Below are 72,089 nucleotides of genomic sequence, written 5' to 3' on the forward strand. Positions count from 1 at the left end.
CCCTCTTCTTCCAAATGAGGTACCCAAAAACTAACCAAAAGCATGAGCCCTCTTGGGTCCCCAAACTTCTCTCTCTTCATCAACTCTGCCTTCTTGGCATCACCCATAATAGACTAGAAGGAAGCGCCCTCATGGGCAGGTCAAAAAATAGTTGTATGAATAGTATAGTTCAAACCTTGCATAAATCTGCAAATCCGCTCTGTCTCATCAGGAAGGACAGCCATGGCATGTCTGGACAACTGGTAGAAACGAGTCTCATACTCAGCAACTGTAAGTCCCTCTTGCCTTAAATTCTCAAACCATAATCATCTCTCTTCCTTCACACTCCAGAGGATGAAACGGTCATAAAAGGCACTAGCAAACTCATCCCAAGTCATCTGGGTGACCCAACTGGCCTAAAACTCGTATACACTCTCCACCACTCTCTGGATGGTCCACGTAACTATAGTGTAGTATATCGAACTCCGTGAGTCTCAGCTAACCCTACTACCTCCATCAACTCTCAATAGATGGTTAAGAACTCGTATGCGTCCTCAGTCTTCCCACCTTGAAACTGTGGAGGGTCCAATTTTCAGAACCTCTCATATCGGCGTTGCTTGTCGTCAGTCAACATGAGTACAGGTGCACCCTGGGCTCTCCCTACCTGTACTCCATCCTCATTCGCTCGAGGGCCTGTAGGTGGCTGGCCCACCAAACCCTGAACAATTTGAATTTGATGTTGCCGTGGGGTCTGAGCTTCTGTTCTAGTCTGAGAACCCTTAGGTGTACCATTCGCCCTCACACTCTGATTAAATCCTTTGAGCGCATCCAATACTCGCATCAAAGTGGCTTGAAACAATACTGCAGTAGCAGACTCTGGAGGGACTTGTTTCTCTCTAGCATCAATCTATGGATCAAGAGAAGCCTCTCTAGCACGACCTCTAGATGGCACCGCTCCTTGGGCATGACCTCTGCCTGTCGTCATACCCCGACCACAAACTCTAGCTTGGCCTCTATCTCTACCCCTAGTTGGGATCCCAACATCAACTTTAGGGAGTGCCTCCCTTCCTCTACCTCTAGTCGTAGTCCTGGTCCTAGCCATCTGTTAGAAAGGACATGCGAAAATTCAGTACCAACACAACAGGCACAATACAAAGTGAAAGAACAAAGGAAAAATTTCCTAAAAGTCCTCATAGCCTCTGAAAGATAAGTACATACGTCTCTGTATCAATCCTTAAGACTCTACTTAGACTCGACTTGTATACACATGAGACCTATGAACTTGGCTCTGATACCATTTTGTCGCGACTCAAATACGGGTGTGATGACACTCATCTCTACTTACCGAGATAAGTCAGCCTAATATCCAATGGAAAGTAGATGCGGAAGAAAAAAATATAAACCAAATTTAACTTAACTGAAAACACCTAAAACAACCTCAAAATCCCCAAAAATTGGTTATCACGTGTACAAGCCACTAATACATTACCGAAGTACAAAAGAAAATATAGTCACAATGTCCTTGTCTCTAGAATAGGACTAAAACATAATAAAAGAGTAAGAGGTGTCCGCTAGATAGATGTAACAGCTATCTCAACACTCAGAATGATAGCCTCGGATGTAGTAGAAAACAGTAGGAGATCAAGCAGGTCCGGGATCACAACCTACACAAGTGTAGAAGCAAGGGGTGAGTACCAAACAACACGGTACTCATCAAGTAGACAACTAAAACTAAGCAAAGTTCAATAGATACAAGTATTCCTGTCCTCCCAACCGAACCTTCTTAACTACAACTTGCATAAAATCAGCCCAACTCTATATTTGTACAATAATAACAGAAATACAGTCCACGAATACTCATCAATAGTCTCATCAATGAAACATATCAAGTCAAGTTCAGCATATACAGAGCAATAAAGGGGTAAACACGAATTCACAAATATCAACAAAATGTGATACAATGCAATGAGATGATGCATGTTTGTCCTATCGGTACACATCCGTTGAATTACAGTCCGAAACCTATGGGGGACATTTCTATCCATGAAACTTGCCACGGAGCATGTGGCCCGTCCCCTCAATATATATATTCTGTCATGGAGCGTGTGGCCCGACCCCTTTGTTTCATAATACCTTCCACGAAGCGTGTGGCCCGAACCCTTTATTTCATAATATCTGTCGCGGAGCGTGTGGCCCGACCCCTTTTATTTCATATCATTTTCAGTCTCAACACAATATGTCAGAACCAATGTAATCAATTCATGTTCATATAATTCACGATAATAACATGAAAACAACAATATTTTTTTCTATCCCACATCAACATAGTCATTTCACATGTCCAAAATAAACCCATAATCACAACATATCAATTTCACCAATACATATCATTAGATCACCATTTTATACCCATCATCTCCATTTTTAAGGTCAATCATATAGTCAATAATCCCGTCCAATTCTCATTACTCCCCAGTATACATAACACGGAAATACAAGCATCTACAAGCTTAAACTGAGGTTTAGAAATTCACTTGCCTTAATTAATCAGCCCAGGGTTAGTATAAATAAATAGTTTGACGGAATTAAGAACTAACTCCGGGACTTGAGCCTTCCCTTTTCGTTGGGCCTCCAAATCAACGTAAGCTAGTGAAATAAATAATCACAATAAGAATTCGAAACTAACATTGCCCATATACTAAATGTCTGGCATAGGCACAAAAATTCACCCACATCTATAATCAAGTCCTAAATACCAAATCTAGGGTTAGGTCTCAATTCCTCCAATTAACATAACTCAAATGGTATTCATGTAATATAATACTCCTAATATTTAATTACATGACTTAACATATCAAAACTTAATTTGTAACATGATGATCAAAAGCAAAAAAAATCTAAATCAGAGACAAATTGCACTAACCAAAATGTTGTTCGAGAAACTGCACACTACATCACTATAATAATACAATTTTTTTTGCTTTTACATTAATCCTAATAATAGAAGAAATCATTGGCCATCACTAACATAACTCAATGATGCCACTATCATCCAATATTTTCCACAGTCCAAGACATATTTGAATCCATACAAATTTTCCATTATTTTTTGTTCTTTTGCAACTACTTTCTATTCTCTTTCTTCCAAAATCAACTATTATTATAATAATAGTATGACATTCTGAAGCCATGTACAAAACACAGAAATTTAAGCATGATTGATGAAGTACCTGATGAAATTTGGTTCTTTTCTTTTTGCTTGGTGTTCTACGTCGCGCCGCACAGGTAAGTTACTCGTTGTTCTCCCTTTTTATTTCTTTATTCTGTATTTTCCTTTCTCAACCTAATTATGTACTAAAAATGACAACCCTTCTTATCTATTTTATTAAATATAAGAAAAGTGGTATAAGGTATTAGATAAATTAACACTTTAGCCTATCAATTAAATTAATTCTCTAAAATTATCCCTCAACTAACTAACCGAAGTAATCGAAAGGTCCAAATTTCTAATTTAAATTTATGGAGAGAGTATTTTATGGAAGAGAGATAACTCATTCTCAAAATGACCAAATGGGTCATTACAGGAAATGCCTCAAAGATTTAGATAGAAAGGAGTACACAAAGTATGTAGACTGCATAAGTCTTTGTATGGCTTAAACAAGCATCCAGACAATTGAATATTAAACTCACCACAGGCTTATTGAATGCAGGATTTATTCAGAGTACTTATGATTATTCCTTGTTCACTTTGAAAAGGAAGGAAGGGATGGTCATAGTCTTGGCATATGTTGATACTTGCTTATTACCGGGGACAATACAACCATGATATGTGAGGCTAAAACTGCTCTCCACTAACAATTTAAGCTCAAAGATTTAGGAGAACTTAAATATTTCTTGGACATTGAAGTTTTGAGGTCTGACCAAGGAGTCCTTTTGAATCAAAGAAAATATTTTTGAACTTATTTCTGAAACTGGCCTAACAGGTGCAAAACCTGTAGTTACACATTTAGAGTCCAATGCTAAGTTAACTTCAATAGAGTTTGACAAAGCTACTGGTTTCACTAGTGATGTTGTATTGAAGGACATTGCTTCTTATCAGATATTGGTTGGGAAATTGATGTATTCAACCATTACTAGACCTGATATCTGCTATGCTGTGCAAACACTAAGTTAATTCATGCAACTACAACGATGTTACAGGGTATATTTCAAATTTGGTGAATATTTGGTGTCTTGGAAATAAAAAAAAACAGCATACTGTATCTAGAAGTTCAACTGAGGCTGCATATAGGAACATGACCTCAGCTATAAAAGAACTTACTTGGCTGGAAGGACTTTTCACAGAGCTTAATGTTCTTATTCACAAACCTATTACTGTGTTTAGTGACAGCAAATATGCTATGAATTAGCAGCCAATCCTATTTTTTATGAACGGACTAAGCACATCGAAATTGACTGTCACTTTATTACGGACAAGATCAAAGTTGGCCTAGTGGAAACTGTGTATGTTCTTACTCAGCAACAAGTTGTTGATGTATTGACTAAGAGCTTGGGGAAGGATCAACATATGCATCTATTAAGCAAGCTTGGTGTGCTTAATATCATGCACCCTTCATCTTGAGGGGGAATGTTAGAAGTATTAGTTGTTAGTTTGAGTAGTTACTGAGCTTACTGTTAGCTTGTTACTGTGTTAACTAATTACTGCCAAGTTAGTTATAGCATGTGTCTAGCATGTGAACTTGTTATGTTAGTTAGATAGAAATTTCTAGATGATTAGAGTTCCTCTATAAATAGTCATTGTATTGGAGTGTTGATCAAGTTTTGCAGATTAATTCATTCTTCCTTCTTCAATAAAATTTTCCTTTCTCTGTTCTCGTCAATTCATGTAGTTGTTAGAGTAGTTTTTCTCAAGCTACTTTAATAAATATTACATCAGTTCTTTCATGCATTTTTTGGAGGGGGGGGGAGGGAGGAGTGGAGGAGGACTCCATCTTCGCTTAGGCTGAAATTGAAACATGAGGAAATAGGTCCTTTTTAGTTTATGACTCCTCTAGAAATTCATATAAAATATTAATTAATATCCTTTTTAATTTATGACTCCTCTACTTCTATCAAAAGGACATAATTTCAAAATTTTATTCATCTTCTTTGTTATACTTTGATTCGATTTCCAAGTTTTCTTTATTTAAAAACCTTTCTCCCCTCTTTTTGTTTCATATTCTTCTTCCTTTCTGTTTCATATTCTTGATTTGAAGAAAATAATATTAATTATTATGCCATACTAGACAATAGATGAGGGAAGAGAGATTGAGATGGTTTGGGCATGTGAATTAAGAGAAGAGAAGTGTAGATGCATGCCCCGATGAGAAGGTGTGAGCAGTTGACAGTGGCGGGTGTCATGAGAGGTAGGGGCCGGCCGAAGAAGTATTGGAGGATGTAATTAGACAGGACATGACACACATTGATCATACCGAGCACATGACCTTAGATAGGAGGTTAGAAGTTGCGAATCAGGGCAAAAAGGTTAGGTGGTAGTTCTCTTATTTATTGTGTATACTCTCCATTTCACGTTATTTTGCATTATTTTATTGTTGTTATTGCTACCACATGTATATTCCCATTTGCAAATTGTTTGACAGACTTTATTCAAGTTGTTATCTATCGGAAACAACTTCTCTATCCCTACGAAATAGAAGTAAAGTTGGCATACACTCTACCATTTTTCTATCCCACTTATAAAATTACATTGAATAGATGTTGTTGTTTTCTTATTTAATTTAGTTTCAACCAGTTTTATTTCTACATTGTATCAGTACATTAGATTAAGGATCTAATGGCATCCTTGAGGTTGTAATCCATATCATCACTTCCTATATTCATCTTCAAACGAATGGTACCACTCAAAGTACAAGTTTCTCACATTTTATTTTCGTAGATATTTAATAATTTATTTAAATAATAAAGTTTACACATTTATTATAGGATTAAAATTGAATAGCTAAATGGGAAAGCGTCACGAGGGCATTAAGTGATAGAAGGATATCTATCAAATTAAAAGATAAATTTTACAAATAATTATAAGACTAATATTGTTATACGAGTGTGAATATTGGGTTACTAAAGTTTAACATATTCATAAAATGATTGCTGCAGAAAAATAAATATTAAGATAGATGTGAGGTCATACAAAATTAAATAAGATTAAGAATGATCATATTTGCCAAAGGTTCAGGTAACATGCATTGAGGATAAAATGAAATAAGACGGTTTGAGTTCTGGAAGAAGCGGGTTCCGACCCCTCCGCATCAAGATAGTCAATCAAGATAGTTTGGTCATTACGCGTATTGGCTTATATATGTATCGAATTATAGGTGTGAAATTATGGTAAGTGAGTGTACTAAAATGGAACAAGATAAACCTATGAGTGATCTCGAATGACCTATAATTTCTTGGAATTATTGTAGAATTAACTAAAAATGGAGCATAATGGAAGAAAAATGATCCATATAGATGATATGACAATTGTACATGTTGTAAAAAGATTTTAGTTTTGTTAGTATGTTATTTTGAATCTATTACTTTTGTAGAAGTTTGAAGGTAAATGTACCACAACATTTCCCACGTAGCAGGTTAGCAACAAATATTTCATAAGCACTTGAAAATGTACGTTTTACAAAATTATATAATTTTTTTAAGATTAACAACATAAGGAGAGTGATAGATTTTAACATAAACTATGTTTTTACGTAGTTTTCAATAATATTTGTTTAAGAAAGTTAATTAAGATGCGTGTAAATTGTCTATACATTACGATTTTAAAAGAATAAAAATCAATTGTAATAATTAAAAGTCTATGACAACAATTGATCAATTTAAACTTCAGACAGTAATAGGAATAATTTATCATTTGTTGCAAATAAAATATAACTAATTAAACTAAATCCATTATATTTATGCGTTAAAAAGATATTAAATTCGATCATTGTATCAATATAGTAACATTCATTTTTATTATTTAATATAACGTTAAATAGTTTTTTATAAATAGATTAATCTTCTTATCTATTTATGTTAATTGGAGTAATGCACACGTGCAACGCACATACACTAAATTAGTGTTAATAAAACGAGAGTGAAGTAATATGAGTATAATATAGATAATTAAAAACAAAATACTTGATTAAGTAATAGAGAGAGATTCTTATCGATGCTCCCGACTCAAATGGTGAGAATTTTTGAAGAGCAATGATGAACAACAACATTTACAAATAATAATAATAAAATTCTTTATCGGGCCTTTTCTTATTCTTCTGTAACATCTATACTAGAAATTGAAGGTATTTAGCTCCAAAATCTATAATTAAGTAACAAATAGATAGATACAATCGTGGAGAACCATCGTACTCTACCTCTTACATATGGTGTTTACTTACTTTAAAAAGACATACGATAAAATTCTTAAGGAAGTCTTGTGCCGATGTATGGAGGCAAGAGGTGTATTAGTGATATATATTATAGAGATAAATGACATGTGTGAAGGAGCCAAAACGCAGGTAAGAACGGTGGGAGGAGACTCAAAACACTTTTCGATAAAGATGGGGTTACATCAGGGATCAACTCTTAGTCCGTTTCTATTTGCCCTGTTGATGGATGAATTGAAGGGAGGCATTCAAGATGAGGTGTGTTGGTGTATGTTATTTGCGGACGATATAGTACTGATTGATGAGACACACAATGATGTTAACGATAAGATAGAGGTATGGAGACAAACTTTGGAGACTAAAGGGTAAAAGTTGAGTAGGACCAAGACAGAGTATGTGGAGTGTAAATTCAGTGAGGCGATGCATGAGAAAGGCGTGAAAGTGAGGCTTGGCACACAAAATATCCCCAAGAGAGACAGATTCAAGTACCCGAGGTCTATAATTCAGGGGAGTGGGGAGATTGACGAGGATATCACACATCATATCGGTGCGGCGTTGATGAAGTAGAGGCTTGCATCTGGAGTCTTGTGTGATAAGAAGATACCACCGAGACTCAAAGGTAAGTTCTATAGAGTGGTGGTTAGATCGGCACTGTTATATGGGGTGGAGTGTTGGCTAGTCAAAAACTTTCATGCTTAGTAGATGCATGTTGCGGAGACAAGGATGTTGAGGTGGATATGTGGTCATACTAGAAGTGATAAGATTAAAAATGAGTGGATGCACCAGTGAGGAGGTGCGGGAGGTTAGTATTGGGAGAGGTGAGAAGACAAGATATGACTCAACTTCGAATTACCAAGGACATGACCTTAGATAGCAGGGTATGGAGAACGCGTATTAGGGTAGAAGGTTAGTAGATAGTGTGGTGTTGTCTTAATTAAGATGGTTGGTGTTGTCATTGTAATAATTGTGTTACTGTAGTTCTTGTTTTTGATATCCTATCGTTATTTACTATTGTATTCAATACTTTATTTTTGTATTGTGTTTGATCATTGAACTATTTTTTTGTTTTCTTGTGATTCACTATATTTTTGTTTGAGCCAAGGGTCTTTCGAAAACATTCTCTCTACCTCCATGAGCTAGCGGTAAGGTCGGCGTACATTTCACCCTCTCATATCCCATTTATGGGATTCACTAGGTATGATGTTGTTGTTAATAGTAATTACTTTCGTGATCCTCACTTGTTTCAACTGTTACATCACGGGTGTTAAATGATATTAAATGAAATCACCGAGATTCAAAACCTAATCATTATCTAGGTTATCCTCCATCTGAATCCTCTGAATCTTTATTATCCTGCATTCAAATACTTTAAATCTTATATTTAACTGATATTTATTAATTCAATACTATATGTATTAAGCGAACGTTAGTTTCTGAAATTTGTTATGTATTAGCCAACTTCTGAAGTTTGCTCTGTATCTGTTGTTATATCATTGATACTGAATGAATTTTAAAGACTCGATATGTTTAATAATTATTCAAACAATAACTATATTTGATAATTAGATCTCAAACTACGATATTTTTAAAAAAAAATCAACAAAAAAATAATAATTTTAAAAACCTTTGTGCATTAAATTTCTTTTTTTTTCCATCTTTCTCTCTCTTCTTTTATTTTCTCTCACTAGTTTTAAATTCATCTTCAACGACTCGAATCCAAATGTCTTATCTCCAAACGCCATAACTCTGATTTCCCCCAAAACCAAACAAGCTTTTAGGGTTTTTCCATAGAGAAAAAAAGAGAGAGAAAGAGTATGAAGGACCATAATTTGGACCTATTCGACCCGAGAACGGCGGTGATGGACCCGGAATACTCCCCTACCCATACCCGGGAACCTGATTTCGCCTTCGCCTTCAACGACAGTAACTTCTCCGATCGTGTTCTACGGATCGAGATCCTTGGAGATTCAATCGACGGTGGTTGTTCTGATTCCAACGGTTGTAACAGCTTAGCCGATTGGGCTCGTAATCGCAAGCGCCGACGAGAAGATTTCAGGAAGGAAAATGGTTAGTTTTTTTTTTTGAATCCGTGGTATCTGTTATTGGATCTTTTTCAAGCGTCTATTTCCTCGATTTATCTGTTAGCGAATTTGGGTTGAGATTGGGAACTTGGGAGATATTGACTTTGTTGAATAAGTCAAAATTGCGAGAGTTAGGATTTCGGGGTTTGGAACAGAGTTGTATTCAAGATTTTAAACTTGTGTTCCGCTCAAGGTTCTTCTCTAGACCCTAGAATCTTGAATTCTCCTTCTTTACCTGTCCAATTTCTAAAAAATTGTTTAATCAGTTCAGAGATATCAAAAGAAAAAAGACAGAGGGGGTTCTTCTGTCGAGAAAAAGGGGAATGGAATGTACATTTGCATGAAATAGTTTCGAAATAAATGTTTTGCGCCGTTGAGCACGGATACAGCCTGTTCCCAATAAAATAAATTTATATACAATAATAATCGGACAAAAAATGAGTACTGGAACTCTCTCTCTATATGTATTTAAAAAGTAACGAACCACTTAAACACAAGATATACACAACAGCTCAAGAGGAAAAAGAAATGGGAAAGACTCAAAAATATAGCAAACTCACCACTTTTTTTTGTTTTGCATTGGCCTCCAGCGGGCAATATTAGAACTTAGCACCCTAAAAGTTTTAGGTTTCAAAGTTGATTTGAAATATTGAAATTTGGGTAAAGTTAATATTTTATTAGTAGTCTTTTTTTTAGTTAACTTAAATTGTGTTTTTAAAAAAAGGAAAAAAAAGAAAAAGAAGTGCAGAACTAGTAGTTTTGTTAAAAGGAAAAACGAATCGGTAAAAAAGTAAGGTAAAAAGAAAAGAAAATGAGTTAGCCGCTACCCTTTGGTTGGGCACAGGTAAAAACCCCGCTCCTATATAATAGCTCGTAAACCACACAGGAAAAGTAATCCCCACTAGGTAAGTCCGGTGCGATGAGCTCGACCCATGAGGCAAACCCCTTGCTTTCACTGGCAAGGGGTTTCGAACTTGAAACCTCCAACATTGAAGTCCCAAGCGCAAACAATTGGGAACCTGTGGGGATTCAATCCTGCATAGCGCAGTCGAGAGAGATTTGGTGGGGTACCTTCATGCCACTTGACCACCCATCAGCTTTTGTTATGGGTTCTCATTTATATATTTTATACCTTAAACAGATTTTTTAATATAACTATAGGGTTTCGGAAAATGTTAAGGGATTCCCGGGAACCTGTAACCTCTACGCTAGATCCGCCCCTGATTTGGAACTGTGATGTAAGTTATTTTCTTTGATTGAGGTTTCGACGGGGAAAGGAGAAGAAGTGTAGAAAAAAAGGAGAAAAAGATGTTGGGAGTTGGCAGGTACGGTGGAATAGTCGAGGTGTGGGTAAGCTGGTTTGGACATTATTGGTTTTTTTTTTCCTAAAAAGAGAATTTTAATGTTTTTTTATATGGAAAGTCCCCGAGGGGTGCCTGAGTGTGATATCAGGTTTAAATCCCCGTCAAAACAGAACACTCAAATGTGCTCATCTGCTCCCACTTTGGCTGGTTATATCATGGCAATAGTATTCTTGAATCATGGGCCGTTGTAGGTTGTCTGTATTGGTCAAGTTGTGGGCAAACTGGCATGGAACACAACTATTTGGAAAATGTTTAATCCATTGGAAATAGTTGCTCAGCTTTTCCTTCTGATATTATTAGCAGAACTTTCTACTTATGATCGTCACGAATTGATTAAATGACATGAACATCATATTACACTGACTTCTACATGTTTCAAGTGCCTTATATTACCTTTTTACAGAGTGTTTTTTTTTATGGTAAGTCAAAGGGTCATATTGCTGAAATGAAGTTTTCACAACCGTGGCAGAGTTAAACATATCACTTGCTGCATATTCTTGCAATGAGACTTCAGCTGCTAATATTTTCCTTCCGTAATCATTTCATTTTAGGGGAGGTTGGGTGTCTGGAGACAATGGATGAACAATATACACTTTCTTCCCTTGGTATAAATGTTATGCATAATGATTAGAATTTTGCTCTTTCTTATGCTGGTATGGGTTTTTCTGATGATAACCAGACATGTACCACTCGTTTGCAGCTTTGGATATCACAGTATGCCCTAAAGAACAGATAATTAGCTGCAATCAAATTGATAGTGAAGATGCTGATAACGAAAATCAAGACGAATCAGTTGTTGCAATGATTGAAGAGCCAAACTCGGGTATTATTATAAATAAATTACTTTCTAGATTTCCTTTCCTTAGTCCCTATTTCCTTGAGAATTTTCATGATCCTTAGAATTCTTTTTGTATTTTCTTAAATTCTGTGCAACTCCCAAATGCTAATCTGATAATTTTTCTATAATAGAAAGGGTACAAAATATGAAACATGATTGCAATTTTTATGAGATATAGAAGACCTAGCGATGGCTAACCTCAACAAATATCACCTCAAAAAAGGTTGTCTTATCCCATTTGTCATGGATCAGTTTGGCTCTTAAGGTGGTAGGTTTAAAAGGGATTTCTGTTCCCACCATGTATTATAGTCTTTATTATGCCATGGCTACTTCCATTTAGAGGGAATTTATGCTAGAGATTTAAAACCGTTTTTTCTAGCTTGCATTAGGAAATCAGATTGCTCATTAGTCAAAATTTCAGTTATTTGAGTTGCATACTAGAACTATTCTGGGCATGTATATGTGTTGCATGTAGCTTCTGTTGGTTATACTCACAGTGGAACAAAAATATCTGATGAAAGTAGTTTCAGAGATTAAAGCAGGGGTGATTCTGTAACCCAGATAAGAAATGGTGCTTCTAGTTACCAATGAAGTTGGAGGGGACCATGGGAGACTGAGGTTTAAATCCCAGTGGAGCCAAAAAAGTTTGGTGATCACTCTCATCTATCTAAGCCTTGGTTCCTAATGGAAGGTAGTAGATACCCGGTGGACTAGTAAGGTACAATGCTACAAGCAAGCTGGTCTGGATACTATCACAATAAATAAAACAACTTTTGTTTGTAGCTTTCTGTTTGTTGCTGACTGGATATATTCTTATAGAGGATTTAGGATAGACCGAGTCTGTTTGATGATCAAGTTGCTCTAGTGGACACTTTATTTTCTATTTAGTAAGTAGCTTGTTCGATAGGTTGGAGAGGTTGATTTTTGTTAGCATTTGTATTAAAAAATTGAAGCGTGAATGTCTTGCTTCCTTTTAAGAGAAAACCAAGGAGCAGAATGCAATAAAATTTGTGCTCAGATTCTTTGCATATGAGCTTAATTACCTGAGGGAATTACCTGCTGTGCCAGCATGGAAGTGAAAGACAGAATAGTGAACCTGAAGAAGATTTAGTTAATGGTCTTTGTTATCAGTGCCTCGTGGTTATGAAGTGCAGTTTTATCATCCTCTGCCTTCAATGATTCATGAAAAAGGGTGGAGTGACATGGCCGGAAAAGATAGATAAACCATGTCATGTTTTCTGTGCAGGAGATGAAGCTGCTAATAGTGATGATTCAACTTGGAATTGTGATTCTCCAAGGGTTATGAAAGTTAAAACACTACACATTAGCTCCCCAATATTAGCAGCAAAGAGTCCATTCTTCTACAAGGTAAACATTCATTTTCAAGTGTAAGCTTCTTATGCACTGTCTAGAATTGGTATTGAAGTTTGAACCTTCTTTATCATGTAATTAATGCAGCTCTTCTCAAATGGGATGAGAGAGTCTGAGCAAAGACAAGTAACTCTACGGATCAATGCTTCAGGTATGTCATGCATGTGCTGTTGTTTGACCTTGGAATAATGGTCAATGAACTTGAGTAGAAAATAACTTGGACAAAGTCTACCAAGTCTGAAATGTTTGTTCTGTCATAGTTTAAGTGTTTTATAATACTGATCTACTGGACTTTTGGTTTTTGAAAATTGTGCATCAAATATTGTTTTTTCAATCTGAAGTGGCTTTAAAGTCAGTATCGTGTCTCACATAAAAGTGATTTTTTTATATTTGTTCCCATGGAGCAGAGGAAGCTGCATTGATGGAGCTCCTGAATTTTATGTATAGCAATACATTGACTACAAATACAGCTCCTGCATTGCTGGACGTGCTCATGGCTGCTGACAAGTTTGAGGTTGCGTCTTGCATGAGGTATTGCAGCAGGTTACTGCGTAATTTGCCTATGACTCCGGAGTCGGCTTTGCTGTATTTGGAGCTTCCTTCTAGTGTCCTGATGGCTGATGCAGTTCAGCCATTGACTGATGCAGCAAAACAATTCCTAGCTGCAAGATACAAAGATATAACCAAGTTAGTTCCATTTGTGCCTACCCTTTTTCCCTTTTCCTTGTGTTATTTAGTTTGTTATCCAAAACAGCTGTCTGCACACCAATGATAATTAAGTCCATAAAACCATTGTCTAGTATGCCTATTTTTTGGTCTTTTGATGAATATTTCTGTTACCACATCTTATTTCGGACAATTTGATGGTTCGAAGTTTGTTTCAATAATAAGTTTCTGATAAGCAAAACTGGAACCTTTTCTATAACATTTGGGTTATTGGGAACTTTGTGAAATTTTTAAACCTAATTGTTGTAACATAAGAACCTGACTTTGCAATTATAAAGAAGAACCTATGCATAAAATGTTCATCAAAGTTTAAACATCAGAAGGTTGTCAATAGATTAAGTTACATGGTTTTAATGTATAAGCACTAATGAAAGTAATTTATTTCATTTCAATTTGATACGAGTAAATGTCATGAACTTTATAACATGTTACTTTTTCATCTTGTATGAAGGATTGATATAGATTACATTGCTAAACTTTTTTATTGAAGCATCTGGTACTTGCCTGTACTTGTTAATCAGCTCGTTCTTCTTCGACAGGTTCCAAGAAGAGGTCATGAAGCTGCCTCTTGCTGGTATTGAGGCAATTTTGTCCAGTGATGACCTCCAGGTAGCATCAGAAGATGCAGTATATGACTTTCTCTTGAAGTGGACAAGGGCTCATTATCCCCTGATAGAGGAACGCCGAGAAATTCTTAGTTCAAGATTTGGTCGTTGCATCCGCTTTCCTTTCATGAGCTGCCGAAAGCTTCGGAAGGTTCTCACGTGTAATGACTTTGAACATGAGTTTGCATCCAAACTTGTGCTTGAGGCCCTCTTTTTTAAAGCTGAGGCCCCACACCGCCAACGAACTCAAGCTGCAGAAGAATCAGCTTCAACAAATCGTCGTTTTGTGGAGCGTGCATACAAGTATCGGCCTGTTAAGGTGGTTGAGTTTGAACTTCCACGCCAACAATGTATAGTCTACTTGGATCTTAAGCGGGATGAATGTGCTAATCTTTTTCCATCCGGGAGAGTATATTCTCAAGCTTTTCATTTGGGGGGACAAGGGTTTTTCCTGTCGGCACATTGCAACATGGATCAGCAAAGCTCTTTCCATTGTTTTGGTCTCTTTCTGGGAATGCAGGAAAAGGGTTCAGTTTCATTTGCTGTCGATTATGAATTTGCTGTGAGGACAAAACCAGCAGAGGAGTATGTCAGCAAATACAAGGGAAACTACACTTTTACTGGGGGTAAGGCAGTTGGCTATCGCAATTTATTCGCCATACCCTGGACTTCTTTCATGGCTGAGGACAGTCTCTATTTTATTAACGACGTACTCCATCTCAGGGCTGAACTTACTATCAGGCACTGATTTTTCTCATCTCCCGCAATGTCAATTACTACCTTTGTTTTGCTTATTAGCTGAGCCGCGGAAGTCCTCCGATCTTTCTTATTGGCTTTGATGAAGCAAAAGAAGTGTAAGGCTTAGGTGTCAATACTAACTGCCATAGGTATTGAAACATTTTGTAATGTTATCCTTTTGACCATAATAGTTGTATTCCATGTGCCCTCCAAAACATGAGAAAGGATGTAAATGGAATTCAGTGAGTGAAAAATGTTTGATTGTTCTGACCTGTTTTAATGCACAAAAGTGAACACTGTGAATAGGTTATTTAATTTTAACTTTCTTATGGCCTGGTAGACAAGTATATAATTTACATGTAGCTGTGTGTATCAAAATCTTTATACTGATTAACAGTGTTCTTTCTTAGTAATGCTCATGAGGTGAAGCCAGTGATTGAATGGTAAAATTGTGGTTGCTATGCAAATTGGTGACTTATACAGCATGCGCTTATGTGTGAATTGGAATTCCTTTCTATGGCCATTTCACTTGAGACAAGTTTGGTGTGATGGATAAAGTGAGATAATCGTGGGATAAATATGTACCCATTTATTTCTCGTTTAGTTATAAAATTTGGGATAATTTATCTCAAGATTAATATTAATATTGGGATAAGTTATCCTTGCTTCTAGGTGGAATCAGGGGTGGATTTAGGTTCATTTGAGGGGTGTCACGCCACCTTGTGGTCTCAGTTGAAAATTTGTATATACATGTATATTTGTATATATATTTATAAGGAAAGTATAAATATTAAACGTGGCACTCTTATAAATAATGAGTTTTGTGGTGTCAGTGGTTAAAACTCAGAATTATCAACACAAGGAAGCAAATTCAAGCCCTGTTGTGGGGTGTATTTTCTTTAAAAATATTACCATGCAAGACATCGTTAGCGAATTTATTGTAAAAAGAATTGTGAATAAGTAGATTAAAACCCTAGATTTCTGATAAGTAAAATCTTAACTAAACCACCGGAACAAATCTAAATTTCATATACATATTTGCTAATAAATATTAAGTATTATTTTATTCTACGCTAGGAGTTTTGGTATAACTTACTGTTCAAAATAGTGTCACCCAGAAATTTAAAATCCTAAATTTGTCTCTGGGTGAAATAATAATTTTGAGATAACTTATCTCGAGATAAAATAATTAAAATAACAAAAAGACCCTTTCAAACCCTTGTAAGCTCAGTTTTATTTTTATAAGAAAATAACTTATTCTTAGAAGTTATATTATCCATATTATCTTTCTCATTTTTAAGAGAAACTTATTTTTCGCATTTCTACCATCTCTTTTCCTGTTTGCTTGTTGCACAAGCATCAACAAATTTATAAGGCTTTTTTTGACTAAATGTGTAATAAAAAATAATTTTGCTTGTGGTACAAGTAATAAAGATTTAACTGTGTAAATATAAGTAAAGATTACAAATTTAAAATTACTAATACAACGTCACATTTTTGAGAGTTTTTGGCTAAAAATATTTCTTAACTATAGGACAAACTTAAGATACATCCTTGTGTTATAAAAGTGCACAAAAAACTTTTCTTACTTATGTCAAAAAGTGCAATATTCATCCTTCTGTTAGTTTCTTGGCAAAAACTAACGCCTATGGTCTAAAAGTCAGCAGTTTGGCCTAACAACTTGGATTTAAGAAAAGACAAAATTCAAAGTTGAATAAACAACATAAAATACTACATACAACTTGCTTAGTTTTGTCATCTACCAATCAATTGATTCAAATCCAATTTGTCAAATGCATACTTAAGCCAAAAAAGAAAAAAATATATCAAGGAATAAGTCTTAATAGATATGAACAAAATAATCAAAGCTACAATTGATGCATTGAAATAAAAGAACTGACAGTAATAAATACAATGAAAAATTTATTTAAAAAGAAATAAACTGTATATTGACTAAGTAAATCATCCATTTTATGCAATTGTTGAAGCATTCATATCATAAAGAGTTTGGTTGAAAGATTATACAGAAATAGAGTTTCTTGTACTAAGAATTTCCACTGAAGCTTTTACTTCCGTTGAATCCTCTGCTGTCTTTCTTCATCCGACCCGTTTTCATTTCCATTGTCTATTGACCTTCGCTACTTGATCCAGACGGGTTTAGCTCATATTCACTCGTCTGATTACTATACTGATCACTGCTGCATAAAAGCCGTCACACGCCGATTACAAAGTTGAGGAGGAAATGTACAGAAAATAGAGAGGGAGGAGGAAGGAAGAAAAATGACTATAGCCGTTAGTTTTTTGCCACGAAACTAACAGAAGGATGAATATTGTAATTTTTGACATAAATAAGAAGTGTTTTTTGTTCACTTTTATAACATAGAGATGTACCTTAAGTTTTTCTCACATATAAGGAATGTTTTTAGCAAAAAAACTCTATTTCCAATATAAGATTTTCTAATTTAATATTCAAAAGTCTTTTTTCCCGGGCGTAAATAATCATTTTTTTAAAGAATTTAATTTCTAGTCAAAGCAGGAGAAAAGAAAACAAAATCCTCCCTATAAATAGGAGAGAACAAATCAATACTGGAAAAAACAACAGCTATTTTCAAAGAAGAATTAGGGTTTTCAACAGAAGGGGAGAAATCGTCGATCAATCATGCCGAAGAACAAAGGAAAGGGAGGTAAGAACAGGAAGAGAGGGAAGAATGAAGCTGATGATGAAAAGAGAGAACTAATTTTCAAAGAAGATGGACAAGAATATGCTCAAGTACAACGTATGTTAGGTAATGGAAGATGTGAAGCTGCGTGTATTGATGGAACTAAACGTCTTTGTCATATACGTGGAAAGATGCATAAAAAAGTTTGGATTGCAGCTGGTGATATTGTTCTCGTTGGCCTTCGTGATTATCAGGTTCTGATCACTCTGTTTTTTTTAGAAATTTTTACGCCATTTTTTCTGATTATTTTCTTAAAATTGCGTGTAAACTCGTATGACTTGATGAATTGAGGATGAGGTAGTCAGTCAATCAATTGATTGCTTGTCAATTGGATTCATATGAATTTGGAGTAGCGTTTTGTTGAGAAATTTGTTTGTTTTTTTTGGTACATGATTTGTGTTTTTTTCCCCTTTGATGGTATGTCTTTCTTAAAATTACATGTAAAGTTTTATGAACTAATGAATCACAGATTAGGAAGAGAAAATAGTTACCTAGGTTGATCAATTAATCGATCGATTACTTCTCAATTCAAAACTAGTTGGATTAGCTATATGAATTGTTGCTAGTGGTGGAGTCAGAATTTTGACTAAGGGTGTTTAAAATCTAAAAAAAAGTAAGATACACGAGTTAGTCGAAGAGGGTTCGACATCTACGATATACGCATAAAAAATTATTTTAACCAGAAGGCGAACTCTCATTATATATCAATCTTTTGCTATGCCTGCTATTGACTTGACTACAGTATAAATAGTATATTTTCTGTCAAAGGGATGAGCCCTCAACCACAAGGTGACTCGACTACTGTGATTTGTCTTATACTCAACAATTTACTTACTTGAAGGGTGTATAGGAATAGGCACCATTACACTGGGTTTTTTTGTTGTTGTTGAAAACGGGTGGTAAATACTCTTCCTCTGTCCGGCATTTTTTATCGATATATGAACAAATTGTTTACCGCCTCAGTCCTTGAATTCAGTATTGAAAAAAACTTCTTTTATTCAGTTGTTGTTCCAATGGATAACTAATAGACACTGAAAAAGTTGGATCTTTTTGCTGTTGAGCTATGTGAATCTTCCCTGTGTTGTCTCTTTTTAGCGAGAAATAAATTGCTTTTACTTGTGCAATCATTGGCTTGAGTATTAACTTTACTATATATGAACAAATTGTTTACCTCCTCAGTCCTTGAATTCAGTATTGAAAAAAACTTCTTTTATTCAGTTGTTGTTCCAATGGATAACTAATAGACACTGAAAAAGTTGGATCTTTTTGCTGTTGAGCTATGTGAATCTTCCCTGTGTTGTCTCTTTTTAGCGAGAAATAAATTGCTTTTACTTGTGCAATCATTGGCTTGAGTATTAACTTTACTATATATGAACAAATTGTTTACCTCCTCAGTCCTTGAATTCAGTATTGAAAAAAACTTCTTTTATTCAGTTGTTGTTCCAATGGATAACTAATAGACACTGAAAAAGTTGGATCTTTTTGCTGTTGAGCTATGTGAATCTTCCCTGTGTTGTCTCTTTTTAGCGAGAAATAAATTGCTTTTACTTGTGCAATCATTGGCTTGAGTATTAACTTTACTATATATTCGTATTTGGCAGGATGATAAAGCTGATGTTATTCTGAAGTACATGCCAGATGAGGCAAGGCTGTTGAAGGCATATGGAGAGTTGCCGGAGAACATTAGGCTCAATGAGGGTGTTGTTAATACATTGGATGAGGAGGACGAAGGATCTAATGATGATTATATTGAGTTTGAAGACGAGGACATCGACAGAATCTAGAGTTTTTGTTACTTAAATCGCTTTTTTGCCTTACTAATTCTTATAGGAATGTTTGAAGTAAATTATATGATCAGAGCTTTATGCCATTTAGGTTTCTGTATGAATATTTATGCTTCCATAACGAGCTACTATGTTTTATTTCGGATTTGCACAGTTTTCTGGGTGGTTTGCCTGCATTGATACTTCTGAAATCTGTCTTTTGGTGTAAAAAACACAAATTTTCAATTAAAAAAAGTATAATATAAAGTTAGAATAACAAAATGTGGTTTGATATAATGATATCAAAATAGTATTGAGCTGAGTTTGATAAGTTGATATAATGATATTGAAATAGTATAGAGTGGTTGCAGTGCTTCAAAATTTGAAGAAGACCCCAAAAAGCAAATTTGATCTTTTTGTAAATAAACAACAATAGATTTTGCATAATGAAAGAATGTTTGACCATTTGATAGTGAAGTAGGAAAGGAAAAGGTAAATATTGAAATAATAATGTGAGTTCATGTTAAAGGATACTAATATTACCTAACAATTATTTTATTTCTCAATTATTATAATAATTTTCACATTAAATAACGTAAAAGATTATTTTATTTTCTACCCACAATTTTCTTTTCAAGTTTAACAACACAAGATATTTTTTTCTTTTTTAACAATAAATATATCGAATACATCTTTAGTGGCCTTATAGTCAAGTCCGCCCTATAGAGGCACCAACTACCTTCAACCTGACAGCACAACTACTTGTCTTGGGATGAACTGACATGACATATTCAAAGAGAGGTGTCATGATGTATGTTATTTACAAATAACATATTATTATTTGAGGAGACAAGCGATAGAGTTAATAAAATAATGGAGTTTTGGAGGCGAACCCTGGAGTATGAAGGGATCAGATTGAGCAAAACTAAGACAGAATACTTGGAGTGCAAGTCATGTGACATGACTCATGAGGCAGATGTGAAAGTGAAGATCGATGCACAAGTCATTTCCAAGCGAGGAAGTTTCAAGTATCTTAGGTCAATAATCTAAGAAAATAGGGAGATCAACAATGATGTTACATATCGTATTAAAAAGCGGTGGATGAAATAGAGGCTCGCATCTGGTGTTTCGTGTGATAAGAATGTGCCACCAAGATTTTAAAGGTAAATTTTATAAAGTAATTGTTGGACTAATCATGTTGTACAGGGCGGAGTATTGACCGGTCAAGAACTCGCATGTCCAAAAGATGACAGTAGCAGAAATTAGGATATTGAGATGGATGTATGGACACACTAAGAAAGATAAGAGAAAGAACGGAGATATTTGGGACAACGTGGAGTGACCTCTATGGTGGACAAGATAACGAAAACAAAATTGAGATAGTCCAGACATGTGAAGTCTGATACACAAAAGCCTCAGTGAGAAGGTGTGAGGTTCATCGTGGTGGGTCCGAAGCGAGGTAGAGGTAGGCCAATGATGAATTGGGAAGAGGTAATTAGTTAAGATATGTTACACCTAAAGATTACCAAGAATATAACCCTAGATGAGAAGATATGAAAGTCAATGATTAAGGCAGAAGACTAGTCACGCAATAGAGCATTGTCTAATTTTTCTTGTCAATATTATTATTATTATTACCACTCCTATTATCTTCTTTGATTTTGATTATTAACTATTATTTTCTTTGCTTCAGTTATCATATTAATTGTTATTGCTACTATTATTTTTTACATTATTTTCATCTTGACTTCTTCACTACTACATTCCTTTTTTATACCTACTTTGAAATGTGTTACCTTAGCCAAGAGTCTATAGAAAACATCTCTACCTTCACAAAATATCAGGTCCATTCGTGAGATTGTACAAGTATGTTGTTGTTGGCAATTGGCAGGTCATTATACTTCATTAGGACTGGCAGGGAGTACTGGTAGGATATGTATGGAAAAAGCTGAAAAGCCCTGTTGCAAATTTCAACATTGGATCTTTGGCAATAAACTATGTGCTCCGTTTCAAAAATTCATTTGCCTTGTGCACTTAACTGACTGCCTTATTTACAGAACAATATGATGCAACAAGATGCAGAAACAGATTATGAATTATAACACTATCAAATGAAAGTGAAACATAGAATCCTCTTTGAAGATGTGCTAAGATAAATAAAATTACATCAAAACCTACTCTTACTTCACATGAACATATGCCTCTTGTACATGAAACTGAAAGCCGATTTGCATTGGTACTGGAATTTGTTCATTGTGAATTTGACATCAAATTACATGCAGTTATTCAGTTCCTGCAACCTTCTTCTTCAATTCCTCAATGTCTTCCGCCAATTCTTTTCTACTTGACTGTCAGCAAGAACAATAAGTTCAAATCTCTTGTAAGTTGTTGCATCTCCATGCAAACACCACCACAATTCTACAGTAGTCATGTATCTTTTTGTGTAGTTATTTCAAAATCTCGGAACATTTTATTCACGATGCACAGGGTCGCTTCATCTCACAATATGAGATACACCACAGACCAATAGGGAATACTGCAGAATATTAGTTGCCATATTCGATGCTAAATTCAGATTTGTCATGGTTAAGTGATGTTTCATAAGACTGAAACACGGTGAGAACATTGAAGTATCTCGGTTTTGGCTGGTTTGACAGGATGAGTTACCATGGAGGAATGTGATGTAGAGGGAGTTATCAAAACCAAGCCGCAGCCACTCTTTTTATTAATTTAGCTTAAGGTAGGTTCATCCACAAACTCTACCCTTTGAAACTGGATGGACTTATTAAACTACAATGTTTATGAAGATTTCCCACATAGGAGATAGCAGGCCACCTTGCCAACTCAGGCCATGAATGCATTGTGGCAACCTGAGGCCAACCTTCCAAGGTGCCCGGATGGATATTCAAATTGTGCTTTCAAGATTATTTGGTCCACTATAAGAACATCTACCCTCTTGAAAAAAAATTAAGATACTGACAGGTTGACAGTATTTTTTTAATAATAGCAGTGTATGGGCCAGTTAGCGCACACCTCAACTAGCCTAGGCTGACAGAGAGTAGGAAGCTCTGTATGGCATAATTTATTGGTTTCATTCAGTCATAAAAGATGATATGGAAAGTTACTAGTTTATAGAAGTGCAAGCTTTCAGATATTTACCCAATAAACTTATATTAACGTATGAGAGAGAAAACTAGCCCTTAGCTTGTTTTAAGCCTCAATCAATTCCATATCTCAAGTGAAAACCTACAGCAAATGTGATTTAGCAGGAAAACATTTATTTAAAATAATTGTTTTTTTTGTGGTAGAATTTTGAAATGTTAAGAGAACGTGTAACCTAATCCTGTGATCTTACCTTGAAGAGAAGGTAGCGGTAGACAAACCATCCAGTATATCCAAGTCCAACCAACTCCAAGACTTTTGGTAGCTGCAGAAAGGGGAGAAACATTTGTGACTTGGTTGGGCCAAACAATAGAAGAAATCTATTAAAGACAGGATTTCTGTCTGTCATACAACTAAATTTCAGAAACCTATAGCAGGGAAAAGAGTCGGAACATTCTTAAGAAGTTCCTTAAGTAAAACAATTATCTTATTCCATTGATCTACTTACCAGAGGAACTGAGTTGATGGCACCAACAAGAATTGAAGATAGCCAAACTGCAACAATTGCCCCACCACCGTAAAGTAGCACTGTTGTCTTGTCTTCAATAGCATCCCACTTTAATTAATACACAGATATTAAATGTGAGTATGACATAAGCAATTTTTTTTATAAACATAAAAAGGAAAAAGCTATCTATTCCAATCAGTAAAGTAAAATGCATCTCTAATAATTCTTTAATTGTATTTTTAGGGACTCCCACATTATCTCCATAAGAAAAATTCCAACTTAACAAAAATGTGTACTGTGTACCCGAAATTAGAGAGTGTCCAGCAGATAAAAACTATGAAGAAACTCTAATGAAGGTAAAAATCTCAAGACATTATAAATGTAACAAACTGACAAGTACTGCTCTGTAAGTATTTTGCAGGAATAAGTAACTCACACTCTATGGTGATGTACAGTATACAAAACAAGGTTTAGAACTTTGATAAACCTAAAAGAAATGCAACAAATGAAAGATTGATTACCAAACAACTATTATTTTCAGCAGAGAAGATGCAAATTTTTTCTCAGGTGACAAGCCATCCAGTTTACCTTTTCTTTTAGCTCCGTTAGGAATTCACTAGTATCAATAGAAGATTCTTCAGATGAAGAGGCTTTAACCTGGAGGAGTGAAGACCTTTTGGATTCTGTTACAGGACATCAACATAAATCATAAGCACAGCAACAGGAATAAGTATTATCTTCGAAAAGAGAAAACATCATACTAATACAATGCTCATCACTTGTATTGGTTTAATGCAGCTGTGTAAGTAACAGTGTTAAGTCCTTATGTGCATAAAACCATTATAATCTAGGTATAAAAGCATTCCAGCTTTGGCCAAGGATTTACTGCAAGCTTTTGGTTTTATATACACAGTATTATCACAATGTTCATGAAACAATGATCGTTGGTATCGATCCTCTAAGCTATAAATAATAAAATATCAAGATTTCCACACAAAATGTGCATTAGAGTAAAGATTGGGATGTACTCTCAAAATTAAGCCACTCAATAGAAAGTCATTCATCACAGTGTATGAGGTTCTCCAATGCATTGCAAAGATACCCTTATCCCTATGAATTTTTTTTGTAACTCAAATAATAATTGAAAGTGCAAATGAAAAGTACTTGGTGAATCTACCAAAACTAGGTTAAATTGTCAATTCCCCGTTCATCAAAAAGGATACTCTAAAGTAGAAAAAGCTAGTAACTAACTCATTGCAGAAAAGGTATCCAAATATAGTATACAACAACAACAACAACCCAGTGAAATCCCACAACGTGGGTCTGGGGAGGGTAAAGTGTACGCAAACCTTACTCCTACCAAGGTAGGACGGCTGTTTCCGAAAGACCCTCAGCTCAAAAAAGCATAAAAAGCATAAAAAAAGGTCATATAAGGCTAAGAAATTCAAAGCAATTTGGAAAGCAAATAACGAAAGCTTTACAGATAAAATAGTGTAGTCAAAGTACATAAAGTAATAAATAATAATAGAAATCAGAGCACAAGAAATCATAATGTGCTAATGTGCGTACTAATAAGAAAGAATAACGAGACTATGTACTAGCCTTCTACCCTAATGTGGGTCCTCCACACTCTCCTATCTAAGGTCATGTCCTCGGTAAGCTGTAACTGCGTCATGTCCTGTCTAATCACATCTCCCCAATATTTCTTCGGCCTACCCCTACCTCTTCTGAAACCATTCATGGCCAACCTCTCACACCTCCGCACTGGGGCATCTGTGTCTCTACTCTTCACATGCCCAAATCATCTCAGTCGCATTTTCCGCATCTTGTCTTCCACCGAGGCCACTCCCACCTTGTCCCGAATAGCCTCATTTCTAATCCTATTGCTCCTGGTGTGCCCACACATCCATCTCAACATTCTCATCTCGGCAACTTTCATCTTTTGAACGTGAGAGATCTTAACTGGCCAACACTCCGCCCATATAACGTAGCCGATCTAACCTTACATAATTAAATTCCTATCTATTTCTAGAGAAAAAGAAATAGCAAATTACGAGTTGCAATCCTTTTTCAGATGCCATTTTCCTTGATGTAAGGAACCTTAAGGTGGCTTCAGATGCCAATTCTAAGATAGCACTGGATGCAAAGCAGCTAAGGACAATACTGACAGAATATCTAAATCAAAGACCAGAAGTAGCACATGATATATGAAGCTCTTATATCACAATTAAGCAGTACATGAGCTAACTGCAAAATGACAAGAGTTACTTGCACCGATCAGTACTAATATTCAGCCAAAGGATAAGACATCGTACCCAAAGAATTGAACAAGCTAATCTCACGGCAAATTAGATTGCCAAAGGTAAGCTAAACAAAATTTTAGTGTACAAGTTATCCCCTTTTCAGACAGGGATTTCAGTCTGCAAACTTATCAGTGTAGCAGTTTGAAAGGAATATACCATGACTCTAGCTACTAAAGTAGTGAAGGAAAGAAAACAAAAGAGGATATTTTCTTGGGAAAAAATCATAAAATAAAACACACTAACTACAATCTACTACAGAAACAAATCTAAAGAATTGACACATTCAAGTTCAATGATCAACTTCAAATGCCAGTTAATCAACTCAACATGATGGTCCACAAAATGTTTTAAAGAAGAACAAAGAGAGAGTATAACATACCAAAAAATCTATCAATCAATCAACTAAACCTCAATCTTAACCAGTTGTCATCTGTTTATGAATCTTTTTGCATCCATTCTCTATTCAAACATTCCTAATTCAGAGCACACGAAGAAATGCTAGAAGAGGAAAAGTTATGCTTTACTCTAAAAGGAGAAGGCAATGAGGATGTTTGGCTAAACTTATAAGTTGGCTAAACTGGTTTATAAGAACTTTTTAGCTTATCTACATGTTTGGTAAACACCAAAGTGCTTATAAGCTAAAATCAGCCAAAAAGCCATAAGTTTTATGATTTTGAGCCCGTTTGGATGGGCTTTAAGTTGGTCAAAACCAACTTAAAACCCCTTTTTAGCTTTTGGGCGTGTTTGCCTAATGCTAATTTTAAGCCATAAAGTTCTTAAAGTCAGTCAAAAATAAAAAGTTAGGATTTCTAACTTTTTTTTTCTAAGTGCTTAAAGCCATTTTGTTTGACCATGAAAATTACTTTTATATCCCTTATATTTTAACTAAATTACCAAACTACCCTTTTTATTCTTTTAACCCTAAAATTCAAACACTTATTTTCAACATAAGCACTTTTATCCAAACACTCAACTGCTTATTTATAAAAATAACTTTCAGCACTTCAAAGTTCTAAAAACACTTCATACATAAAAGTTACTTTTTTTAAGTCCATCCAAACGGGCTCTTTATCCTTAATACTTTTTTAATTCTCAACATATCTTTTCCAAAACAGGACTTCTTACATCCTCTTCACTTCATATCCGTCATTTCTCTTTCTTTTACACAGATACTTTTAAATTTATAATTTTCTGCAAATATTTTAGGGCTATTTTAGTCTTTCTAAGAAAGGAACAATTTATCAACATTTTTTAACCTAACACATCAACTGCTTATTAACAGTTTCAACATTCTATCCTAACGTGCATCTGCCTATTTATAAAATCAGTTTTTGTCCTTAAAAAATATTTTTCAACACTTATAGCTATTTACAATCAGGTAATCCGCACAGGCTCAATATGTCTTTTCTTTTATAAAAGAGTGTTTCACCAAGTAAAGAGTTCAAAATACAAACACATAATACATAGATAGACGCCTAAACTTGGCCTCAGCTAGTAACTAAATATCCCAACTTTAAAAATGCACATCTAGACATCTTAACTTGGTTTAAGATGGACTCATAAACACCCTAACTTTGAGAATGCACATGTAGAATGCACCCCCTTAAAGGTGTCTAGATGTGCATTTTCAAAGTTAAGATGTTCGCGAGACAAACCTGTGTCAAGTTGAAGTATGTAACATAGTACCAAAAACTAATTTGACCTGTAAATTACTAGTGGTAGTGAAAGAAAATAATATAATGATTGAAAAATTGATTGACTAAGAAAGCATCACATCAAAGTTCAAATTAGAACAACTATATATCCAGCGTAATCCCACAATTGGGGTATGGTAAGGATGGTGAGTACGGAGCATGTAGAGAGATTATTTTCAATTGACCCCCGGCTCAAGTAAAACATATAAAAAAACAAGTATCCAAAGCAAATAAAGTAGCAAAGAAATCATGTTGAAAAGAATGAAGAAGAGAACAGTAGCAATGCCAAAAAAATAAGATAACAGAAGAAAATAAAACATCACCTAATACTAAAATCAAAGCATAAGTTACTAAGGAGTCATTTGATAGGGTGTATATGAATAGTGTTGAATATAGTGTATTAGTTATGCTAAGATTATTTCTCATGCAGTGTTTGGATTAAAGTTAAAAACAACATGCACGGCATAATTTCTAAAAAAAACAACAACATTTATTTACAAAATTACCCTCCGCAAATATGGTTGAAATGATGTGAAAAGGATTTTGAGGGTAATTGCATCTTATTAAACTCTTTGCACCATATTATATCATGAATTTGCATGTACTAGCTATAGATACCTTAATACCAAATAGAGTGTTTAAACTATACATACATTCAAAAAGTGTACCAAAATGATAAAGTTAATGCATACCAAACAATAACAATACTAAAAATGGAACTAGACAATGCGAGTCTATTAACCGTATGCCCTACTACTCGAAATTAGAACAGTTTAATGAAAAGTTACAAAAATCAAATGGCAGCAAACGTTTTGAAACAATCTAGAAAAATAGCAGCATCACATAAAATTGAAATTTCATATAATACTCACAAAACCAAACTAGTTCTAGTAAAGAAAAAATTCCAGAAAGACTACCTGGAAATTTGAAGGAAGTAGAAAAAGCTGAAGCAGAAACACGAGGTGGAAGATAAGGTAAGGCAAAGCGGCAAAATGAGGCGGTTTTAGCGGTGGAGCATAGAGGTAAATGAGTAGTAAAAATGGCAGTGTAGGTAGAAGCTGCAGCAATCGTCGCCATTTTTGGATGGACTGTTGCTGTGGCTGTGGATGGTCTTTTTAGAACAGAGAAAAAGAATTCCTTAAGCTTTTCTCATTCGTCCATTCTCTTATCTTCAAAAACCAAAATTTCACAAAGTTGCTCCCCAATATTTGAGACTAGGTTCAAAATAGTCCCTAAAGTATGTTTTGATTAGTTCGTAATCTTCACTGTAAGTTATTTTTATTATAATTCTTCATATTTTTCTATTAAAAAGTTATACTGTACAAATATAATTTTTATTTATGAATTTATTTGATTTATATTTTGATTTTCTTACTATTAAATTATATATTTTTTTAGTCACTTGTAAGCTTATATTTTATATATCAATTAAAATAAAAATTTTAATATTTTACAATCTAAGAGTAATATGTGCTTAAATAAAGTAATTAATAAATTCTCTTTTACTTTAACAAATTTAATATGGAAGCTCTATTTTTAAGTTAAATAAGATAAAAGTTTTATTTTTAAATATATACAGTACAATCATGAGAATGCATACACAAAAATATTTAAACTAAATAAGATGAAAATTTTATTTTTTAAATACATATATGGTATCATCATTAGAATGCACACACAAAAATATTTAAGTTAAATAAGATGAAAGTTTTATTTTTAAGAATGAATAACTAAAACTTGTAAAGAAAATATAAAAAAATAAATAAAGTGAAAGGTATTTTTGCAAACAAACAACTTGTTCTTAAAATTTATGCAATTCATATTATTTTGAATACAACAAATCAAACCGTCAATAAGAAATAATCTCAATATAACTTATCTTAGTATAACTTATTTCATTATAATTAATTACATCATAACTTGTATCCAAATCGAATATTAATTCATAAATTCAAAAAATCTCACTATAGAAGTGTCTAGCCATTCGTCGAAGGAAGGCATACTTTATCAAAGTCTTTGATATTTTACTTTAACACTCAAATACATGTAAAATTTATCTTTTAAAAATTAGTGTGGCTCTCCTCTTTTCTTTACTTTTAACTTTTGTTAACTTTATTTTTTATGTTGTGTGACATATTTAACATGGGATTAGAAAAAAAAAAAAAAATTTAGGGTCCAAACTAAATTATGATATTTGTGTGACATGAATCATGATCATAACTCATCTTACAAAAATGTAAATTCAAAATTTTATTATTAAATTATTTTTAAATATAAAAATAGTTTGAGATAGATTACAAAAAATGTCGTATAAAATGAAAAACATGAAGAATAATTCAATTCCAATATCTCTCAAGTTGGAGTAGCAGTTTTCTTACTATTATTTAAGTTTCTTATTGTATGAGTTCAAATCCAGATTTGGCAGTTGGGCATATTGAATGATGAAATGTGGAGATTGAAGAAAGATAGACATGAGACAAGAAATGTCGTTGTGAGTTCAACATATAAGTTTGTCCAATATAATTATTTGCATTTCTAGAAGGTTTGAACCTGCTATATATATCTTTGTTGGTTTGTTTTTGGAGTTATAAGACCGGGAACATACTGATAACAATCAAGATAAGTTCAGCAGTGTAACCAGTGGCGGATGCAGGATTTTAATTTAGGGGGTTCAACATATAAAGAAAGGAAATAAGCAAAGAAAAATTAAAGCAGACGTTTGCTAAATTTTAACTCGCCTTATTTGTCCTTTTAACATTTCTTTCCATTTTTCTTTACACCGTCGAGCCTTTTTTAAAAAATATCATTTTTTTTAACTTTCACTTTGCACTGTCCTACTTTATTTTAAACTTTCTATTTTTTCTTTTAAATTAATGCCCCACAAAAGATAAGTTTCTTAAAAAAGTGTGTATTGAATTATTAATATCATAATATATTTTTCTGAAATTGATAAAGAAAATAAAAAATATTATGATATTAATAATTCAATATTTACACTTTTTTAAAAATAATATATTTTTAGTACTCAATAATAATAGTAATAATAACAAAAGATGTTGAACAACATCAATATATTAATATGTAGAATGATAAAAAATATAGTTGAAAAGAACTCACTATGTAACTCGATAAATAATATATAAAATTTAACAAAACGAGATATGCATAGTGTGTTATTTCTTTTCTTTTGGTGAAAAAGTGTGTTAATATTGAAAATCAGTTAGAAATTATAGAAATCTAGTTAGGGCTTATATGTGAACATGAAAAAGAGAGAATAGGAATATTTTTCATTCCAATTACATAAAAAAAAAATATAAAATATTTTAGATACAATATTTAAACTTAAGAAAAATAAAAAAACAATTAAGTAAATAACAAATATACACAAATGGGCTAACTACTTTTTGTCTACCCAGCCACAATTGCTCATTTGAGAGTGAGAAAGGCTCAAACCCAACAACATATTCAAAACCCAAAATGCACATTAAATAGAAAAGGGAGTGAGAAACTTTTTTAAAAAAACTTGAGCGAGAATTGAACTCTCGACCTTAGTTATAAATTGAACCCCCTTGACCGCTAAGTCATTCTTTTCAATTGTACTAAGGGGGTTCATTAAAGGGTATATACCCATAATATTGAAATTTAACCTTCTATATACAACGTAATTTTTCGATTGAGGGGGTTCGGGTGAACCCCCTCACTCCCATGTAGATCCGCCCATGAGTGTAACCATTTTCGTCTCACGTTCATTAGGGTTGTGCATCGATCGGTTCGGTTCGATTTTATATATTATCGATTTGGTTTATCAGTTTTCGGTTTTTAAATATGCTAAACCAATAAGAACCCAATTAGATATTTTTTATCGATTTTTGGTTTTTGGTCGTTAACGATTCAGTTTTCGGTTTATCCAATAAAAAAATGGTCATAAAATAAATGCATGACTTCTCACTTCTCTAACAATTTGGTGTAATGCTACATATCTGATGTTAATCAAATTACAAATGTTTAGAAACTTGCAAAATCTATAATTAGAAACTAAAACAAAAATCAAAGTAGTCCAACAAGACAACTTGAACAGTTGCCAGATCTACCAAATATTTAATAAAATTCTGACCAAGTTTCTAACCAAGATAATCAGAAAACTTGAAAGAAAAAGACAACCACCAGTTTAATTGACTATTACTGTAGCATTTACATTTAATGACAGAATGCTTTTAAAAATTAGATTGAACACACTTTCTAACGTTTTCAATATTTGTTTATTTGTTCTCAAATTCAATGGACAGATAAGCAATTGTAAAAATGATGAACATATCAACTTAGACAGATATGAATATATGACACCAACCCCAAATGAACACTGTAAGATGACAAGTAAATCAACACGAAGTGAACAAAATATATTAAGTCTCATCTGTCATCAATCATCCTATTTCTATTAAACTATTACCGTATCTGCTCAATACTACTACATGCCACAACCTGAGGTAAGACAAGAGTGGTTTATTCAACACCTTAAAGAACAATAGAGAGATACATTTATTCCTCTCTAAAATACACGGCAACAGCATGCAGTGAATAAATAGTAAAGTGTAAGGCGGTAAACTATAAAGTACTAAAGTGGTGATATCTGTTAATTAATTATTAATTATTAATATTTAATATTTATGAAGGGTTCTTATTGGGTTATCGATTTACCCAATAACCCAATAAGAAAAACCAAAACCGAGTTGTTAATCCGATAATTTTTTTTATAAACCCATTAAAAATCCGTTAACTCAATAACCCATTAGCAATAACCCAATAATATTTTTTCGATTCGATTTATCGGTCGGTTCAATTTTTGCACACCTCTAACTAGGGGTGTACATGGATCGGGTTGGTTCGGATTTTTTACAAACCAAACCAAACTATTTGTGTCGGGTTATTAAATCTATAAACCAAACCAAACCAATAAAAGTCGGGTTTTTCAATATCAATTTTTCTCCGGTTTTTCGGGTTTCTCGGGGTTTTTTGGGTTTTTTCGGATTTCTCGAGTTTTTCATAGTATCTAATAAAAAGCACAGAACAGTGCTTCTTAAAAAGAGTTCTAGTACAAAATATCAACATATAAGATGGAGGCAGAACACTGTTTGAAATTTTAACTTTATAATATAACTTTATAAGATGAGCTTTTTTTGTATATTATTTAAATGGGCTTCTCAAGTCCAAATCTAAATGTAAGAAAGAAAACAAAAATTATGAAAAAATTTTAAAAAATATTTATAAATTACATTTTAATAAATATTTTTATGTATAACATAATTTAAAAGTAGTATATCTATAATCGGGTCGGTTTGGGTTCGGTTTAACTTTTTTTAGTTAAAACCAAACCAACCCTATAATGGTCGGTTTTTTTTTTCAAACACCAAATCAAGTCAAACCAAATCACTAGTCGGGTTGTTTTTTCGGTTTGGTTCGATTTGTCGGTTTGGTGCGGTTTATAGGTTTGCCCTGTACAGCCCTACCTCTAACATTCACACACACAATATATATATATATATATATAGTCGGGCTGGCAAATAGGCTAATAACATTAGTTACTACTATTTTATCGATAACTTTATTATTTATTGTTTTCACTAGTTATTTTAATCACTTTTTACAAGCAATTTAGTATCAACAATGATATCGTTTGGTCACCTCAATTGTTACTCTAAGTCATTAATTTATGCAAAATGTAATTTCTCATTCAAACAAGATTCAACACAATTTGTACCGATGAAAGATAACATACACGCAATAAAATTATTAATGTACGAAAAAATTAAATAGACACCACCATTATTTTTGTAAAAAAAAACCTCCCTCTTTCACGTATTTCTCTAGCTTAATATCCAAGTATATTGTTAAGTGAAAGCTCATTTTCTTTAACCCTACATGAAAAAAGTATTAGGAGAATTGGATTGAAATGGATTTCATTTCGTTTTCCACTTTACTTCCAAAACAGAATTGTTGTTTTGACCAACTTAACTATGAAGCACAAAATTTGACTGATGCTTCTATTGAGGAATTTCTAGGGATTAGAACTACACCTAACTAAAAGTTTTATGGATTTTTTTTGTTTTGTTTTGTTTTCATTTGGCATCTGGACGTATTTATTTTAAGACTAAATTGATCTAGATTATAGTGTCGTAAAATCTAATTAAGATATGTATAGCTTTCTCACTTCTTCCTGCAAATTATATCAAAGCGACTACATTTCAGGACTTGAGTCGAAACCTTTAGCTAAAGATGAAATTACACCTACTACCTTACTACAATTTTTAATTTTTCAAAACAATTATTTAGAAGAAAAGTGTTTAGGGGACTTCCTAAAAAAACTTTTTAAAAATGCATAGAGAACTTAAAAATTAGGATAACTACCCAAATTTGCCCAAATGTTATTGGTTTATCTTATATAGATACACAGTACTCTATCAATCTATCAGTTTATAGAAGCCTTCATCGTTTTCTTTCGCCTCAAATATATCCCTTCCTCTAACGATTTTTCACTTTGAAAAAATTGGTATGATTGACTAACTTGGTGAAAGTCCTAGATATATTGAACTTTTTTAATTATTCAATTGTATGTAATTTGAACCTTTTCGGTTATTAATGATTATCATTTTGCCCTTCCTTAAATTCATTTATAATTATCATTTTACCCTTACTTGAAATCAGATTTTCTAATATTTCAGTGGTTTTCCTTGACTTCACGCGTTTATGTTTTAACTTAACTTGACTCAAGGTTATAGTTAAATTCTAACTTGGTTCAGTTCGATTTCAATTAAAGTTTGATCAGATTCTACTCGGTTAAACCTTAACTCAATCTAGTTCGGGCTCAAATGAACCAACTTGATTGAGTTTCCTTAGTGGACATATTTCAGATGTACTTGATCAATCGGTAGATTTGATATCTTTAAACCACCAAGCTTTGGTGTATACCTAGACAATCATACGTCATACAATTCATGCTAATCATCCTTGATTCTCATCATTTTGTTCATTTCAACCATGATTACCGCCTGATTTTATTAGTGCGTAGAAATTGTCCTTATAGGATCCTCCTTGAAGCGCTTTACACTTCATACTTACATATGCGATTCCTAAATAGGTAATTTGTGTATACACTATTTGATAATTCTATATCAAACTTAAAATTCATTAAAAAACAGTAATGTCTTATTCTTTGTACTAAACATTGTCTGTTAGGATAGAAATAATTGAGTGACATGCAGAAGCTAGCAGAGTAAACCTCAAAAGACTATGAGTAAAAAGACAAATGTAAAATATACCAAAAGAGACACAAATATTTAAGGTGGTTCGATCAATCGACCTACATCCACAAAAGAAAATCATCAATCCACTATATAAAAGAGTACTAGAGTACACAATATCGATAGAAATAATCTCACATAATTTATTTGGAATAAAAAGAGGTTCACACAAGTGTTAACGTAGCATTTGTGTCTCACAAATTCTTCCCTAAACAAAACTCTCAAAACCCCTAGGACTACATTGTGAATGGTTGAATGCTATCAAGTTAGAAAAAATGAACCTCTATTATAAAGTCACAAATCTTTCCTACAAGAAAAAAGACTAGTCAAATATGGAGACTTTATATTTTTCTTTAGGAGAAGAAAACTCAATTATGCTAGGAAAGTCAGGACAAACACCAACATTGTCTTCATCACGAAAATGGATCAATGTTTTCTTTTGACAATGTTGAACTGTCAATCATAACTTTATTTTTCTCTTTATACAGTAAAACCTCACTAAATTAATATATGTGGGAGCATGAAATATTATTATTTTGTAGAGGTATTATTTAATTGATAAATTAATATTTACTAATTTAAAGAGTGTTTGAGTTTTAAAGAAGGTTAATTTTGATATACAAGACATGGAAACAAAATTGGAATACATAAGAAGAAAACGTCATTTTTTAATGAACCCACTTGTGAAGACATTATTCATGAACTTGAGGTTTTGATTAATGATCTCAATTACCGCAATAAAATGGACATCAATAATTTGTTGGATTACCCAGGTGAAAACAATACATGTTCAGAGGTCCAAACCTTAGAAGAAATTGTGGATACCATCAAAAAAAAATGTTGATGATGAAGTTCAAGATAATACAATACCTTTAGAACCAGTTACGCGTAAGAAATTATTTATCGCATTTAGAACTCTTCATAATTTTATAAATTTCTATGAGAAAGTACATGAAGGAGTTTAACCTATTGTCTCTACGATGTAGAGTGAAGGAGGAAGACAAAAGGCAATATTCGAGCCGAATGAATTGATGCAATTCAAACAGACAACACCAAAACTTTTGGATGCAATAAGAAAAGTTAGAGATGAGTTTTAACTAGATTTAAATTTTAACAAAATACAATAGAATCATATTTCACTAAATTGTCTTAAATATATTTGTACTTTTATAGAATTATTAATTTATAATATTAATGGGATCATATATTTATAAAGGGGTCTTTTAAAAATATATTATCTTATCGAAATGAGATCCAAGTCGGGACCGGATGAGAATATTATCTTAGAGAGATTATTAATTTAGTGGGATTTACTGTATCTGAATATTGGAATCTCTAATCTTTTAGGTAGAGATTTACACTTTTGATGATTTGTCCTCAGCTATAGTCTCATTCTCTTCGATAATTTCTCAATCGTTTGTCTAATTATACTTTTTGTAAATGAATATGATACATGATTCTTTAACTTTATATTATTAGATATGATAATTTCACTAGAGTAATTGTATAACGCTATTATGTTTTCGTTGGATATTATATTTTTTTTATTATACATAACACTCCCAGCTATTTGACCAAATCCAGAAAAAAAAAACAGAATGTTTGAACCTTTTTAATTCTTTCGATGTATATTCAAACCTTTCTAATTGTTCATAGCGTGTGCTTTAAATTATTGTCGTTTCTGCCGAGCATGTATAATTTATACTTCATTTATTATTCCCAGGAACTTACAATTTTTTAAAATTTTATTTCATAGGTTAACACATTATTTAAATATCTATATAATCTCTTAAATTATATTTTCATTAATTACTATTAAATAGTAGAAGCGGCTATAAGCACGCATGTCATGGTCGACATATGTGTTTTGTAGCATTAAATTACATTAAAGGTTATTTTGATTATTTAAATATTAAATTATTAAATAAATTTTTAATTATTTATATATTTACAAATTAGATAAAATATATTATAAAGCATAATAATTAACAATTTAAAATATTTTTAAAAATTATATAAAAAAATTATGACCAAATAAAAGTTGACATAACTCTTCATATTTTATCCGTACAATATAAATTGAGACAAAGAGAGTAAAAATATTTTCCATAATTAAAAAGACATTTTCAATAATTTTTATAATTGCAAATTGCGTTTAAAAAATTATAAATTATAATAATTAATGACTTATAATAATGGAAAAATAAAAAAATTATGATAAGATAAATTTTTTATTGACTCTCCAAATTCTATTTGTGTCACATAAATTGAGATAAAAGAGAAGTAACATATATTGAAATTCTGAAATAAAAAAAATTACAGTCAACGAAAAATTTGATAAACTTTCCAAATTTTATATGCGCCATATAAATTGTAATAGAGGGAAGTAAAGACATTTTGAATAATTTATATGTTGATAAATTATGTCAAAAATATTATAAATTATAATAATTAACAACTTAATTAGTTTTAAAAATTATTTAAAAAAAATATTTGATTAATTTTTAAAATTCTATTTTTGTTACATAAATTCAAATAAAAGACGTAACATATATTGGACCCGTGCTGACACGGGCTCCAATATCTAGCATAGATACAAATGCAAAGAGCATACTCAAATATTATTTTTGCAAAAGTTCTTTGAATATGTTGTTGCTTTATGTTTTTTCTTAGCAAGTTCTATTTTTTTCCGTGTTAACCTAAGTAGAATTTAAGCTCTATTTCAAACAGATAATATATAAAATTTAATTACATAAATTTGAATGTAATTTATCAATTTAACTTAGTAATAGTTATATTTTTTATTCAATCAAATTTATTATGAAATTAATTTTCTAATGAAATGGCACTAAGACCTCATTTATTTGCACTTAATGAATGTCTGAATTTGAATGATTTAAATGTTTGATCATTATTTGTTTTTATTAAGATTTAACCACTTTATATGTCTGAATAGATCTTAATCATTAAGATCTAGTATAGAGTCTTAATATCATTAAAATGTATTCTTATGTAGATAATATTCACCATCACTCTATCCACAATCACCAGTCACCACCACTAACCACCTCTGCCATCACCACCGTTGTCAACCACCATTACCGTTGTTTACCACTTACTATCACCACTATAGTCAATTCCTACTACCACATATCATTTGGTTTAGCATTGTCTGAACTTCAGGTAGAAATGTATAAACTTCAGTCATATATAAATTTAGACACTAGGCTTGACAAATCTAACTTCAGCCACCACCTCTAAAGTTGTTCAGAAATAAATAAATGTATAAAAAAAATTAAATACAAGTTAAATAGTTGTATCCAAATAGAGTACCACATAAACATTTACTCCCTCTGTCTCAATTTATATGATTTATTTTCTTTTTTAGTTAATCCCAGAATGAATGACATATTTATTTAGTAGTTATTTAACTTCAAAATATCTTTTTTATCCTTAATGAAATAATTTCTAGCCACACAAATATTTATGACTTATTTTAGATCATAAATTTCAATTTTTTTTATTTCTTAAACTCCATACTAAATCAAACTAAGTCATATGAATTGAAACAGAGGGAGTAATACTTTAACAGAATCCAATTGAACAAACTTGGGCTCAATATTACATCAAGTTAGATTAAACTTGGCTCAAACAGTCTATTTCAGCATTATCGTACACCCGCTCGTGTGTCTAGTTTGACCCATGCCTATATTCAAACATGTGCCCTCTTTCGAACGTAATAACAATTTTAGGATTAGTAAAGTAAGATTTGAGCCTGGTTTGTTTGCACTTTGAATGTCTCAATATAAATGGTTTAGATCTTAAGTCATTCAGTACATTTGTTTATATTAAGATTTAAATAGTTATTTAATTTAAATAGGTATTAATCATTAAGATTTTATTTTTTTATTGAGAGGTATTTTTGTGTGGATAATTTTTCACCTTCATTCTATCTACAACCATCAGTCACAACTAATTAACATCTTTACTATCACTATCATTGTCAACCACCAAATCGTCACCAACCACCAGTCATCACTATCAACTACCTTTGTCATCACAACTACTACTAAAAGCAATCACTCTTGTCAACCACTTTTGTCAGTCGTTACTGTATTTATCACCTCTATCATTATAATTATATTTACTTCCATCATTGTCGTTGTTACCTCCACCATCACCATAGGCGAATCTAGGATTTCTAGAATATGGATGCACGACTAAAAAAAAAGAAGAAAAAATGTAGTAAGTGAGAATTGATCCCAATTAAGTGCACCAATTAGCCTTCTTATAATATGTGTGCAAGCAGATAATACTAGACCAATTTAAAAATATATATATATACATAAAATATCTAGCTTTACAGAGAGACCATGTGTTCATGTGCCCCATTTTTAGTATATAAATTCGCCACCGACCATCATCTTCTTGGCCAATTCCGACAACCAACCATCTCTACTATCACAACTAGCATCGCCGCCAATTACCACCAACATATCATCAACCACCACATATTCGTCAACTATCTCCAATTACTAATACCATTTCACGGTCACAACTATCACCGTTACCATTACTATTTACAGGCACCAACCATTACCACTATCATTGATCATTGCAATCTATCTTTACTATCACTAGCGAACATAAATATTTTATTTTTTAAAATATCAAATAATGATTTTATTTTGTTGAATTTATATTCTTCTAACATTTAAATACTTTGAATTGGAAAATAATGTTTGCAAATAAATAAATTATGCATAGTTAGATATTAAAACACATAAGTTTAATTATTTAAATATATATTTAAATTCAGACGTCTTAATTTTAATATCTAAGCCCTACTTATTCATATTCTACTATCGAGATTTTTGTTTTCTTAATTAATAAAGTAAGTCATCATACTAATAGTATATTAGTTGTTTTTTTTAATCTTTGAAAAAAGAAGATTTTGCACAGCAAATTCCTTTACATGTCATCACATAAACCTTGGAGAAAAAGAAGTAGAAACAAAATCAAACACACACACATGACACACCTGCCAGTACCACTTCTCTCCACCTCAAGCAGCCTCTCAAAATTTAAAACTCAAGTGTCACAATCCCCAAATATGCCTTTCTACCAAATCTTTAATCAACTTATGCTTCCTCTATATCCAACAGATAATATAAAAATAATTATTTTTTCCCACATATTATTCTGCAGTATTTTGCCTGCAAACCCCAGGTTTTATTTTTCTATTCTTCTTCAGTTTTTAAAAAATCTTTGTTACTGTTAATTAATGCAACAATAACTCCATTTTCCACACTTCCATTTTGATGCATTGCATAAAGTTGAGATTTTTCTTCTTCCTTTTTGTATTTGCCATGTTTTCTTGCTTTCTTGAACTGGGATGATTCTTGAAAGTTTTAAAAATGCTTTCTTTATGAAATTTCTGGAATATTTACATTACCTTCAAGGTTTTCTCAAATGGGGTTCCTCAAAATTTGAGATATTATGGAGTAATAAGGAAGACACTGCTTGCCTTTCCCCAATCTCTTTGTTTTCAATTTTTGAAACTCAAGATTTGAGTTTGGGACTTGAAAATTATGTAAGTTTTGAACTTAATTTATACTACTATATTAGAAATTTATTTGTAGTGCAGTTAAAGTTTCCTTGTATATTTGTTTGTTTGTTTGTTCATTTACCTACAAGATTTTAGCTGGCTTTTTCTTAGGTAAACGTCACATTTTCTTGCCTTGAATTTAGGCTGGGACTATAGAGTACTTTTGAGCATTTTGCCAAATGTCATATTTTGTTGGTTTTGCTTTTGTTGCTGAATGTTATTGTTACAAATTATAAGTCTGATTTTTGAGTCAAGTGTACTTCGAATCCGAGGGGTAGTGGTAAGGTACATTATAAGAATTTTGGATTACATTTGAGGTTCACTAGATTACAAGTTTTTCCAGAGAGGATTGTGTTTAAGGTAGTAAATACAAACCGAATAAAGGCTTTTGTCCTATCCATTTTACTGGCATTGATGGTTTTCGCGTTCAAATAGCATAAATAAGGGGTTTCAAGGCTGTTCTGAGGGTTTTGAGAGCCAAGAAGCCCTAGTGCTTTAGAAAATGGGGCAGCATGCACCTGTCTGGGATCATAAAGCATCGGTCGAAGTAACAAAAAATTCGAGTGGGATAAATCAGGTCACACTTCGCAACCCTCAGGGTGCCTCTGTTCTGGTTAGGATCTCTAAACCGATCTGTTAGTTTAATTAGAAGTAATGATTTTATGATTCTAAATCATCTGTTAGATCTCCAATCGATTACGAAGAACTTCATTGATGCTATTACTTAACTCGTGTGTAACGATTTCCTTGTATGGCTATTTACCCTTTTCCCGAATTCAGATTAGCTTGCATGGAGGGCAAGTTACTTCTTGGCGGAATGATCGAGGTGAAGAGCTCCTATTCACTAGCAAGAAGGTATATGTTTCCATTTTGGTATTAGTTAATTCTTACATAGGCTAATTCGACAGATGATACGAGTGTTTTGACTGGTGATTCAGATCTCTTTGTTGTATAGTCGATATCACCTGAATTAAATATAGGAATTTGGATTAAAGTTTTCTAATATCATAGCAGAAGATTTGGCGAAAAATAGGAGAATTTGATCTTTTAGATGCTTAGCTACACAGGTCAATCATCCTATGTGGATATGAAATGCTAATTAAAGTGAATTTCAGTGTTTTCGTTCTCGTAGATTAGAGGTAAAGCGATGGCAGTGTAGTCGCCAGTTACATTGATGTAGAGATTCCAGATGTCGAGGTGAAATCCTTGTATATCAGTTGGTCATTCCAACTCGTACAGAACGGAGAGAGCCTTCTCCCCCCCCCTCCCCCCCTTTATTTTGAATTTTGTTCCTTTTCTTTTTATAAATTTATATCACTTGATCGTTAGAGAATGAGGATTGTTCATGTGAACCTTTTGCGCAAACTTGTCGTATCTTTTTTTTTTGGGTCATAATAGTCTCGTAATCACCTCACTAGCAAGAAAAGGAAAATGATCTCATCATGTTGAACATGAAATAGCTTTCTCTTCTTTTTGTACTCCACTCACCCACACTCTACTACTCTACCCACCCGCCTTGCATTCTAGGTCTTCTGTTCTTTTCAGTCTCTTTCGTGTTCCACATTTTATAAGGGAAGAATGAATGGTAAAAGATGTTTTTAGCTCTACACAAACTAGAAGTGTGCTTCATTATCTAGCTTAAGATCATGAGGATTCTGATGGAGCAAATGGCAGAACCTTACAAACCTTAACTTAGAGTTACTTCACATAGTTTATTGCTTGGAGATCTTTTTCAGAAATTTGTTGCATTTAAGCGTGGACATTGTTCTAGAAATTGGGATTGCTGAAAGATGATAATTTCCTTTAATTTTGGACTCCTAAAAGCTGATGGTGAAGACATTTTATTTGTCCATAGGATGTAAACATATTTATGTTGCTCTATTTTATTTTTACTCCATTGGTGCGTTGATTGCTACAATAGATTCTAGATTATATCTGTTAGCATTTTCCTCCCTAGAATGAAGTGGGTTGAGAACCATTAGGTATCTGGTTCAAATCTCAGTAGATGTGATTTCTTTCCATCTGTCCTAGCCTTGACGGATAGAGTTACCTAGTACCTGTTGCTGGTGGGAGGTGGCAGGTATCCGTGGGATCAGTCGAGGTGCATGCAAGTTGGCCCGGACACCATGGTTATGAATTAAAAAAAAAGTATATATAGATGGGATATGGTAGACATGTCGGACTAATACCATAAAGTCGTGGTGGTTGATGGTGACTATAGTGGGTATTCAAAGACAACAATAGTAGTGTTGGGCTAGTGATATACTCCTCTTTCCTGTTGTCATCAATGTATTTCCTATTTTAGCCGGTCCAAGAAAGTTATCTTTTTACAAAATGGTAAATCCTTTGCCGTCCAACAATTTAAGTAATACTATAAACTTTTACTATTTTACAATATTTAACTTTAATATGTTGACTTATATTGAACACTTCTTCACATTACAAACAAATGCTTGAGACACTTCTACAACCAAATTCCTCTCATTATCTTTGTCCAAATAAAATAGAGTCCATTAGCTTAGTGCTTTATAATGTACACTGGGTACATATAATCTTATGTCATCTGTTTCACTTGTAAAACCAGTATTTGTTCTAGAAAAACTGTGAAATCTGATTTAATAATTTTATCCTTTGAGAATAGATTTGACAGTGTTCAATTGTAACATGAACATGACTAAATTGGTCCTAGTTACTCTATTCTTTTGATGATTCATTTCTCCCGACGGAAGAGGACTATGTAATCACTTCTGCAGGATTCCTTGCGTAAGGCTTGTTGGGAACCTCTTTGTTACTTGGTTTATCTGATCCTCGTTCCTCTATTATTAATATTTAGTTACTTTTTTCTCCTTCTTCCCTTATTCTCAAAGGGGAATCACGTGCTAAAGTTTGTGCAGGTTCAAAGTCCTCTTCAAGGCATAATATTGAGAAAGCGCATTGACAAACATTTTCCTGTATATTTTAGGTCCCCAAATCTTCGAAAGCTGCACGAGGAGGAATCTCTGTTTCCTTTCCCCAGGTACTTTTAGCGGTGCATATCATTGATAAATTCCTGTAGAGAATTGTAGAATATATCACCTGATTATCCTACTTATGCTGCAGTATGGAAATGGTGGATCAGTTGAGCAACCTGGATTTGCCAGAAACAAAATTTGGACCATTGAAGACGATCCTCCATCTCTAAAATCATTTGATACCCAAGGAAAATCTTTCATTGACTTGCTGCTCAAACCGTCAGAAGATGAACTGAAGTTCTGTCCTCATGTGTATGACCTTCACTTTGTAGCAAATTCTAATTGGTTTTCTTAGAAGTTTGGGTCGCTCAGTTAAGAGCACCCAAAATGTTTTCAAAGAAAGATATGTGAGTGAAAGTCTCTGGCTAAAAAAAAGTGGAACTTTAACCGGTTTTCATGTTGGGAATTTTATTCCTTGGTGTAAATTTTCAACTCAATAGTCTTTCAGTTCCATGGTTATTCTTGCTTACAGTTGTAGCTTTCGAAGTTTCCAGTAAATATCTTTCTTCTGATGTTTCAGCTTTGAGTTTCGCCTTCGGGTTTCTCTTGCATCAGATGGAAGCTTGTCCCTGATATCTCGTATAAGAAACATCACTGGCAAGCTGTTGAAATTCTTCTTTGCTTACCAAACATATTTTTCTGTCTCTAACATAAGGTATGCTTTTCCCTATGTGGGTTCTTACCGTTTTCATATCCATGAATTTTCTTACTTCCTGCTGTCAGCAATTTTATTAAAATCTTGTTTTCCTGGAAAATCTTGAAAGCTATTCAAACTTAAGAGAAGAAAGAAGAGGAAGCAGTTTCTTTGTACATCATTGTTCATTTAAATGTTTTTGAGCATTGCTTAAGAGATTGATGATTTTATTCCTTTTAATTTCTTTTAGAACTTAATATGAATCTTATTCACAGCGAAGTGCGCCTAGAAGGTTTGGAAACACTGGACTATCGTGACAATCTGTACCCGAAAGAACTCTTTACAGAACAGGGAGATGCCATAACATTTGAGAGTGAGGTAAATCTATTTATGCAGCCTAAATATTTCAAAAGCTTGTGATTACAGATGTTCAATTAGTTAAAATCTCAAATTTAGGTGGTTTTGTGAAACACAATTTGAATAATGACTCAATATAGATATTTGCTATTTCTCTTGGTATTTAACAATGTGGACTCTATCACTGAGCTACAAGAAGAAACAAAGACAAGTAAAGAAGCATGTTTCAATTGATGTTAAATAAGAAGATTATTTTTGAAGTTTTGATTGAGGGAATAAGTTCTCTTTTTCTTTCCATGACCATAGGCAAGTACAATTGATTTGGAATTGAAGAAGTTCCTTTTGAATTCCAGAATTGCTGCTTCAAAGTTAAATTGTCTAAACATTGTCTTTAACACTGCTCATCATGATGGTTTCTCAATTTTTTCGAGCAACAACATTTAACATCATTTATATATGGTTTCTCTGAACTGCATGTTGAAGTTACTTAGCATAAAGTGCTCAGCTTAACATATATTTCATATCTGAAGCCTTTTGGTCTACTTTAGTAAGTTGGTTAAGTGTTAATCCGTCTGTTTATTTTGTTTGCACTTAGAAAATCATCCTTTTTCTTTCAGATCGACCGTGTCTATCATCGTTCTCCTAATTGCATTGCTGTTCTTGATCATGAAAGGAAGCGAACATATCTGATAAAAAAGGAAGGGCTACCAGATACTGGTAAGTTGCTTCAATTCAAGTCATTCTTCAAAATTATTTTCGATAGAAAGGGGGGGTGGGGGGGTAGAGGAACATTTCTTTTCTGAATTTGACTCTATTGTCTCATGATTCTTCTCTTAATAAACCTGGAAATGTTTGTTTTATCTGAAATGAAGTATTATTTAATTATCGAGAACTCTGCAAGGAACAAAGTGTAATGTCACGTGACGTCAGTCTTGCACCCGTTATTTTTAGTGTTAGAGAAACTTTTATTGCATTCTTTCATGATCCTAGAAGTTGGCTTTGTGGAAGCATGATAGTATACCAACTACAAGTGGCGGACCAACTAGAAGGCCATACTTGAGATTTAAACTCTACTGAACCATTTTTTGAGCCACCTTTATGTCAAGGGGATTCAATAAAAGCCAGGAGTTCCCTCATGCCAAGGGAATTCAATATTATATGTACAAAATAAATTAGTTTTACTTGTCTATGACTGAACCTAGTGCATCTGTTGCGTCGTCTTGTCTTCTTCAGTGCTATGGAATCCCTGGATTAAGACATGCAAAGCAATGGTGGATCTTGGCAACGATGAGTACAAGCATATGCTTTGTGTAGATGGTGCAGCAATAGAAAGACCCATCATTTTGAAGCCGGGAGAGGAATGGACAGGTCGTGTGGAGCTTGTGGTGGTACCGTCAACCCTTTACATCGATGATCTTTAGTCCCTTTGAGGTCTGACCTTCAAGCATTTTAGAAATGGTTCAATAGCTTAGTGAGAGAGCGTAATCCATTTAAACTAGTTTCTGTTTTCGCTAGACTGTTACTGTTCGCAGCCAAAGATTGTCAATGGCTATGTGTTTTGAAAGAGGGGAAGTTTTTAAACTAAAATTGTTCCATTTCAGCACAATATTTATGTTTGTGCAATTGAAATGAGAAAGTGAAGGATTGATATAGTTTCCTTGTTTGGCTATAGTATATCTTGGAACATTTTTGTGGAAAACGATTTTCCTGAGTCGAGGGTCCTATCGGAAATGACCTCTCTACACCACAAAGGTAGGGGTAAGGCATGCATGCACCCCACCCTCCTCAAACCCCACTTGTGGGACTATACCGTTTATGTTGTTGTTGTAGTATATCTTGGAATGCATATGCTAAAAAGGTTGTTCAGAATAGGTATATGGTTGATATAGTGGACGTAAACCCAAGTCAGGTCAATTGGTTTTGTTGTCTTTTATTTTGAGTATAAATATATTTTATACACTGTTATTCACTTTTATTCCAGGATAATACATATGTATAATATTTTATCCCAGGTATAATGTTGTATAATCATGTATCTTGGCTTGCGTGGTGTGATATTTTATGTTGAGTTGTATACTTTGAAAATTTCCCTTCGTTTGGAAAATTTATGCTCTACGTCTTTTTGGGAGAAAATACTTATGTCATGTAGCCCATATTTGTGTTTGTTATCCGGTTTAGCCCATATTTGTGTATAAATACCTTTTATACACTGTTATTCACTTTATCCCAGGTATAATGTTGTATAATCATGTATCTTGGCTTGCGTGGTGTGATATTTTATGTTGAGTTGTATACTTTGAAAATTTCCCTTCGTTTGGAAAATTTATGCTCTACGTCTTTTTGGGAGAAAATACTTATGTCATGTAGCCCATATTTGTGTTTGTTATCCGGTTTAGCCCATATTTGTGTATAAATACCTTTTATACACTGTTATTCACTTTATCCCAGGTATAATGTTGTATAATCATGTATCTTGGCTTGCGTGGTGTGATATTTTATGTTGAGTTGTATACTTTGAAAATTTCCCTTCGTTTGGGAAATTTATGCTCTTCGTCTTTTTGGGAGAAAATACTTACGTCATGTAGCCCATATTTGTGTTTGTTACCCGGTTTAGCCCATATTTGTGAATAAATATCTTTTATACACTGTTATTCACTTTATCCAGATATAATGTTGTATAATCCTGTATCTTGGCTTGCGTGGTGTGATATTTTATGTTGAGTTGTATACTTTGAAAATTTTCCTTCGTTTGGGAAATTTATGCTCTACGTCTTTTTGGGAGAAAATACTTACGTCATGTAGCCCATATTTGTGTTTGTTACTCGGTTTAGCCCACATTTGTGTATATATACCTTTTATACATTGTTATTCACTTTATCCCAGGTATAATGTTGTATAATCCTGTATCTTGGCTTGCTTGGTGTGATATTTTATGTTGAGTTGTATACTTTGAAAATTTTTCTTCGTTTGGAAAATTTATGCTCTACGTCTTTTTGGGAGAAAATACTTACGTCATGTAGCCCATATTTGTGTTTGTTACCCGGTTTAGCCCATATTTGTGTATAAATACCTTTTATATATTGTTATTCACTTTATCCCAGGTATAATATTGTATAATCCTGTATCTTGGCTTGCGTGGTGTGATATTTTAAGTTGAGTTGTATACTTTGAAAATTTCCCTTCGTTTGGGAAATTTATGCTCTACGTCTTTTTGGGAGAAAAATACTTACGTCATGTAGCCCATATTTGTGTTTGTTACTCGGTTTAGCCCATATTTGTGTATAAATACCTTTTATACACTGTTATTCACTTTATCCCAGGTATAATGTTGTATAATCCTGTATCTTGGCTTGCGTGGTGTGATATTTTATGTTGAGTTGTATACTTTGAAAATTTCCCTTCGTTTGGAAAATTTATGCTCTACGTCTTTTTGGGAGAAAATACTTACGTCATGTAGCCCATATTTGTGTTTGTTACCCGATTTAGCCCATATTTGTGTATAAATATCTTTTATACACTATTATTCACTTTATCCCAGTTATAATGTTGTATAATCCTGTATCTTGGCTTGCGTGGTGTGATATTTTATGTTAAGTTGTATACTTTGAAAATTTTCCTTCGTTTGGGAAATTTATTCTCTACGTCTTTTTGGGAGAAAATACTTACGTCATGTAGCCCATATTTGTGTTTGTTACCCGATTTAGCCCATATTTGTGTATACAACAACAACAACAACAACCCAATGAAATCCCTCATCGTGGGGTCTAGGGAGGGTAAAATGTACGCAGACCTGACTCCTACCAATGTAGGACGGCTGTTTCCGAAAGACCCTCGCAAATATGTGTATAAATACCTTTTATATACTGTTATTCACTTTATCCCAGGTATAATATTGTATAATCCTGTATCTTGGCTTGCGTGGTGTGATATTTTATGTTGAGTTGTATACTTTGAAAATTTCCCTTCGTTTGGAAAATTTATGCTCTACGTCTTTTTGGGAGAAAATACTTATGTCATGTAGCCCATATTTGTGTTTGTTATCCGGTTTAGCCCATATTTGTGTATAAATACCTTTTATATACTGTTATTCACTTTATCCCAGGTATAATGTTGTATAATCATGTATCTTGGCTTGCGTGGTGTGATATTTTATGTTGAGTTGTATACTTTGAAAATTTCCCTTCGTTTGGAAAATTTATGCTCTACGTCTTTTTGGGAGAAAATACTTATGTCATGTAGCCCATATTTGTGTTTGTTATCCGGTTTAGCCCATATTTGTGTATAAATATCTTTTATACACTGTTATTCACTTTATCCCAGGTATAATGTTGTATAATCATGTATCTTGGCTTGCGTGGTGTGATATTTTATGTTGAGTTGTATACTTTGAAAATTTCCCTTCGTTTGGGAAATTTATGCTCTTCGTCTTTTTGGGAGAAAATACTTACGTCATGTAGCCCATATTTGTGTTTGTTACCCGGTTTAGCCCATATTTGTGAATAAATATCTTTTATACACTGTTATTCACTTTATCCAGGTATAATGTTGTATAATCCTGTATCTTGGCTTGCGTGGTGTGATATTTTATGTTGAGTTGTATACTTTGAAAATTTTCCTTCGTTTGGGAAATTTATGCTCTACGTCTTTTTGGGAGAAAATACTTACGTCATGTAGCCCATATTTGTGTTTGTTACTCGGTTTAGCCCACATTTGTGTATATATACCTTTTATACATTGTTATTCACTTTATCCCAGGTATAATGTTGTATAATCCTGTATCTTGGCTTGCTTGGTGTGATATTTTATGTTGAGTTGTATACTTTGAAAATTTTTCTTCGTTTGGAAAATTTATGCTCTACGTCTTTTTGGGAGAAAATACTTACGTCATGTAGCCCATATTTGTGTTTGTTACCCGGTTTAGCCCATATTTGTGTATAAATACCTTTTATATATTGTTATTCACTTTATCCCAGGTATAATATTGTATAATCCTGTATCTTGGCTTGCGTGGTGTGATATTTTAAGTTGAGTTGTATACTTTGAAAATTTCCCTTCGTTTGGGAAATTTATGCTCTACGTCTTTTTGGGAGAAAAATACTTACGTCATGTAGCCCATATTTGTGTTTGTTACTCGGTTTAGCCCATATTTGTGTATAAATACCTTTTATACACTGTTATTCACTTTATCCCAGGTATAATGTTGTATAATCCTGTATCTTGGCTTGCGTGGTGTGATATTTTATGTTGAGTTGTATACTTTGAAAATTTCCCTTCGTTTGGAAAATTTATGCTCTACGTCTTTTTGGGAGAAAATACTTACGTCATGTAGCCCATATTTGTGTTTGTTACCCGATTTAGCCCATATTTGTGTATAAATATCTTTTATACACTATTATTCACTTTATCCCAGTTATAATGTTGTATAATCCTGTATCTTGGCTTGCGTGGTGTGATATTTTATGTTAAGTTGTATACTTTGAAAATTTTCCTTCGTTTGGGAAATTTATTCTCTACGTCTTTTTGGGAGAAAATACTTACGTCATGTAGCCCATATTTGTGTTTGTTACCCGATTTAGCCCATATTTGTGTATACAACAACAACAACAACAACCCAATGAAATCCCACATCGTGGGGTCTAGGGAGGGTAAAATGTACGCAGACCTGACTCCTACCAATGTAGGACGGCTGTTTCCGAAAGACCCTCGCAAATATGTGTATAAATACCTTTTATATACTGTTATTCACTTTATCCCAGGTATAATATTGTATAATCCTGTATCTTGGCTTGCGTGGTGTGATATTTTATGTTGAGTTGTATACTTTGAAAATTTCCCTTCGTTTGGGAAATTTATTCTCTACGTCTTTTGGGGAGAAAATACTTACGTCATGTAGCCCATATTTGTGTTTGTTACCCGGTTTAGTCCATATTTGTGTATAAATACCTTTTATATACTGTTATTCACTTTATCCCAGGTGTAATATTGTATAATCCTGTATCTTGGCTTGCGTGGTGTGATATTTTATGTTGAGTTGTATACTTTGAAAATTTTCCTTCGTTTGGAAAATTTATGCTCTACGTCTTTTTGGGAGAAAATACTTACGTCATGTAGCCCATATTTGTGTTTGTTACCCGGTTTAGCCCATATTTGTGTATAAATACCTTTTATACACTATTATTCACTTTTACATAAGGTTGATACACATGTATAACTTTTACCCCCGGTATAAAGTTGTATAATATTGTTTATTGAATTACGTGGTGTAACATTTTATGTTGGGGTTGTATATTTTTTGAAAATTTCCCGTTTGTTTTTAATTGTATGCTTTCCCTCTGGGTATAATGTGTGAATATATTAAGTTATGTTGTTATAATATATATAATATATGAATATACTGGATATGTTGTCGTTGGAACACATGTTAAACGGTTAATCACAATAGGGTTTATGGTTGACATAGTCTCAGGTCGTGTCAATTGGTGGTGGTGTTCTTTACAAATTCGTTTTTAGTTTTATGTGTTTTTTCACAGAAGATTTCTATTTTATGATTATTTTCTTGGTTTAAATTATAAGTGGTCATAAAAAATTATTTCCTCATGTCTCTACGTCCAAATAAACAAGAATTAAAAGCGTACAATCTTAAATAGAAACATTAATACAGAAAATAAATTTAAAATATGATGCATTATTAGGAATAAAATGCAGGATTTTGGAGAAGAAAACACACTTATGTATAGAAACAAACATTACACAAATTAATATAGTTGCCAAGTATGATGAAATATAAATACGAGTCTCAGTACAGGTTATGACGGTTGATCAATGGTAGCTGCATGGAGATTTTTCTATATCTTAATTGAACTGTTCCGCTCTTAGCTTGGGTTCTTCCTTAATGAGGCACTTTTCAAATCGTCCGATTAGCTTAAAAAACAAGGTGATACACGTAGTGTGTGTTTGGCATGGTGGAGAATATTTTTTAATTTGTTATGTTTGATTGTTCAAATTATTTTGAAAATATGTGCTTTCTCAGAAAAATAAGTTCCTTAAAAATTAAAAAAAAACAACTTTGCTACTGAAAGGTAAGTAGGGAAAATAAATTTCATAAAGGTCCACGCCCCAACCTTGCACCAACTCTCACTCCCATCCTCATAGTGTTTGCACAGATTATATATAAATATTTTCAAACAATATTTTTTTACTTACTTATTAAACACAAAATATATACCTATTCTCCAGAAAAATAATCTTTTGTGGAAAATGTTTGGGAGGATGGAGAAGATTCAATTTTTTCTCTCAAAACTAGAGTTATACTTGGGAGGATGAATTGATCCGTAAAATGAGAGAACAGGTTTAGGGTTGATTATATTAAAAATTGGGTAGGTTATAAATTGGGTCGGACTTAGGTGGTGGGATTCGCTCTGCGTGGCTTGTCACATACTAAAAATTTGAGTTGCTAACTTTTAAGGATATTTGTGGTATCTTGAAATAACGACAAAGACATTTTTGATCTTAATATATAAGGCAAAGTATAAGTGATCTATTTTGCTTCGGGGGGCATTTTTGACCATTTTCATATATTAGTATTCTGTATATGTAAACATACAATTTCATCCATTTCTCTTCTCCTCTAGAATTACACTACTCTTTTTTTAAGTTTCTGCATGCTTTATTTCTTAAGTGTAATATAGCCAAAAATTTTATTAAAAGAATTCAAATATAAAAAAGTAAATATATAAATAAGTCAAGAGGATTCAATACGTCCTATATTTATATAAAAAAATATTATATTTTGTATAGATCGAGACTTATAGCTGATTCTTTACTATTTGGGACATCATGCAAGAAATATATATAACTACTCCAATAAATCTACATATAGAACCGGGGACATTCAAAGACATGAATCACCTTTTGAATTTTTAATTTTATGTGCATATATAATATAATTTTTCGATTAAGAAGATTTGGATGAACCTCCTTTCAATACGTAGCTTCGCCGACGAAATATGGCTCACCTAAACTAAATTTAGATGCTGAAAAGGATTTTGACAACTCATTTTCATTTAAGATCATAATATTATGAAACTTGCCAAGTAAACTAGATATTTGAACCAAATAGCAAATAATTTAATAACAAACAAAGACATGGATAGTCACTTGGTCTTTTGTCACCTCTAAATTGCACTAACAATCATAGATAAATAGAAAGAAAAAAACACTCTTCTCATTGTGGAAAACTTTTATAAATCTGCGTTAAATATCATTTTTATTTTTATTTTACAATTTTGGCCAGACATTATCACAATTGTTTTTACATTGTAAGAATTTAGAGATTTTAGAATTGCAAGCATTAGAATAAATTATTCATATATATACACTTTATAGAATGGACAAGACAACTCACAACCTAAAATTGGGAGACTATGAATTTATTTGGAAAATATTTTCGAGCCTCAAATGTAGACATATCACCCATCTTTGTTTTAAAAAAAATATTTAAAAAGGGAAGAGTAGTCCATTTTGCTTGTGAGAGAGGGAGTGCTATTTGAGTTTTAGGTAAGAAACAAGTATCCATTGCTATATTCATCTCATCTTTTAGTGATATTTAAGTTTGTCACTTGACATAATAATATATCAATATTATATTAAAAGCACCAAGGGTATTTAATAATATTGTTTGAGCTTTTTGTCCTTCATTAAAAGACTTCTTTTTAAATAAAATTATTTTTTCATCATTTTTTTAATTATTATATAATTATTTTAATAATATTAAATATTAACTATAATAAAAATTAAATGGAGAAGATTTTCTTCTGACAGAAAAAAGGTCAAAAATAGGCAAAACAATTCTACAAAAATAGTCAAAAAAAGGTCCCAAAAAACGTTTAAAAAATATATAGCCCAAATAGGTCCAAAAAATAGGATTTTAATCTTTCCTTGTGAGTGCAGAATTCTTATCTCAATTATTTTCTTAATATTTAAAAATAAATATTTAATTATTTCTCTGAAATTCTGGACTTCTTTTCACACATAAATAGGATTTTAATCTTTCCTTGTAAGTGCAGAATTCTTATCTTAATTATTTTCTTAATATTTAAAAGTAAAACCCACTTTCATTTATTCTTCAAAGATTTACAAGTCTTTTTTAATAATTTAAGTTTTGTTTCTTTTACCAAAATTATCATAACATAAAAGGAAAAGAAAAATGTCCGACACTTTATTTCTTTATTTTTAGAATTAATTTTTCTTACACAATAAAAATAAGGACTACTAAAATATATGAAAAAAATATATACGAAAAAAGTAAGATGTCTATTTTTAATAGGGAAAAGACATAAATTCTTCTATAAACTTGTCACGAAAAGTCAACAACACGCTTAAACTATCATAACGGTCTATTACACACCTGAATTACTTAAAAGTGAATTTATTTCCACCTTGACGCACATACAACCAGTCTCATGACGAGAAAGTGTTTCACACCCGCGCCACGTCATCATCATGTCACTACCACATCAATAATTATGCCAATTTTTTTAAAAATAATTCCATGTCACCCTAATTGCTTATTCTTTCCTTTACACCATCAAACCCACCATTAAACCACCACCATTGGTGCTAATGGCAACAATGGTAGCGATGTATCATGAAAAAGACTTATGTATCAAATCGCGATGTATCAACATCATTCCTATGTATCAGAAGAGAGATTTTTGAAATTTTTACAAATGGTAGAGAATAATTGAAAATATAGGAATCGAAGGTGTGTAATTTGGTAATTTTTCCTAATTTTTTTTATCTTTTATTAATTTTTTTAATGTTAATAAAATTATTAATTAATATTTTTTCTTAAATTATTATTAAATTATCTTTATAATATTTAAAATTAAGGAGTCTTAAATTACCCGATAAGAAGAAAATGTATTTACAAAAATTAAGAATTTCTAAAATTTATGGTAAGAGAAAAATATTTGGTAAGAGCTAGTAGGGGACTTAATAATTAAGGAGTCCCAAAATATATGATAAGAGGAAAATATATTTTAAGAATAAGGAGTCCTAAAATATATGGTAAGAGAAAAAATGTGGTAAGAGGTATTAGGAGAATTAATAATTAAGGAGTCTTAAAATATATGCAAACGACATAGTTTTGATTGATGAGACTCGGGATAGAGTTAATGATAGGTTGGAGGTTTGGAGACAAACTCAGGAATTCAAAGGGTTCAAATTGAACAGGACAAAAATAGAATATTTGGAGTGCAAATTCAGTGTTGAGAGGGATGAAGAGGGCATGAAAGTGAGGCTTGCCACTCAACCTATCCCCAAGAAAGGAAGCTTTAAATACCTTGTGTTACACCCCACACTCTTGAGCTCAGAATATCTCTTAAGCTTCTTAGAAGTTACTATGTGAGCCGGATAGTCTACAACGCTATTAAACAACTCCAAGGAAGGGAGAATGTGATACCCCATAGTAGAGAAGGTTGGAAATAGGGTTATGAGAAGTTGGAGGGAGTTGGAGGCTAGGAAATGAGTCGTAGGATTTGATTTACCTACGTAAGCTACTAATTTAGAAGTCGTATACACTTGAGCTACTTAAGGACATACTAAGCTTGCGTAGCATGGATTACATAGGCTCTTAAAATAGGATGAGATTACGAACCCACGGGGAAGGGAGCAAGATGGCACGAGGCAGCCAATAAGAGAGTGACACATGGCAGCAACTCAAGCAAGGAGGTGACCCACCTGCCTACTTGGGGGTGGGGGTGGACCCCACTGCCACGTGGCAGCCCCTAAGTGGTTGTATAGTTACGGTGGTCCAATAAGGGTTGGACACGTGTCACTCTTAGAGGATGACACATGTTACCTCCTAAACCACCCTATATATGTATGTATTGTGACTAAGAAGTTCAGTTCTTAGCCAAAACTTCAGTAGCCAAAGAAGAGAGAAAATGTTAGAGCAAAAGGAGGCAACCATGATTTAAGAGAAAACTAAGGTAAGTTTCCAAGTTTCTCCCCATGAATTACTTACCTACGGTGTTCCTTAACCACGTGGAGGTGTATATATGTGTCTTAGTATACCTACGGAATCATGTTTTTAGATTTACACTTGGAACAAACAAGAAAAAGTTGAAGGAAAACTTAGAAAGCCAAAAAGAGAGGGTTACGGGTTTAGTCCATAGAAAAGGTAAGGCCCAATTTCGTTCCGAGAATTAATTATTTAAGGTATAGAACAGTTGTATAATGATGTGTTATAGCAAAAAATTCCAATTTGGGGAAGTGGAGAAGTGACACAAACAGTCCGCAACTTTCAGTACGTTAAGGGGGTTTTCGAGGTTAATTTTTAGTAAGTTTGGGAAGCCGTTTGTTAAGGTATGGCTTAGTTATATTCTCCCACATTTTGGTAAGGGTTTGTACATGATATGAAGGTGTTAATAATGAAAAATCATGTCTTGGAGCAGCACCAAACGGATAACAAGTAGTCCACGCGATTTCAGCAAGTTTGAAAAGTTTCTGAGTTGCAATTTGGCAGTTTGGCCAATTTCGGGTGAGGTAAGGTTTCTCCTTTTAATTTAGAATTTATGGTGTTGTTATGGAGTGTGTTATACTCCCTATATGTGGCTGGAAATATGAAAATATCATAGAAACACTTGACGTTCGAAACAAACTAAATTGGAATGGCTATAAATTGAATTATCGTCGAAGTAAAGTATTGTGTTTGTGGGGTACTGCTGCAGGTGTGTGGGGATTCGTTACAGGGCCTAAATGTGTTCTAAAAGGGTGTGGGTGCTTCTGGTTTCAGCCACACGATCCCTCATTTCGTATAATTAAAGGTGTTATAAAATAAAGTCTAGACACACTATTTTGATATCGTAATTTTGAGCGAGTCGTTTGGAGTTTATGTTGTATATTATTGGTGTAAATTGCTTAAACATATGCTGCAGGTTGTTGTTGTTGGTTGTCTGTAGTATTTAGGGATCTAATTGGAAATTTGGATAGGGCACGTTATAGGGGAGGTGCTGCCCAATTTTTGTTAACGCCTTAACTAATTAAAGAACTAGTCGAGGAGACGAATAAGGAAATAGATTCCATGAGTACTAAGGTGCAACCTAAGATACTAGAAAGTTAAGAGTGGTTGATATTCGTAGTACTTTCATGTTGAATAGGTTCAAATGACGACGAGGCCAACGGGATAAAGAGTAACTCATAAGAGGTATGTGAAGCTCTCTCTTGGCATATTTTTGACATAGGTATGTAAAGCCTATCTTTTCTCTTCCTTTTTGGCATGTCTTAGATGTAGGCTATGAATGATGAAAGCTTCGGGGCAACTTCACTCTTAGATTCTGAATATGACTTCAGGACTCTTGATCACTTCTGGATGCTAAGACTTTTAAAGTAGTTAAACTCCTACTCCTCGAGTCTTCTCTATGACTATATAACAATTGATTTGACTAAGCTTTTTTTATAAAAAAAGGCTCTGAGACAACCAATGCTCGGACTGCTATAAGATATTTCATACTAATATATGTCTAATATTTCCAAAACTCCCTTTTACATAGTCCTTAGTGACATTTAGAGGGTATACATCAGATACTTTCTGCCCTAATCTCCAGGGATGATTCACCTGATGACTTCATTGAGTCTCCGTTAATGATTTAAACTGTGTTTTGTTTCTCACTACTTTACTCGTGTATACTGTAACACTTCTTTCATCACGCCCGGGCCGAGAATAGTAATCGTGCACAATTCCAATGCATTGTTCATCGCACCCTCACTAGAGGACCGAGTACGTATGTATATATGATGATGTGATGATGTATTGTAATAAGGAGGTGATGGTACTACAGATATGATTCACCGGATCCCTGATAGGGCCGGCTATATTTAAAATTTGAGCATGCATAATTTTACTTTTTCAGGTACAGGTTTCTAATTTGATATTTTATCCCCTGCTTCTCTATTTCAGATATGCCTCTAGTTGTATTGTGTTATGTTTTACATACTCAGTACATATGTCATACTGACCCCCTTTTCTCGAGGGGGAGGGCTGCGTTTCATGTCCGCAAGTACAAATACAGGTTTTGGAGGTCCGTCAGCTTAGGATTCCACGCAGCTCAGCTGGAAGAGGCTCCATTATATCAGAGCCTAGTTTTTGATACTGACCACAAATGTATAAAATTGTTTTGTCTATTAAGGGGTACGACGGAGGCCCTGTCCCGCCATATATTGTCGTTAATATTTTTAGAGGTCTGCAGACATGTATATGTGGGTTGTGTATATTAGTTTGATTCAGCTGGGTCTACATGATGTATGGTATATGTTATTATGTCATGGCAGCCTTGTCGGCTTGCATGCCCTTTCATGTTATGATACAAACGAAAAGGGCTACAGGTTTATGAAAATGTTATCACCCAATGAGGCTCTGTTATATGATATTATTTTATTTACAGTTCAATTTGACCACAACTGATAGTTAGGTATACGGGGGGTCCAGGTCAGACCCCAGTCACGGCCTACGGGGTTGAGTGTGAGTTTCAGTACTCCAGCTATTTCCAGTGTTAAGCAAAAAAAAGGATATTTGAGTGTGGGATAGTTCGAGTTATCTAGATATCTCTTTTGAGAAAAGTTAGAAAGGTCTGTAAAAGAGGGATGATAAAGCTACTTAGCTTGAAAATGGAATCGAGTTAAACTGGAGCATCTTTAAAAGAGGTGTTGAATATATTCACTTTTTGTATGACTGTAGAAAAGAAAAATGGAAACTATGAAAGCACCAAGTGTTCAAATTTAATGCTAGCAAAACTGAAGAAGTAGAATATGATTAGAAAGGAAATGAAAACACCAAGTAGTTTAGAGTGCAGTGAAGGATATGCTTGTCTATATTCTGAAGAGATTTTAAAAATCATTTTAATCTTGTCTCACATGGTTTCTAGCTATGTTGCTCGAACTCTCCAAAAATGTTGTCGTATCCTCCAAAGTGCGCTTGCTTGTTTGTTTCTAAAGTTCTTCATATTTTACATACTAAATTGAATGCTGGGTCTACATGATGTATGGTATATGTTATTATGTCATGGCAGCCTTGTCGGCTTGCATGCCCTTTCATGTTATGATACAAACGAAAAGGGCTACAGGTTTATGAAAATGTTATCACCCAATGAGGCTCTGTTATATGATATTATTTTATTTACAGTTCAATTTGACCACAACTGATAGTTAGGTATACGGGGGGTCCAGGTCAGACCCCAGTCACGGCCTACGGGGTTGGATCGTGATACCTTGGATCTGTCATCCACAGTAGTGGGGACATCGATGAGGATGTCACACATCGTATTGGGGCAGCATGGATGAAATGAAGGCTTGCCTCTTGAGTCCTGTGTGATAAGAAGATACCAACTAAACTTAAAAGTAAGTTTTACAAAATGGTGGTTAGACCGTCATTGTTATATGGAGTGGTGTGCTGGCCAATCAAGTACTCTCATGTTCAGAAGATGCATGTTGCGGAGATTAGGATGCTTGATGGATGTGTGGACATACTACGAATGATAAGATTAGAAATGAGTTTATTCAGGAGAAGGTGGGGGTGACCTCTGTGGTAGACAAGATGAGAGAAGCGAGATTGAGATGGTTTGGGCCTGTGCAGAGAAGGGGGGTCGACGCCCCAGTTAGGAGGTGCGAGCGGTTAGATTTGGAGCTTATGCGGAGGGGTAGGGGTAGATCAAAAAAGTATTGGAGAGAGGTAATTAGAAAGGATATGTCGCAACTCCATATCACCGAGTACATGACCTTAGATAGAAAGACGTAGAGGTCGCATATTAGAGTAGAAGGCTAGTAGGGGTAGAATGTTATCTTGCCTTGTGATGGTTTAGGGTTGGTCTTAGGTCTAGGCATTTCTTTTTTTTAGTTGTGATGTTATTGCCTTTAGATTATCACATTATTTGCTAGCGTATTGTTATTGTTCTGTAAAATTTGCATCGCATTTCGCTTTGGAGATGATACATACTTTTTTTCTCTCTTATTTGGAGATGATACTTTTGAGTAGAGGGTCTTTCGGAAACAGCCTATCTATCTCAATGAGGGGTGGTAAGGCCTGCGTACACCCTACTTTCTCCATACTCCACTTGTGGAATTTTACTGGGTATGTTGTTGTTGTAAAATATATGGTAAGAAAAATATATATGGTAAGAGGTATTAGGAAAATTAATAATTAAGGAGCTAAAATATATGATAAGAAATTTTAATTAAAAAATGTATTATTTTTTAAAACATTATTCTTTATAAGTATTTTTTTATGTAACACTATTATTTATGAAAGCCAAGTTTTATGAAAGAGTTAAATTTGAGGTAAGTATATCAATTTATCTATACTAGTATAATGTAAAGCCTTTTGGTAGATAACATTCAATTTTTCTTCCATAGCAACTTTAGTTTATCATATTCCGTTTCCTTTCTAAAATTATTAATTTGTTATAAATAATAATGTTATATTATTATGAGTAGATGAAGTTCGTGATCCTCCCACAATCTGAGCCTGTGAAGTAGTTGGAGGTACAAGTAGCACTTCTGACTAAGCAAAACCCTCTAATAACCCCAAAATACCTACTAGAGTATCCTACAACACAAGTATAACAACAAACCTATCCGAAATGTGAATCAACATTGTTTGAACTATAATGATCTATTCCGTCATTACTGAAATATATGCGGTCAAGGCATAAGATTTTTATTTTTTAAAATTTATTTCATACGAATTTAAGCTGAGATAGCAATTACTTTATTTTTTGTAACACCTCAAACCTTCCGACTAAGATTTGAACTATCCTATATATGTACATAGACCTGGATCCGATGAAATTTAATTGTTCACAGGTGTTAAGATCACTATTTTTAGTGTAAAAGTGCGTTAGTTATGAAATAAAGTCATACAGAACCCCTAGTACAAAGTTGAGTTGAAAGCGTCCTTAACGATTGAGTTTCAATATAAGTTTTTAATAGGATAAACTTCAGCAAAGAGTCCTCCTAGAATATGAAGAGTTACGTGGCCCACAAGGCCCAATATATCAAATTAAAGGTCTTTGAGCTTTCTGTCACACCCGAGTCTATACCTTAGACGTGGCCGGCACTCGAAAATCATTAATGGTCCCAAGCGAACCCTTGGCCTAGATAACTACTAAACGAAAGACTTAACGTAATAACAAGAGTATAAAGGTAGTGAGCAATTTAAATATTTGAAATATAACTCATAAAAGAAAGTTGTATGAAATACTATGAATGTATATAAAAGAAAGATCAATGTTCAAAACATAAGTCTAAAATACTGAACTGACTATGTACTCTGTCTATGAAGCCTCTAAATAACTTTGAATAAATATCTGTATAGACCCACCACTACCTCAAAGAACTAATAATAATGAAAAGACATGACTATAAAGGAGCTCCTCCGAAAGCAAGAAGGTCTCATCAAAAACTGATGAAAAGTGATCTTCAACGATACGTCTGTTGATGATCTCTGACACTTGTGTCTGTATCATAAAAAGATGCAGCGTCGAATGACGTCAGTACATGAAATGTACAGTATGTAATATGGCTGAATGAAATAAATAGTTGAACTAAAGACTGAACATAACTAAACTGAAATAGAATATGAACATGTAGTAGAAACCATTTAAGCTTAAACAAATAAAATATGCATCAGAAGCAACTTTAAAATAAGAAAATTTTACTTTCTTGGGGAGTTTTTCTAATCGACAACTACCACTATGAGCCCCGCGATGATACAACGCATTGCCCACATTGCCAGATCCATCTTATACCTTACCGGGATATAGGACAAACTTTAACTTATGGATCCATTTAATGAGCCTTTTCAGAGGCAATGAAGAGTCGCTCGAATTTCGATGCAATCCTATCCTACGCTGGTTATGTAGTTTATGGAACTCGAATTGTCTGAACTCTTGCCCAGATCGGTGTTTAATACTACTTCCAAAATATACAGTTAAATGCTCATACTAAATCTATGAGTAAACACTCAAAATGCTTCTCTTAGTTTTCTTGGAAACTTAACTCAGATTGACTCTCAACTTCTTTCTCAAACTCATGCTCAAAATAAAAATAATACGAAATACTTCAACTTAATCAACTCTAAAAATCATGTACAAATCAGAAATGTGGCTTCACGACTTAAACAATAAACTTAGAACACTTGTGTTCCTTCAAAACTCTTTCCCAATGTGAATTTGAGCTGAGATAACATTTACTTTATTTTCGGTAACAACTCTAACCTTCTGACTAAAATTTGAAATATCCTATATGTGTACATAGATCCGAATCTAATAAAATTTAATTGTTCATAGGTGTTAAGATCATTTTTTAGTGTGGGAGAGCATTAGGTATGGACTAAGTTCATATGGAACCCTTAACATGAAAGTTGAGTTGAAAGCGTCCTTACCGATTGCATTTTGATATATGTTTTTACGAAGGTCAACTTCAAACGAATACCCCTCCTAGAATATGAAGATTTACGTGACCCACAACCTATCAAATTAAAGGTCTTTGAGTCTTCTTTGTGTTTTGATTTATTATGCTCATCTCAGATATAATTTTTTTTTTTTGAAATTTTCTATAAAATAGGAATGGGAGGTAAGGGTTCGCCTATCAAATAAGAGTCGAATTGGTAACTCCATGATTCGACAGTATGGGTCATGACAGTTGATATCAGAGCCTAGATTACCGATCTCACAAGTACAAAAATAATATCAAATAGTGTCCTGCATATTGATGTGTAGATATCCGCATCAAATTCTCGAGAGTCTGAGACATCTAAAAAGTTTCTCTTTTATTCTCTCCTCTCATGTTATTTTGATCTTCCAAGTTAAGTCCAATTGGTATCTGGACGATTGCAAATGATATCTTAACAAGTTTGGGGTGTCCGAATGAATTTTTGGTTAAAGGGTGACATGTGTCCAATTGGTATTTGGAGATTTCAATTGATATTTGACTATAACGATTAAGTGTTGAACTTGGTTGTTACTATTTATTGCGTGGAGTTATTAAGTGACGATTGGGCCTAGACATTCTCTATATGTGTTGGTGTGGGGTTAATAGCGGTGAGTCGAAGAATCAGGCAGTGGCCAGTTGATCACCACAACGAAGCTCTCTTTGCTACAACGAATGAGCCTTCGCTATAGTGAAGCCACCTAAGTTTTCATTATTGTTGCCCGTATAAATAATAAATACATAACATAAGTTACACAGGAATCTATACATTAATTTATGTGTATAAAAAAGATGGAATAACAATACAAAAATTAGTAGGATTAAATCAACTATAATGACCAAATAATCCTCATATTAAACAAAATACATACCTAAATTTGTTCATACATTCCAATTCATCTATTATTAATCTCTCCATTAATGATTCTTATATTATAATCCTACTGTTATTTACATATGCATTATAATTTTACATTATTAATTTCCGCCTTATGGAGCCAAACAACACCTGTGCCGGTTTGGATGAAAACGTTTTTCAGAAAATATTCTTCAAATTTTTTATGTTTGATTAGTTAAAATATTTAGAAAAATATTTTTTTCTAGTAAAACAACAACACACCTAGTGAAATCCCACAAGTGGGGTCTGAGAAGGGTAAGATGTTCGCAGCCCTTACCACTATCTCATGGAGTTAGAGAGGCTGTTTCCGAAAGACCCTCGGATCAAAAGTCACAGTCCCAAGTAAGAGAGAAAATCAAATAATATATATAGCATAATGGCAAAAGAGCGATGCAAGTTTTACAAGACAAGAATAATAACAATAAAAAAGTAATGTGATAATCAAAGGCAATAACAACGCAACTATAAAGGCACACCTAAACCTACGACCCCCCTAAATCGACACACGGCAAGACACCATTCTATCCCAACTAACCTTTTACCCTAATCCGCAACCTCCTCTCATTTCTATCTAAGGTTATGTCCTCGGTGATATGGAGTAGCGCTATATCTTGTCTAATCACCTCTCTCTAATACTTCTTCGGTCTACCCCTACCCCTCCGCATAACCCCCAACTCCAACCGTTCGCACCTCCTAACTAGAGCGTCAACATCCCTCCTTTGCACATGTCCAAATCATCTCAGTCTCGCTTCTCTTATCTTGTCTACCAGAGATGCCACTCCCACCTTCTCCCAAATAACTTAATTCCTAATCTTATCACTCCTAGTGTGTCCACACATCCATCTCAGCATCCTCATCTCTGCAACATGCATTTTCTGTATATGAGAGTTCTTTACTGGCCAACACTCCACTCCATATAACAACGCTGGTTTAACCACCATTATGTAGAACTTACCTTTAAGTTTAGGTGGTACTTTCTTATCACACAAGATTCTAGAGGCAAGCCTCCATTTCATCCACGCTGCCCTAATAAGGTGCGTGACATCATCATCGATGTCCCCACTATTCTGGATGATGGATCCAAGATATTTAAAGTTTTCTGTCTTGGGAATAGGTTGAGTGGCAAGCCTCATTTCCGTGCCCTCTTCATCAATCGCTGCACCAAATTTGCACTCCAAGTATTCTGTTTTGGTCTTGCTCAATCTGAACCCTTTGAACTCCAGCGTTTGTCTCCCTAACTCTAACCTATCATTAACTCTGTCCCGAGTCTCATCAATCAAAACTATGTCGTTCGCAAATAGTATACACCATGGAACCTCCTCCCGAATAGAAATAGGGAAACACAAGTTCCGCAAATAGCATTCCACATTAATTATGTCCTTCCACTCTCCAACACCCCTTATCTTCACTCCACCCCCAGCCCCACCTCCCATAGTATTTAGCTAGACCATATATAAATGCTTTTAGAATAATATTTTTTTTCTAACATACACTTGCTATCCCAATTTATATGACTCACTTTTCTTTTTAATCAATCTAAAAAAATGATACTTTTCTATATATACTAACAATTTGAAAAAAAATTATTTTATTCTTAATAGAATAATTATAAATTAATTTTTTTTTCTTTCTTAAAATTCACATCATTACGTAAAGTGTGACAGAGAAAGCATCAAGTTTTCACAAAAAACACATTTTTGAAGAAAAATATTTTCTTCCGCACCGAACACACCCCCTAACTCTCTCTTGTTTTCTTGTATGGTAATTGAAACCTTACGCTTAGATCTCGTCACTTCAATGTTTTTCAGTGATCACATTTCTCTATCTCTCTTCACCATACACAAACACTTCCAAATTCCACCTCCATAACCCCATCTTCTTCCTCATTTTCAGTAACCCCACAAAACATCTCTCTTTTTATTCTTTTTTCCAACCCCAAAAATCCTTTCTTTAATTCCTAAATCATATGATCTGATCATAAAGATTCAAACTTTACACCCATCTTATGAGCATAACATGTTTGATTTAATGTAACATTTCACTTTTCATAAAGATTTACTTATTTATATCAAGAATCAAGAAAAGAAAAAAAGGGGCCTTTTTAAGATTCAAGAATGTCACAAGTGAAACCTCTAAAGAAGCCACCAGGCTTTAAAGATCCTACAATACCAATCCAAATGCCACCAAGAAAGATTAACCTTCCACCCTTATTCAGTCCACAAAAGAGAAAAAACAGAACTTGCTGTTGTTGTTTTTGTTGTTTTTTGATTATACTAATCTTGTTACTCTTATTAGTAGCTTCTTGTGGTTTTCTATACCTCTGGTTTAATCCAAAACTCCCGGTTTTTCATTTAAGATCTCTTGAGTTTACTGAATTCAATGTCACTGAAAGCCAAGATGGGCCAAAATTGAATTCACAATCATCAGTTGGGGTAGAGTTGAAAAACCCAAACAGGGAGTTGAAGATTGTGTATGGTGACATCAAAGTGGAATTGAAAGGCGAAAACGACGTAAACATGGGTGCAGGGAAAGTTGTTGGTTTTGTGCAGGAGAAGAAGAATGTTAAAGTTGTTAAATTCGCTATGAAATCGAATGAGTTGTTGTATGGTGAGAGTGTTGGGAAATTGATTAAGATTGGATTCAAGAACAAGAATTTAAGAGTTTCTGCTGATGTGACTACTGCTATTGGTATTGGATATAAAGGATGGAAGAGTTGGAAATTTGGTGTTAGAGTTTCTTGTGGATCTTTGAGGTTAAAGCAGATTGAAAATGATGCTACATCCAAATGTGGCATTACTCTTTTTAACTGGTAAGCTAATACCACTCTAAATAAATTTACAAGACATAATACATAGATGATGGACACTTTAACTTGGCCTTTAACGGCAGTAGAATACCACAGGTTTCATTGTGACCATGTTGATACAGGTGCATTTCGCGAACATCTTAACTTTGCACATTTAAGGGGATGCATTCTCAAAGTTGGGGTGATTACGGGGTTTAAACCAAGTTAAGATGTGTAGATGTGTATTTTTAAAGTTGGGACATTTAGTTGCTAGTTGAGGTCAGGTTAAGATGTTTATCTATGTATTACGCCAATTTATTAAGTTTGGGTTATAACCTGTGTTGCTCAGACTGAGTCGGATCTTCCATAAATGCATAAATTTTGTCTGATACACGTTTTTAAAAGAGTCCGAGCAATATAGGTTATAACTGTAGTGACCTTTGATTTATTATTTAGGTGATATATACTGATAGTACAAAGATGCAGATAATGAAACATGAGCTTTTTGCATTTGAACTTCTGCTGCATATGAAGTCACTAATTATGTTCTTTTTTATTTTCCTTACTATATTGATTGTACCTATGGGAGGAAATCAATATATTTAAAAGTATTTTAATTTGTTGAAATACCTTATTTTCTCAGTTATTAGTTCCACTGTGATGAACAATTACATGTAGTTATCTTTTAGGTGATATCTATGTAAGTAATACTATTAAAGAATACATTGAATTGGTGATTGAACCATGCACATGGGGAGTAGCTGTTCCTTACAAGTTTTAGGTGAAACAGACAAAAAAAAAAGTTTTAGAAAGATGCCATCTTAGCTTGACACTTTAATGGAAATAAAAAAACTAGTGATGATTGATATATCTAACTTCTCTGGTGTAATATGACAAATACAAAGAATATGATTTAATCTTGCTAGAAATTATATATGAAGCATTCTAATTATTCTTGAATTGCACTTACATTGCTGGAGATATGTTAAACTTTTGTGTGTTTGAATTGCAGGTTTCATTTAAACTGATTGATTCAAGGCATATTCAAACATGTATAACTGGTAAAAAGGAACGAAAGGCATCGTGATGCTATCGTCTTAGGATGAGAAGAATGAAATGCTGATTGTGCCTACATTAAACTTCATACAAAAGTGCATAATGTTATACTCACCATTTAGATATAAAATCTTATCTAAGTTAATTTGAGAAGTTCCATCTTATAGCTGGTGTTTTATAGTAAGGTAGTAGTAAGTGGAGTTGCAAGTATACCTTAGAATAATTTCAACTTGTAACAAAACTATACGCACCTGTATAGCATAGATGTTGGAGCATGGAAAGGACGAAAAAAATAGATATAAGTGAGGTACAATTTACTTGTAAATAAGGCACTGGCTATTTCTGCCATGTGGGACATTTTACAAAGTTTTTGAAAATGTGATAATCCTCATTGAATGTTTTGTTTATTTGCTCACTTATTTCTATATTTCAGGAAATCAGATTGGTTTAATAAAATCTCATAGTAACAAAACACGAGAGAGATATTGAATATATAAGTGATACAATTTAGAGTCATGCAAGTTTAGACCTATAAGGTTATAAGAATCACTCCGCGTGCAATGGAGGATATATAAAGAAACAAGTCTTGAACCTAATGACACATTTTAAAGTCATAAGGTTTTTCTATTGAAGGAATTAGGTAGAAGGAGAAAAAGAAATTGCAACCATGAAAATCCATTAATTAACTTAAAATAAAGCACATTTGAGATCTTATTTTTCTCCCAAGAGTAGAGTATTTAAAGTTGTTTAATGATCCAAGAAGTTAGTTCCCCTCCCTACATGTGCTCACTTGAAAATAGCTCTCAATTCTCAAATGGATAGATAAAATTTGGGTTGGGTCAACAACCCAAATATGATTCAATTATTTCAACCCATTTCAAAATTGGCGTAAAAATTCAAATATATCTATTTTAAGCTTCTATAATTCAAATACACGCTAGAAGCTTCAAATTTCATAGATATAACTTCATGAAATACCCATTGAATTTGAAACTGTATGATAGTGTAATTTTCAAAGACAAAAAAATCAGTAAAATGTGTCGATTTTATTTAATTAGTATTATTTTATGATTATTAAAAATATTTCAAATTAATAAAATATTTTTTTAAAAAAATAAATAAATGTCTCTATCTGTCAGTTTGTTCTTTCATAAACGAACACATGGACATATATAGTGTTGTAAAATGAAGTTAAAGAGTAACAATATAAAGTAAGAAAATAGACAAGAAATGAGAGAGACAGGAGAATTTTATTATTCTTCCAATTGTTCAAGTGTCAACAACATTATTCTCAATACCTCTATTTATAGGATTACATTAAGGAATATCAAAGGGTGTCATAAACATGACATTAAACCTTGAGAATGAGGACATTACTACAGATAAAGAATAGAATTAACCTAGGAATTATGGTCATCCAATGAACCATATTATCAACAACATTACTACCCATAAAAGAGGGAATTGACCTAGGAGTTATGGTCATTCATTAACCACCAAATTATCTACAATACTCTCTCTTGGATGATCATTGATAGATAATATACCTCGTTAAAATCTTACTAGAAAAAAATTCTATGGAAAAAAATCCAAGCAAATGACAAAAGAGTACACGTATCTTGTAAAATGTGTTGTTTGCTACCTCATTAAAAAATTTGCCAGAAAAATTCATTGGGATAAAACCTAAGCCAAGAAAAAAAGAGTGCAGCGCGTAGATTACTCTCCCTGATGAAAACATCATTTAATTTCTCAAAAACGACACATTCCCATTTTGAATACCATCTTTTCAAATGTTGAGGTCGGTAATGCTTTAGTGAATAGATCCGCTAAATTATCAACTAAGCGAATTTGTTGAACATCTATTTTACCTTTCTTCTTAAGATCATGAGTCAAAAAATTTTTTGGTGAAATGTGTTTTGTCTTTTCTCCTCTAATGGATCCTCTCTTCAGTTTAACTATACATGCAACATTGTCTTAGTACAATGTAGTGGGAATATCATTTTACAAAGAAAAACCACACATTTCTTATGTGTTGAGCCACTTGCTTTATAAGTTGCTAGTATCTTGATCAGACTTTGACTATCTTGTATGGTTTGATAATATGACAGTACCCTCATATGCAAGTAGATTGTTTGAACAAAGGACTTTATGTAATACCTTGCATTTATATAACCAATAGAACCTTAACAAAATTGATTAGAAATAATAAATTTATATCAATTTGATACCAATCAAATATCTCTAAGTGAATTATCTCTTACCTGCACATTAATAAAAATATTATATCATGAATAATAATAGCATGATAAATAAGTGCATCAATTGCACTAAGACATAGTATGTTCAAACCATTTTTATAATATCGAAATTAATCTTTCTTTATGTTAAGCGATCTCACAACGATTTGGGTACTCAATGAAATCACTTTAAGACCTTTTAAATACTTGAAGTATTTTCATTTAATTTTCAACGTCTAGCTAGACATGACAACAATTTCATTACACATATTCAAGTATTTCATCTATTTACGAATGGAAAGAAATCTCACTGCATCCACCACAAGAGAACATATCTCTGTATAATAATGCCAGTACGTTTACAAAATAATTTTATGCCACAAGGCACCAACCATACTTTAAATTTTACGATTATACTTACGCACAATAATCCATTTGTACCCCATTGACATTATATCTTAATCTATGGACTATAAGTCCAAAACATCATTTTTCAAGTGAAATAAATATACTTAAATTGTATATTTTATTGGCCAATTATTATTTATCTGTCCACATTATTTGACAGATTTAAAATCAAGATCCTCATTACCATTTGTAATGTTGAGTGCCACATTATATCAAATATACCGTTGACGGTTATTTTGTTATCGATTTCAATACGACATAATCATCAAGATCTCTTCATTTTCATCATTTTAGTCAGGTACCTGAACCTTTGCCAAGGTTTAATGAAGTATTTTGTCATAGTTCTCTTTTAAACCATTTGCCTCATTATCATGACCATTCTGATAATTTTCTCTTCTCTTTCCTCAAGGAATTTTACATTTGGAATCGATTGGTCTATCACGTTTCTGGCATGGCATATACTTTGTCCTTCAAGGACCATTTATCGGAGCATTTGCAGCTTAATAAATTTATAGAATCAGCAAAGCAACATTTTGCAAATGAATTATCTCTTGAACTTCAAGTTCACTTTTTTTTAACGAGGATCTAGATAATTCATCCAACACATAATTTTTAGCTACTCATCATATCTCCCCCTAATGTTAGGAAATCTAACATTCACCCCAACCTCATTTGGAGATTCATCTTTGTGCGTGATGGAATAATAAAATCAGATACCACACATTCAAATTTTAGATGAAAATTATTTGGTTCCTGACCTTGAACCAATTATGATGGGGAATCTTACTGGCTTGATGCATACATGTGCTCCTACATGTTACATAAAGTCATCTCATACCAAATTTTATTTGAGAGTTTTGTTCTCATAACCAATAATTTAGCTATATTTGAGGCATGCAATTTCTGCTAAACCAACCAACATTATCAACATAATTTTACATTTTGAAACTGTTATCTTAATTTTACAATTAGAGCAAACAACATTGAAAAAATTAAATTGCAAATTGATAACAAGCGCACATGTGACCATACAATAGATGTATATATTAAATCATATAATAGTAAATGGTTCACATGACAGGTGAACGGATCCATATTCACCTTTTCATACATTTCAAAAAACATTAGGGGATACAATCCAACCTTAGCTGATACAATGATCATTTTATCATGAGAACAAGCAACATAAGAGAATTCGTGAAGAACTTTCTATTTCTTCAATATATAACTATATTAATTCTCAATTATTTTTGTATCACATTTAAACCGAGATGGTCAGATAGTCATGCCAACTGATATTTTTTCAGTAAGCATCTAGTTTACTTTTTGCATGTGACTTCATCATCATGCACATATTTATGTATCACAAACAACAAGAAAGATGGGTATTCACATAAAAATTTATAACCCGCTTTGATTGTAGTAATATGAAGATATAAAATCTTTCTATAATATCTAGTCTCAATATAATTTTTTTTGTCAATTCCTTTGAAACTTAAAATATTTCTTTTGAGACTTAATACAATTTCAATATTATGAACAATTTCATTCCTTAGGGTAGTAACCCATTAGCTCTTTCGAAGCCCTCCATTATTTTGATGAACATTTCCTTCAACAAAAAAATATTAATATTGTCATGGTTAAAATTACTACGGGCAAGACATGTTTCTTGACAACCAATGACAAATTTGTGTTGCCACACAATAATATTTATTTTGGTCATGCCACAATCTTTATACGAAATAATTATTTCTTCCTCTTGCCCTTTGGTAGTTCATGCTAAAATGTACCACAATATTTTTGATGTACTCAAAGTACATAACCAAATGACAATTTATGTCAAACTTTTTTTTATTCTCTCAAACCTCCCGTGGAGGTGAAATGTGACATTCATCCAACCATAAATGAACATGTCCTTATTCATATTTTTATCACATTTTGGCACATTCATCTTCAAGAATGGGAAAAAATTCACAATGCTTATTACAAGCCATAACCTCTTCAAGGAGTTGACTATAACCATTTGTACGTGCTTCATAAATTTTCATTATAAACTCATTGTCAAGATTTATCAAATTTATTTGACTCACCTCAACATCACTTTAAAAGGACAAGTACATCACCACTTTGTATTTCTTTACTTTGATGGAGGATTTACAAAAGTTTTCATATTGGCTTGCAACAATGTTGCCTAATAACCTTTCTTACCACTTTGATGGCAAAAACTACCTTCACCTTTTGAAGGACCATCTTAAAAACCCATAATATTCTTCTTTTTAATTACCTCAATGATGACCATTAACATTTTACCACGTTCATATTCATACATTTAACCACTTGTCATCTTTTAGATATATTATGCATTGCCACCACATTCACATAAGAGAATGGAACAAATCAATTGGGCGAATTTTCATGACTTTTGGTTTGCCTTAGTCATCATCATATCCTCACTATGGTGCATTAGTACTTTAACCCAATGTCTTACCCATCTAAAGGCGTCTTAAGCCATAATATGAAAGGACTTGAACCCAATATCCTATCATCAAACAGGTCCGAAAAGCTGTCTTTGGGATATCATACTCCCTCACTTTCAACTGATAGTAACCTGATCTTAGGTCTATCTTCGAGAAATAAGTGGCACACTGAAGTTGATCAAACAAATCATCTATCCTGGGGAGAGGATACTTGTTCTTTATGATGACCTTGTTCAGTTATCGGTAATCAATGTACATTCTAAGGGACCCATTTTACTTTCGCACGAATAGGACAAGAGCGCTCCAAGGTGAGACACTCGGCCTAATGAATCCCTTATCTAACAAATCTTTCAATTGATCTTTCAATTCTTTCATGTCACGCCCCGAGAGGGTACCCTAGGCGTGGCCGGCACTCAGGAACCATTTCTGGCTTTCGAGAGAACCACTTGGTCTCATTTTTTATTTATTCATCAGCGGAAGACTTAAGAATACTAATGTGGGCTTGTCATAATCAAAGGAAAAATAGATAATTCTTATAAGAAGTAGTTTCTAAGGAGAACTACTCCGATTACATCATCAGACTCTGTCTATGAAGCCTCTAATACTCTTAGAAGGTGCCAATG

At 33.3% G+C, this 72,089-nt stretch overlaps 5 protein-coding genes across 10 annotated transcripts; 4 read left to right on the top strand and 1 right to left on the bottom strand.

The window, feature by feature from the left end:
* Nucleotides 1-9,051: 9,051 nt before the first annotated feature.
* On the top strand, nucleotides 9,052-15,452 carry LOC129876091 (BTB/POZ domain-containing protein POB1-like). Of its 3 annotated transcripts, XM_055951403.1 has the most exons (7): nucleotides 9,052-9,467; nucleotides 11,397-11,450; nucleotides 11,546-11,668; nucleotides 12,930-13,051; nucleotides 13,142-13,205; nucleotides 13,462-13,741; nucleotides 14,320-15,452. In XM_055951403.1, the coding sequence occupies exons 1-7, from the start codon at nucleotides 9,215-9,217 to the stop codon at nucleotides 15,131-15,133; spliced, it is 1,710 nt and encodes a 569-aa protein (XP_055807378.1). In that variant the 5' UTR covers nucleotides 9,052-9,214; the 3' UTR covers nucleotides 15,134-15,452. The 3 variants fall into 3 exon arrangements, with proteins under 3 accessions (XP_055807378.1, XP_055807379.1, XP_055807380.1); XM_055951404.1 differs by lacking the exon at nucleotides 11,397-11,450 and having other exon boundaries at nucleotides 11,525-11,668; XM_055951405.1 differs by lacking the exon at nucleotides 11,397-11,450 and having other exon boundaries at nucleotides 9,053-9,467.
* A 2,238-nt stretch (nucleotides 15,453-17,690) lies between these two features.
* On the top strand, nucleotides 17,691-19,765 carry LOC129876114 (eukaryotic translation initiation factor 1A-like). Its single transcript, XM_055951438.1, has 2 exons — nucleotides 17,691-18,037; nucleotides 19,445-19,765. The coding sequence occupies exons 1-2, from the start codon at nucleotides 17,783-17,785 to the stop codon at nucleotides 19,625-19,627; spliced, it is 438 nt and encodes a 145-aa protein (XP_055807413.1). The 5' UTR covers nucleotides 17,691-17,782; the 3' UTR covers nucleotides 19,628-19,765.
* Nucleotides 19,766-21,683: 1,918 nt separating this feature from the next.
* On the bottom strand, nucleotides 21,684-28,367 carry LOC129876113 (protein CURVATURE THYLAKOID 1A, chloroplastic). Its single transcript, XM_055951437.1, has 5 exons — nucleotides 28,131-28,367; nucleotides 23,805-23,899; nucleotides 23,217-23,324; nucleotides 22,962-23,033; nucleotides 21,684-21,954 (listed from the first exon to the last, which is right to left on the bottom strand). The coding sequence occupies exons 1-5, from the start codon at nucleotides 28,288-28,290 to the stop codon at nucleotides 21,889-21,891; spliced, it is 501 nt and encodes a 166-aa protein (XP_055807412.1). The 5' UTR covers nucleotides 28,291-28,367; the 3' UTR covers nucleotides 21,684-21,888.
* Nucleotides 28,368-39,482: 11,115 nt separating this feature from the next.
* LOC129876547 (putative glucose-6-phosphate 1-epimerase) lies at nucleotides 39,483-45,773 on the top strand. Of its 3 annotated transcripts, XM_055952008.1 has the most exons (9): nucleotides 40,120-40,479; nucleotides 40,555-40,732; nucleotides 40,900-40,974; nucleotides 43,082-43,135; nucleotides 43,219-43,382; nucleotides 43,651-43,785; nucleotides 44,040-44,142; nucleotides 44,739-44,838; nucleotides 45,355-45,773. In XM_055952008.1, the coding sequence occupies exons 2-9, from the start codon at nucleotides 40,622-40,624 to the stop codon at nucleotides 45,540-45,542; spliced, it is 930 nt and encodes a 309-aa protein (XP_055807983.1). In that variant the 5' UTR covers nucleotides 40,120-40,479; nucleotides 40,555-40,621; the 3' UTR covers nucleotides 45,543-45,773. The 3 variants fall into 3 exon arrangements, with proteins under 3 accessions (XP_055807981.1, XP_055807983.1, XP_055807982.1); XM_055952006.1 differs by lacking the exons at nucleotides 40,120-40,479; nucleotides 40,555-40,732 and adding an exon at nucleotides 39,483-40,104; XM_055952007.1 differs by having other exon boundaries at nucleotides 40,120-40,732.
* An 18,385-nt stretch (nucleotides 45,774-64,158) lies between these two features.
* On the top strand, nucleotides 64,159-66,738 carry LOC129876788 (NDR1/HIN1-like protein 6). 2 transcript variants are annotated; one of them, XR_008763416.1, is made up of 2 exons: nucleotides 64,159-65,431; nucleotides 66,301-66,738. XR_008763416.1 is itself a non-coding variant. In XM_055952283.1 (2 exons), the coding sequence occupies exons 1-2, from the start codon at nucleotides 64,618-64,620 to the stop codon at nucleotides 66,314-66,316; spliced, it is 711 nt and encodes a 236-aa protein (XP_055808258.1). In that variant the 5' UTR covers nucleotides 64,159-64,617; the 3' UTR covers nucleotides 66,317-66,738. The 2 variants fall into 2 exon arrangements, 1 of the variants encoding a protein (XP_055808258.1); XM_055952283.1 differs by having other exon boundaries at nucleotides 64,159-65,312.
* The last annotated feature ends 5,351 nt before the right edge of the window (nucleotides 66,739-72,089 follow it).

The sequence above is a fragment of the Solanum dulcamara genome, chromosome 12 (genome assembly GCF_947179165.1).
Source record: "Solanum dulcamara chromosome 12, daSolDulc1.2, whole genome shotgun sequence".
NCBI lineage: Eukaryota > Viridiplantae > Streptophyta > Magnoliopsida > Solanales > Solanaceae > Solanum > Solanum dulcamara.

Coding starts and splice junctions, on each gene's coding strand:
- LOC129876091 (XM_055951403.1), top strand. CDS start 9,215: ATGAAGGACCATAATTTGGACCTATTCGACCCGAGAACGGCGGTGATG. Junction 11,669..12,929: donor GATTGAAGAGCCAAACTCGG/GTATTATTATAA, acceptor TTTTCTGTGCAG/GAGATGAAGCTGCTAATAGT. Junction 13,052..13,141: donor AGAGTCCATTCTTCTACAAG/GTAAACATTCAT, acceptor TAATTAATGCAG/CTCTTCTCAAATGGGATGAG.
- LOC129876113 (XM_055951437.1), bottom strand. CDS start 28,290: ATGGCGACGATTGCTGCAGCTTCTACCTACACTGCCATTTTTACTACT. Junction 23,900..28,130: donor TACTTCCTTCAAATTTCCAG/GTAGTCTTTCTG, acceptor GTCCTGTAACAG/AATCCAAAAGGTCTTCACTC. Junction 21,955..22,961: donor ACCGCTACCTTCTCTTCAAG/GTAAGATCACAG, acceptor TCTTGCTGACAG/TCAAGTAGAAAAGAATTGGC.
- LOC129876114 (XM_055951438.1), top strand. CDS start 17,783: ATGCCGAAGAACAAAGGAAAGGGAGGTAAGAACAGGAAGAGAGGGAAG. Junction 18,038..19,444: donor TTGGCCTTCGTGATTATCAG/GTTCTGATCACT, acceptor CGTATTTGGCAG/GATGATAAAGCTGATGTTAT.
- LOC129876547 (XM_055952006.1), top strand. CDS start 39,907: ATGATTCTTGAAAGTTTTAAAAATGCTTTCTTTATGAAATTTCTGGAA. Junction 40,105..40,899: donor GTTTGGGACTTGAAAATTAT/GTAAGTTTTGAA, acceptor TCCCGAATTCAG/ATTAGCTTGCATGGAGGGCA. Junction 43,786..44,039: donor TTTTCTGTCTCTAACATAAG/GTATGCTTTTCC, acceptor TCTTATTCACAG/CGAAGTGCGCCTAGAAGGTT.
- LOC129876788 (XM_055952283.1), top strand. CDS start 64,618: ATGTCACAAGTGAAACCTCTAAAGAAGCCACCAGGCTTTAAAGATCCT.